Source organism: Narcine bancroftii, chromosome 10, assembly GCF_036971445.1.
Source record: "Narcine bancroftii isolate sNarBan1 chromosome 10, sNarBan1.hap1, whole genome shotgun sequence".
NCBI lineage: Eukaryota > Metazoa > Chordata > Chondrichthyes > Torpediniformes > Narcinidae > Narcine > Narcine bancroftii.
The window spans coordinates 57,465,414-57,537,502 of NC_091478.1; the positions used below are offsets into that span (position 1 = coordinate 57,465,414).

Below are 72,089 nucleotides of genomic sequence, written 5' to 3' on the forward strand. Positions count from 1 at the left end.
TGTCACGGTGGCCAGTGGAGAGCTCGCCATATAATACGATCTTGGGAAGGCGATGGTCCTCCATTCTGGAGACGTGACCCATCCAGCGCAGCTGGATCTTCAGCAGCGTGGACTCGATGCTGTCGACCTCTGCCATCTCGAGTACCTCGACGTTAGGGGTGTGAGCGCTCCAATGGATGTTGAGGATGGAGCGGAGACAACGCTGGTGGAAGCGTTCTAGGAGCCGTAGGTGGTGCCAGTAGAGGACCCATGATTCAGAGCCGAAGAGGAGTGTGGGTATGACAACGGCTCTGTATACGCTTATCTTTGTGAGGTTTTTCAGTTGGTTGTTTTTCCAGACTCTTTTGTGTAGTCTTCCAAAGGCGCTATTTGCCTTGGCGAGTCTGTTGTCTATCTCATTGTCGATCCTTGCATCTGATGAAATGGTGCAGCCGAGATAGGTAAACTGGTTGACCGTTTTGAGTTTTGTGTGCCCGATGGAGATGTGGGGGGGCTGGTAGTCATGGTGGGGAGCTGGCTGATGGAGGACCTCAGTTTTCTTCAGGCTGACTCCCAGGCCAAACATTTTGGCAGTTTCCGCAAAGCAGGACGTCAAGCGCTGAAGAGCTGGCTCTGAATGGGCAACTGAATGGAATAATACCTAAATTCTCTATATATAACATATCTCACAATCTGCTTTGGGATTTGTTCCTCTGCTGAGAAGCAAACTCTACACTACAGATCGCGATCTAATTCTCAATCAAACTGCATTTACTATTCGAGGGAATAAAATAAAATCTACACGAACTGAGACAATCTTTACAGGTTGCAAACATGTCCCTGGACATAGGGTCTTTGGTAGGCAATGGAGCTGGCTGAGTAACTCCCTGAACAAAAATACATGTTTTATTCCTGTCTATTCAACTTGTCCATATTTTTAGAGTTGCTTTCAAATATGATTGAAATGAATTTAACGATGCGGAGCATTGCTGCGAGGGGTAGGATGTCCGGGGCTTGCCACTGCCTGCAGGCCGATTCTGGCCACCTGGCAGCTGGGCGAGGACCCTGTGTTCTGGCGGGCGAGCGGGCCAAGGTGGCAGGGATGACCGTCGGAGTCTGAGTGGGCATCGGCGGCATCCGGCGTCAGCCAGCAGGTATCGTGGCCTTCGCCGGCTCGGGAGACCGTGGCGGGGCTGAATCTTGCGGTATTGCGGGCGGATGGATGGATGGATGGATGGCGGGCGGGCGGGCGGTACGGCGAGGCGGTCTGGGACAGGGCCAGGCTTTCGGGCCTAGGCGCCCGCGCATTGTCTTCGGGCCGGCGGCGGCGCGGGGGAAGCGGGTCCAGGAGGCTGCTGGTGCTTGCTGGCTGGCTGTGGACTGAAGCCCGGTGGGGTTACAGGCCCCTCTGCCTCCGAGACTTCTCAGCTCCGTGCACACGTTAATCCACCGGCAGCCTCGGCCAACGTCCCCCAGCCCTTCCTACTTCACTCGATGCAGCGAGCTAACCTGAAGCGTTGGCCCGTTGATGCCGCCCGACCCGCTGGGTTCCTCCGGCTTCTCTTTGTTCGCTCCAGGATCCAGAATCCGCAGTTCTTTCGTTTCTCCGTTAATTCTCTACCAGCCTCAATTTTGAGAGCATGGACTCACCCGCCTCGTACTTTCGCCGGCATAAACGGAATCGTGGGCCGAAATGGCCTCTTTCCTTGCTGTATGTCTAAATTTATTAAAAAACGATTTCCTTCCGTTATTAGACTCATTAATAATAATTACTCATTGCCTCAAGAAACAAGCTGCAGTTGATTCCCGTTCGTTCTGGGATTTGAGCTTTCTGGTCCTCTCATTTCAGTTGATTTGGTATATTGTTGAGAACAGTGGTCCACGGTTGGTCGAGGTGAAGGCAAATTTACTGGGATAATAAACAAGTACTATATTTTTTTTAAGTTGTAAAATTGATGACGAAAAAAGGAAAATTCTCACTTCCCCAATAAAATAAAATCTTGATGATCTGAGAAGAGGCTTGTGCCCCCTCCCCCTTCCATTCCTGATGGTTCATCACCCATTTTTTTTAATCATAGGTGGTCTCTAAAGAAATACTTGAGGTGATCTTTGGTTGGAAAAACATTTTGAACCATTGCTGTAAAATTAGAAGGAATGATAATTTTTGCCAGTTTTCCACATTAAAATATCAGACACATTATTCTTGTTGGAATGTTTCAGACTGGATGCCAGAATCTGTAACTACTACATTTTCCACAAAAAATGCTTCCATTATAGATTATAAAGCCAGATTTCCCAATGGATGCAGGAACAGAGTCCAGTCTGCTTGAAACTAAAATGACTCAAATGCAGGAATTCCTCTTAAGTTGTTTTCTCAGTTGAAACTCAATCTGTGGATTTGTGAAATGTTGTGAGAAGGGCATTAAAAGTGGTCTGAAACTTGCAGTTAACAGGAAAATGGAATACATTTGAAGACTGTTTAAAATTGAATCCAGATTTCCTGCCTCCTGCAGTTAAAGGGTCCAAGAAACCTCGTGGTCTCAAGTGCTTATAATGAGTGATCCTTCGTGTAATTAACTAATTATAAATTTGTAAAGTAAATGTTACAAAAAAATAAGTAGAAGTTCCCTGATTTGCTAACAAAGATACTGGAGCCTTGTTGCATATATACAATGTTTTTTTTCCACAATTGCTGTGAGTGGGGTATTATGCTACTTAATCGGTTAACCTACCCAAAGTAGGCGTTAATATGGCTGCATCAGCCATTACTTTAGGATTGCGGTTAAAGTCATATTGTCAGATCTGAATGGGTGAATTCAGGCTGACTTCCTTCCCAATGTACTTTTGAATGAATTATCTGACCATAGCTGTTGTCCTTGGGTTGAATTATTGAGTTGAGGCATTCTTTCCTGCTGTATTTTCCTTTCCATAACCAGAAATGTTGAGGCCCCTATTGCACTCCTATAATTGCTATGGGCGTCAATCAGTGCACCAGGCCAACAGAGCTCCATCCTTCAAATGGCTGCATTGCTGCCTACATTCAAATGTTGGAAGAACCTACAATTCAGTTTTTGTGGCGATATTTTATTTTCAAACTATTCTATTTAAAATGGCTCCCATGCATCTTTTGACTGCCAAAGTTGATGACATTCAGTTTTTAAAACTTCACTATGACCAAATCATGATCCATTTTGCTTTGGTTGCAATACTGCCGTGGCATTAAATTTGCAGTTGTTGAGCCCAGTCACAGTTGTCAACTTTCTCCATTACCTTGTGACTGAAACAAAAAAAAATTCAAGAAGCCTTGCTATTTTAATTTACCTTGTGGCTCTGCCTTAATAATTTTTTTCTGATTTTTTTTGTGATTACAATATTTGCAACTACTCAGACTAATTTTTTTTACTCTTTTTGCAGTCACTCTTAACTGCTGGAAGCAGAATTTAATCTTCTAAGTGCAGAAAGAACTTGCAGAATCATGTTTTTGTATAATCTGACTCTTCAAAGGGCAACTGGGATATCACATGCCATTCATGGAAACTTCTCAGGTAAGGATCTGCAGTCAAGCTAGCTTTCTATTAGAAAGAGGTTGGATGGCGCCAACAGTTGGCTGGGACGTCCATAGAAATTGGAGGTAAAAACATGCTTGAAGTTGGATGCAAACACATCCAATGGGCATTTCATGACTGACAAAAGGGGATACTCAACACACTTGCTATCTTGCCCGTCTGCTTTACAGCAGTATTGGTATAAATCTGTCGTAGCCTCTTTTATTGGAATCAGTTTACTGACCTTAATTATACAGGTAAGTTTAGGTGAATATTTTAGTTTTCTTAAGTGGAAGAAAATAAACTTGACATTAGTTTAATGTATTTATAAATGCAAACATTTCTAAATTAACTGGTCTTAAATTATTAAAATATATTCCAACTTTTTGAATGCCTCTGGTTGTCTTATGCTGGCCAAAGCCATTAGGGTGGTGCTAGAGAAAGAGCCTCACTGTCATGTCCTGAGGCATAGTTACCACATGAGGTGGCCATCAAGCTGAGGCCTTTGGGTTATTGGGAGTTGTGCAGCTACAGAGCTGGCTCAGAAGATGAAAATACTGTACTGAAATCCATTCAGAATTCCTTTTCCCTCCAGTTCTCATCTTCAGGAGGCACTATATTGCTTGTGCAGGAATTTGATCCAAAGAAACCTCCATTGACTGAAACTGCTAAGAATCACTCAGTGGACTCTTGTGACCCTGTACCTCCACTGTTGTAAGAAAGGCAGCAGATAGTTTGCAGATTTCTGTAAACAAGGATCAAAGATATTTTATTTGTGAGAGTAGGGGGATAAAAAACTGGTCATTAATGTGCTATTTTGTGTCTGTTTCTGCATTTCCCAACAAGGTAGGGGGCCATTTTGTCTTATGGAGTCTGCGGGGTCACGTTCCCCAGTGATTTTCCCAAAATACTAGGTTCCCTGCATTCCCATTGATGGCCTCAAGATTTTACCATTGATCTACTTGCTAGGGAAAATTTACAGTGGACTATTAACTTACCATCATGTCTTTGAGATCTTGGAGGAAACCCAAAGTTTTATAGGGTGGGGGACATGAGATCACAGAGAATGGATAAACAGTATATGATCAAAAAATTAGATCAGGATCGATTGAATCCTCAAGCAGCGGTTCTGTGCTGTCTCTATAGGAAGATTCTTGTTTCTGACAAAACATTGCATCTCTACTGTAGGAACTTATTTTTCTCTCTAGCTATAAATGCTTGACACTGGAAATATTTTCTCTATTTTGTTAGATCAAAACTTTTCAGAAGTGTGTGCATTTTTATTAAAACACTCCCCAACATTTGCTGTTTTAATACAATGATCTCAGTTCTCCAGCATTGGCCTGTAACCTTTCCTGTACAGTTTAGTAAATTTGTTCATGCAAAAGTGGCCATTTTTTATATCTATGGTGTCTGCAAATGAAGACAATCTGCCTGCGGGCTTAGTCATTTATAAGAGCTTAGCATGACTTCTTTGCACCTCAATTATAAATCATGGTCTAGTGCTGTTAATCATTTTGTGCTCTGTAACCCTAGATGCAAGAGATAATTTTGTGCGATGGTCTAAATTGTCTACCATTATGGTATAGAATTTTCAAAATTGCCAGCCATGTCCTTCTGATTGATTCATGTTTCATTGTAGGAACCAAGATGCAGGAGATTGTTGTTTCCAGTGTTTCAAAATTGCCAGCCATGTCCTTCTGATTGATTCATGTTTCATTGTAGGAACCAAGATGCAGGAGATTGTTGTTTCCAGGGGAAAGATCTTGGAGTTGCTCCGCCCGGATGCAAATACTGGGAAAGTGCATACCCTGTTAACGGTGGAGGTCTTTGGGATAATTCGTTCTCTGATGGCCTTCCGGTTAACTGGTGGTACCAAAGGTAGGAGTATTCATGTTGACCTCCATTATGAAAATACAAATTCACTTACTTCAAAATCATCCATCTGACTTGGATTGGCTTTTCATGCTTGGATGAGAACTGAAACATCAGAGGCATGTACTAAATGTGTTCCACTAGATTCTGTTCTCAATTTCAGGGATAAACTTTTTTATCATCCTTTTTCAAATTGTGTGTACAGCCTCATTCTTAATGCTACTAAATGTGAAGGATGTATAATGTAGAGGATATGGGGTGGAGGATTAATTGAATTCCTTTTGATTGTTTGATTTAGTGACATTGCCTGTCAGAGATTAGATTAGAGATTTGCTTGAAAGTGTCTCTCTCCCAGTTGTTGGTTGTGGTGAATCACAATTTATTGTCATTTAATAATTGGAAATGTACGAGCCCTGCGTGGGAAGTCAGGAGCCGGACTTCATTTGTAACTTTTTGACCAATTCACAGAAAGCTGCCCTGAGATGGGTTAGCTGTGGGAGTATCCATAGAATAAATGCTTAAACACTAGATAAACCTAACTGCATAATTGAAAGAGATGTCAATGGAACTCTTCCTTGTTTAACCGGGTTGGCCCTCAATCTGAATTAATTGGGGTTTGTTCCTATTTATTAGACTTAAAAAATTATCTAATGGTCTAAAAACAAATCCTTAAACATTTTGTAACTAATCACTCTACAAAATCTTTAAGGTTGAACAACGTTACTGACTCTTTTGCGTGATCGCGAAAAGGACTATATTTAGTTTTAATTTCATTCAGCGCCTTTGCTCTGTCTACTGCAACAGGAAAGATTTCCCATGGTCAGTCACTTAATGCATTGCCCTACTGTCCATGGCCTCCTACTTCCAGGCTGAGTATTCCGCCTCGGCCACTAGATGGCATTAAGATCAACCTCTAATTTCTGGTACCCCCCGTCCCCCTGTTCTCTTGCTTTCCCTAATCCCTCTTTCCCTTCCACTAGTTTCCTAACCTTTTCCTTCCTCTCTCATATCAGAGAGAATCTTTCTCAGCCCTGTTTTCTTCTTTCCTCCCCCACCCCACCGTCACCACCAAGCTTCTTTGCTCTCCTTTTCACCTGTATCCACCTATCACCTGCTAGCCTGTGTTCCCCCCTCCTCTTTCTCTTCCATATCCATATCTCTTTTGGATATCTACTTGTTTTCTGGCACATCTGAAGAAGGGCTTAAGCCCAAAATATTTACTGTATATTGCCTTCCATGGATGCTACGTGACCTGCTGAGTTTATCAAGCACATTTGTGTCTGTTCTAGCTTCCACACAGTTTTGGAGTAGTGTGGGGAGAGGTGTAAAAGTTGGATAATGGGGCTTTTTACCATCAGTTGACTTTAAGAAGTAAAGAATTTGTGGGAAGTGTTCAGTCTGGAGAATGTGTTGTCTGAGTGCATAACTTTTCCAATTGTTTAGGGTGGGGAGTTCAAATCATGTTCAAGTACTTTGAGAATGCGAGGAAGGTTATTAGTTTTCATTCATTCTGATTCTAATTGCAAGTGTGGAGTTTTGATTCAAGTTGCAAAGTCCATTCAAATCCACCAAGTTTATTTGAAGTAACGAAACGCATGTAAAACAGATTGGTGGTTTCCTGTTCTGAAGGACATTAATGAACCAATTAGATTCCCAATCTGAAAGCATCATGGACATTTTTACTGATACCAGATGTTTAGTTCCCGATTAATAGAAGTGAATTCAAATTCTCCAATCGTCCTAATTTAGGCCTTTGAATTGCAAAAGGAGTATTCAAACAGTTGTCCATACCTATGTGACTGTTAAATGTCAGAGTAGTCTTTTTGATTAATAGCAGCACAAGAAGCTTTCAGAAATCTTATTTCCTTTTTAATCCCCAGATTACATTGTAGTCGGCAGTGACTCTGGCAGGATTGTTATCCTGGAGTACCAGCCATCCAAGAATATCTTTGACAAGGTCCATCAGGAAACCTTTGGAAAGAGTGGGTGCCGTCGTATTGTACCAGGCCAGTACTTGGCAGTTGATCCGAAAGGTCGTGCTGTCATGATAGGTGAGTGAGAATGAGAACAGACCATTTAGCTTCATCATTCAGTTAGATTTTGACTAACCTGCTCCATTATCTATTTACCTCATTATTGTCCAGTATACAAAACATGTAGGAGCAACAAGCTGACAGTGACCATAGCAGTTGATGCAACGCTATTACAGTACCAGCAATCTGGGTTTGAATCCCCTGCTATTTCCAAGGGGTTTCCTCTGAGTGCTCCGGTTTCCTCTCACATTCCAAAGACATAAGGTGTTAGTGGGTGAATTGGTCACATGGGTGTAATTGGGCAATATGGTCTGGAAGGGGCAGTTACCATGCTGTATCTTTAAAACTGATAGTGAATTTCAGATCTCGATCACCATGTTACGATTTATGTCCGAGTTCTGCTTCAATAAGGCCTTAAGTACCTTTGGGAGTGCTGTATTCATTTGGAAAAGAAACTTTTCATTGTACCCTTTGGTTCCAGGACATAAATGATTGTTTTATTACCAGGTGCCATCGAGAAGCAAAAATTGGTCTATATTCTGAACCGCGATGCTGCTGCTCGCCTCACCATTTCTTCACCATTAGAAGCGCATAAAGCAAATACTCTGGTCTATCATGTAGTTGGTGTTGATGTGGGCTTTGAAAATCCGATGTTTGCTTGCCTTGAGATGGACTATGAGGTATTTGGTTTTGACTAATGTAGTGTGATTAAACATCCATATGTTAATGTTTTTGATATTTAATGAACTGGCAGTTATTTTTTCAGAAAAAAACTCCAGTGTTTCCCCTAGTTTTCTTTCTACAATGTTTCAGGACTCTGACTCGAAAGAGCTATTCTTAAAGTTTGGACTTTGGATGATGTTTGCTGTGCATCCGTTGTGGGGTAACTATTCCGACATGCCCATTCCTTTATTTGTAGGAGGCTCTGGCAGGTGATTAAAAGCCTTGGCCATTGGCTGATATGAAAACCCAGATGGGATCAGCCATCTCAGAACTGACTGAGTTGAATCGGGTACAAAATTAAATTACTTTGACTAGAAAATTTTGCTTTTGAGTTTTTAATATAAGCCAAATCTTATAGTCCCAATAATTTGTGGAGTTGTTCTGTAACATCACTAAGTTTGTGTACAATGCCCTGACTGCCAATGTGAAGACATAGCTTCCAATAAAAGTAGAAAATAGGAAATGTTGTTGAATTCCATATTGAAAAATGACATGAAAAAAATGCTAAAAAATACTAGCATGTGAATTCAGTATGAATGTCAGAGTTTGTTCTTTTCTCAATTGTAGGAGGCAGACAGTGACCCCACAGGTGAGGCAGCTGCTAATACTCAGCAAACGTTGACGTTTTATGAGTTGGATTTGGGGCTTAATCATGTTGTGAGGAAATACAGTGAACCTCTGGAAGAACATGGCAACTTCCTGATTACAGGTATGGTTAGAGTGGTGTCAGTGTGGACTGACTGAAATTATATCAGATGAGCTGGTTTAAGATCCTGTGCAATAGGTGTATGTAGTTATCTATGCTGAAACACACCAATTTACCAAGACGTGATGCGATCAGAGTTCTTGGTGGGAATGAAAGTTTAAACAAAAATCTAGATGCTAGAAATCTGAAATAAAAAGATAAAATTCTAGGATCATTCAGGCAAGACAGAGAGACTTGATCAAAATTGTGGGAAATTGGTTTAGCCCCAACTTAACGTGTTTTGGTCTTGGTGTAAATTTATTACCAGACTCCTGAAGCTGAAGTCTGACATGAAATGAGCATGACGAACCCTTTTCTAAAACAAGGGCTCTGAGCAAATAAAACGACTGTGAGAGTGATGGACAGTGGTGATGAGATTAACAAAACTTCACCTTGCAGTATTCCATTCATAAATGCTAAACAGAAAAATGCAAGGATTCTCACAAGAAACCCCCAATGTTCTGACACATAGTCTCTACCTGAAACACTTAACTAGTCCTTCCAAATATATCTTGCATTTACTGGACTTCTGTTTCTCATTTTATTTTAAGTCATACAGCAAGGAAGCAGGCACTTAGGCCCACTGGGTATGTGCCAGCTATCAAGTGCACATTTACACCAATCCCGCATTATTCTCTTTTTATTCTCTCTATTCCTATAAACTCATCCCAGATTCTACCTTTTTTCTGCACAGTAGGGGTCACTTAAAATTGTCAATTAATTTCACAACCTGCATATCTAGGATATGGGTGAAAGCCACTCTGATAGAAAGATAATGTACAAACCCCACACAGAATTGAACCCGGGTTGCTGAAGTTTGAGGCTGTGGCTCTGATCAGCCAGTATTAGTGCTATATTTATGATAAATTCTCTTTGTCTGTGATTCATTTGAAGCTTTAAAAAGTAGCACAAGTTTTGGTATGTTGAAAATTAAATCTTTTCCTTCAGTTCCAGGAGGCTCGGATGGCCCCAGTGGTGTACTAATCTGTTCTGAAAATTACATCACATATAAAAACTTTGGAGACCAGCCTGACATCCGGTGCCCCATTCCTAGGAGACGGGTGAGAAGTTTGTTGGCATTAAAACATTTTGCACTTCATTTATCCACAAATATTCACCAAAGAGCAATTTTGATTTGTGTATAATTGATAATTGGCTGATACAGATAAATTTGCATTTTTGGATGTCCCAAAACATTTCAAAACTTTTTCATTGTAGCAACTGATGTTTTGTACAAAGCACAACAGTATATAGACCCAATCTAGGTGTCAAGAAAATATAACGATTTATTGTTGGTCATAAAGAAGGGTAAATTCTGGTCTTCGGATAGTAATTTTTTAAAATGTTGATTTCAGTGAAATCATGTTACAGTGCTGAGATTGACATCTATGTTGTGTCCCTAAACTGAGGCTTGGTTCTGCAAATTTGAATTGTGAATGGTTAACATTATCTGTTTAGCTTGATTGTTGTTTATTTGATTTGGGTTTGTTTGGTTAAAGATTTCCTTTTAGGATGGAGAACAAGTAGCTAAGTGTAAAGCTGAATAAAAGTGGTCAAATCTGAGCCAGGGTAGATTTTTGGATAAGTTGGGTATGGGAGTCTGACGGAGAATGAAGTTGAGGGAATCAATAATCAGATCATCCATAACCATAGAAAGCTAGAGCAGGTCTGGGAGTCCTTATGGCCTCTTTCCTTGTGTCCTAATGTATAAACATTTTGTTTCTGTCTTTTTGGCCTCTTCGATGGTGTTCACCTGGTTGCAGATTTTCTTTTTTAACTCTTCGGTTAACTATTCCTGTGCATTTTAAAGTTTTAGGGTTGATTCTCAATTTGAAGGGGTAATTTTTAATCTTTTAAATGTAGACATTTTAAATGTAACAGGTCATTTTGGCCCTCGAATCCATGCCATCCAAGTTGCACCCAATTAACCTACTCCCCTGATATGTTTCGAACGATGGGCAGAAAACCCATGCAGATATGGGGGGGGGGTGAAATGTACAAACTCTTAAATACAGCAGTATTTGAACCCCAGTCCCAATTGCTGGTGCTGTAAAGGCAATGTGTTTGATCTTCCTTATTTTTCTGGTCCTTTGCTGGTGATGTGAGGTATAAATGTGTTCATATTTGGTGGCATCCTTGACAGGCTTCATTATCATTGGAATGGGGGGCTGGTGGGTGAGTGGCTGGTCACCATTGATCACAGACTTGGCTGGGCTGTCAGTGCTGTGGTTATAGGAGCTGGTCAGTGACTATCTCCTAGCTAAACAGTAGAAGGCACAAACTTAGGGTTGTGAATTTTTCTTATCTGAATTAATGCAGATCCATCAAATTTAAAGAAGATGACGCCCTCCAAGTAATGTAGCCAATTTTAAATGCTCCTACATCACCTTCTGCACTTTGAAACTGTAGGGTACAAAATGCATTGCATAAACTTTCACATCAACCCAGTCCCACAACCCAGGTTAGAGCAGGAACATGGGATTATCATTTCCTGCAGGGTGTCCTACCATGGTGCTTCCTATCTTGACTTCGTAATTTCTTCATTACTACAAGGTTACAATTTCTTCATTACTACAAGATCTTTTGACAGCTTTATTCAATTAAAAGCTGGCAGAAGCCATGCTCCGTAAATAAAGATTAAACCAAATGGTTAACATGATTAATTTGATGAAAAATGTACCACAAATAGTACTTTTAATCATGATTTCTGATCTCCCTTCTAGAATGACCTAGATGATCCTGAAAGAGGAATGATCTTTGTCTGTTCTGCCACACACAAGACAAAGTCCATGTTCTTCTTTCTGGCACAAACTGAACAAGGTGATATCTTCAAAATCACACTTGAAACGGATGAAGACATGGTAGGTAAACTTAGATTTCACGTTTCAGATTTAACCATAAGTAAAACTCTTGTTTTCTTTTGTGTTAATCTGCAATCAAACTTCCACTTTGTCATTGTTAAAAATCATTGCCAAAATAAATAATATTTCTTAATTGGAATAGTCAGATTGTATTGTCATATGGGCACAATGAATTGATGCACTGGAATTCTTGCGACTATACAGGTATGTCAAATATACTAAAAAATTAAACTGCCACATGGAAAAAAATAAATGGTAGATGATTGTTCTTGCATCAGAATCCAGGATTTAAATCGGATTGTTACTATAATGGCAGTGAACAAAAAATAAACATCTTAATTGTAACTTTCTGAGAATGCAGGACAGGAATTTCATCCCATGAGGTTCATTTGGGAATTCCAAACAGAGCAACCCTATTTGTCCCCTCCTCACACTATCATTTGAGGTCCATGAAGTCTGCTGCAAATATTTTTTGGAAGCAAGAATTCAGTTTCTCCTTTATAGAATGCTAGTTTAAAAATAGCAATGCTGTGGACTTTGTAGAGAAATCAGTAGTCTCCTGCATTTATCTCTGCCAAACTTGTTGGCAGTTTTGTGTGAATGGGATTCCTGAAATGTCGTCAATCAGCTATTCAGTTTAGATAAGGCTGCTTGATGAGTGGGAATGCAAAATTGCGGCGTCTTTGCTGTCCTAGTCCCCCACTCCCAAATTGAAGAGAATCTGCTCAAATGAGCTGTGCCAGGAACAGCTGCTTCCCTCACTCATTCCCCTGTTCATTCATTGAGAGGAAAGGACTGTAGGGTATTAACATATCAGTCAAATTTAGATGTTTTAATTGGAGCTAGTTAAATCTCTTAGTTCTAGTCTATTTTTGGTGGCATGAGTAGTTTTAATAATTTAAGTATTTCTGATTGTCAGAAACATTCAGAAGATTGACACCCAGTTGAGCCTAAGATCTGGTGGCTTAGCTGCCTGACAGTTTTGATGTAGGGCTTGTGTCCCCCTCCTTGAGTGATGGTTATGAAATGCTGGCAGAAACCACACTATAAATGAAGTGAAGAGTCAAATAAAACTTTTGCCCTCCACCTTGCCAAGTATCTCTGAAACTTGGTTGCATTCTGTCTGCTTTCTCAAAAGGAACATAATTTAAAGTTATCCCACCCTGGTATCTGTTCCATGTTCATATTTTTCTCTCTCACATTATTCTCACTCATTGACTGTCCCATCCCAACATCCTGCAGCTCTTGAACAAACTCAGCAGGTCGCGCAGCATTCACAAGTAGAAATGGTCAACAATTCTTTTGTTTGCTCGAGTCTCCAGCATCTGCAGCTTTTGTGCCTCATCGTCCTGCAGTTCTTGCTCTTGATTGAATTTGTGTCCCTTTGTCTGAAGCTGGATTCTTTGTATGTTTATAGGTGACTGAAATCAGGCTGAAGTATTTTGACACCGTTCCTGTGTCCACTGCCATGTGTGTGTTGAAGACTGGATTCCTATTTGTGGCCTCTGAATTTGGCAATCAGTACGTATGCAGTTTTATTGTTTGTCATGCCAGACATTAGAAACAGCATTTTTTAAAAAATTCTATATTCTTGTTCTGATGGCATCATGCATATAATTGAAAGTGGTATAATATTTGATTTCCTTTGAGAACCTACCATAATGTCATAAATCAAGGATGTTCAGACTTTGTAGGTGTTAAAAATGCGTCATGGAGCTTAGAGGGCAAACATGAAGTGTTAACCCCAGTTGAGATGCATGTCTAACTTGTCTAAACTCATCTGGTTCTGTTTCTATAAATTGAATCTGGCGATGCCTATAAGGAGTTTGTTTGTTCTCCCCATGTCTAGGTTTCCTCTGGGTGCTCTGGTTTCCTCCCCCCTTTAAATGTATAGGTTTTGTAGGTAAATTGGGGTATTTGGGTGGGGTGGGCTTGTGGGCAGAAAGGGCCTGTTACCATGCTGTATTTCTTTAAAATAAATCCTGAAGGTTGATTAATCAACAAATAAAGATGGAAATTAGAACAGCTTCTTAAGATTTCTGTGCCCCATGTGTGGGCCCAGCTAAACATTGAGGACCAAAACCATTGATTTTGCCCCTGTTGTTATTCATTCATAATCATTGGATTTTATGCTGATATCTTGAAGGCTTGAAGGAATCCCATATCTAATCCTAGCTGGTCCTGGTTTCCACCTCTAGTCTGCTTCATTATCCCTTCCAGGTTAGAAGGTAACTTGGAGAGCAGAAAGGTATTATTGAAGGCTCTTGTTGCAGACCAATCAATTTTCTGTGCCTTTAGTTTGTATTTGGTGAGGAAAGGTTTGCATGACTATTTGCACTGCTGTTGAAATGATGTGAATCATGTCTCTTCTCCGAAGTTTTTTGGGGAAAATTCTATTCTCTGAATCAGCAGTCTGTCGCCATTCACAACTATTAATTTGTCAAATTGCCGATTTTCTTCAGCTAAACATTAAAGACCAAAACCATAATCACCAATTCCATTTCTCATTGGATTTTACGCTGATATTTGTCTTAAAGGAATCCCGTACGTGTAATCCTCCCATAGTATGTATCCTGCATCAGTTTGGTCCACTGGCCTGTTGTATCTATCTGTCCATGTCTCTGTTCAACTTAGTTTCTCGCTATTTTTTTCAGTCTTGAAAATTTTCCTCCTTTCGATATTTACAGTTATTCTCTGAAAGCTATTATTAAATCATCTTTCATTGCCTTTTCAGGCAGTGCATTTTAATTATCTCAGCTGGCTGTGTAACTTTCCACCCCTTATTGAAGAACTAGTGTGTTTGTAGCTCCTATCCCTTCACCATCAAACCACAACCCCCACCCCTCCTACTCTGCTCCTACTGCTCCTTCATTTCTCATGATACTCTTGTCAGAGTAACCTGTCAAAAAGCAAAAAAATAAATTACTGATGTTGGAAATCTCAAACAAAAAGGGCTGGAGGTGCTCAGCAGCTTATCCAGCATTTTTGGAGGGAGGAACTGAGATAATGTTCCATGGTGGTGAGCTTCAAACCATCCGTCGATCTTTGGCTTGAAAATTTCAGTTGATGCAACATCCGACAGGCTTTGAATATTTGTCAGGTGATATTTATCCCTTTCTTCAGTAACATGCTTCTGGCTAGAAGTCACAATGCTTCCAGTTCTTCCACTCTTTCAAAAACTTAAAATATCAAATTAAAAGATTTGGTTTCTAATCTGGCTGTTCTCTTTACACCTTGGGTCAGGAGAATTTGATAATCTCTGAATTGGACTGATATGTTGGTCTTGACTTTACATTTCGATTTTACTTTTTGGAAGATATCGGTGTAAAACATTATTACTGGTGGTTTATAAGCCATTTTCCAGATGAGTATTTATGGAATCTGGGTTGGTTGAAATAAAACTACCAGATGGATTGCAGGTTCAGTATTTGAGAACTGATAGATGTGCTGCAATTAAGGAGTTGCTGTCTTTTTTAAAAAAAAAATGATTTTGTTGTATAAATTGAAATAATACACCTCATTTATATTGCAGTTACCTTTATCAAATTGCACATTTGGGAGATGATGATGATGAGCCAGAATTTTCTTCAGCCATGCCCTTAGAAGAAGGAGATACCTTTTTCTTTCAACCACGACCTCTCAAAAACTTGGTACTAGTGGATGAGCTGGACAGCCTGTCACCGATATTGACCTGCCAGGTATAGAATATGTTCAAAATGCATCAGGATCTGGAAATCATGCCACATTCAGGGATTGATTATGCTCCTTTGTTGACGCCATTAGTTTCTGCTTGTGTCACTGAAAAAAATATTTCAAGAAAGTTTTACTTCTCTCAAATTTGTGAGTTGTCATGTTTGTTCACCACTGTGTTTCACCATTTTTACCTGCAGATTGCTGATTTGGCGAATGAAGACACGCCTCAGTTATATGTGGCTTGTGGTAGAGGGCCAAGATCATCGTTGAGAGTCTTGAGACACGGTCTCGAGGTACGAGATGCTTTTTTTTTAGGTTGTGTGATGGCGACTTAACATTTTCTCAATTCAAATTTCATAGAATTGTCCTTTAGCTGGTTCTGGTTTCCACCTCTAGGCCGCTTCATTATCTATTCCATCTTAGAAGGTAATATGGCCACTGTGCTTGAGGAAAGGGCAGAAAGGTGTCTTATCATTGAAGGCTCTTGTTGATGAAGACCAATCACAACCTTTTCTGTGCCTTTAGTTTGTGTTTGGTGAGGAAAGGTTTGCATGACTATTTGCACTGCTGTTGAAATGATGTGAATCATGTCTCTTCTCCGAAGTTTTTTGGGGAAAACTCTATTCTCTGAATCAGCAGTCTGTCGCTCTCTAACCATAATTTGTCAGCAAACATTTCCTTCAGCTAAACGTCAATAATCACCCATTCAATTTCTCATTGGTTTTACGATGATGTAGCTTGCTTGAAATTCTTCTAAAATGGATGCACAAAACGTGCTGGAAAAACAGTAAAAGACAGTGAGTGTTTCAGGCCTGAGCCCTTTTTCAGGAGTACCAATAATCAGGCAGACGTCAAAGTAAAAAAGTGGAAGGAAAGGGGAGGAGCACAGACTAACAAGTAAGAATAAAAGATGGATTAAATTTGGTGGGTAGAAGAGAAAGAAGCTAAGAAGTTATAGACCATAGACCAACTCTGATTGGAAAAGGAAGGGAACTGGAGGAAAGGAAAGAGAGACTGACCGGGGAGGGGTTTAATGGAAATTGGTGACCTTAATATTGATGGTTGCTGATTGAAACTGCCCATAGAGAATATAAAATTTGTCCCTCCAATTTGTGGGTGGCCTTTGGCAGTACATGAGGCTATGGAGCGACTTGTGTGGCAGTGGTGTGGAATTGGTGGTTGGCCACTGGGCAGTTCTTGCTGCTGCAGTGGACAAAGCCAAAGTGACATCTCCCAATCTGCATCCAGTCTCTAGGATGTGACCACATTGGGAGCATTAAATAACTAGCAGATTCATGAATGAAGTGTTGCTTCACTTGGAAGGACTGTTTAGGATCCCAAATAGTTTTGTGGAAAGAGGCGCAAGTGATTTTCTTGGTGTCAGAAGGGGCTGATACCAAAGAGCACGATTAGTGGGAAGGGATGAGCAAGTCGTGGAGAGGGGTGGGGAAGAGGGTGGGATCCTATTCTCGGTGTTGGAAATTGGGAAGGTTATGTTGGATGCTGAGGCTGGCCAGATGAGAGTTAAGTACAAGGGGGACTGTGCACTTGTGTCTCATGGGAGGGGGGTGGAGAGGCTAGGGCAGATGGATGGAAGATAGAGGCTATGTGGGTGAGAGGTCAATTTATGAAAGTTGAGGGGAAACGATGTTTTCTGAAGGAGGGTGCTGTGGATATGCTGGAATGGAAAGTCATCCTTAATTTTTTAGCACTCTTGTCTGAAATGTCAACTGGCTTTTACTTCCTATGGATGCTGTGTGACCTGCTGAGTTTCTCCAGTATTTCATGTACCATGCTGGACCCATGCATCTGCAGATTTTCCTGTTTACCTCTTCAAGTAAATAATCATTTTTTAAAAATCCGCATAGACAGTAAATATTTAATTTTTTTGCCTCTATTTTTGACAGGTGTCAGAAATGGCTGTGTCCGAACTACCCGGTAATCCTAATGCTGTGTGGACTGTAAGAAGACATGTGGAAGGTATGGTCTGACACTAAGGCACAAACTTGTCTTGGACAGGATATAGTAATAATCAACAAAGAATACAGCCAAGATGCTGGCAAATGATGAAATACGTGTCACAATTCAAAATGCATTTTGAGGGAAGCAAAATTCTGACTCCACATGTTTTCACGGTGGATTTGAATGTAATTTTGTCCTACATTTGGGGTAAATCTACCAATTTTATTATGAAGTTGCATGGGTTTATTTTAATAAAATGGAATTGCAGAGGATCAGGCATGTTATTCAGTATTTTGTCCTATTGCATCTATCCTTTATTTTTGTTTCACCAATATTCTTGCCAGTTATGTTCTGGTTTTGAAATTGAAATTACTGAGAGCAATGGACTTTTTATTGATCATTGTTGCAATTCTAATAACTGAATGGTGATCATTGCATATTTTAATGTAAAAGGGTCATCCTCATTTTAAATTACTGTTGAATTGAAAGGCACCAATTAAAGTTGTGGGTGTTTTGCAAACATCAAACTCGTTACATTGGTGACGGTCGTTCAGTTACCTGACCACTGAGATCCAAGGACCAGAATTCAAAATATGCTTGACTCCTGTAAAATTTATGTCCAGTTAATATTGGGATTTAAAAAAAAAGGAAATTGATAATAATTACCACAAAACTTCAGGGAAAGAAAACTGTTATCCTCCCCTGTTGGACTCTTACGCTCCAAGCTACCATTTATTTAACTGAGACCACTCTGTTTTGCTATGACAAGAATGTAGGAACAGAAAAAACTGGAGGACAAAGCACTTGGCATTGGACAAAGTTTCTGGCCCAACTAAGTTTGCAGTGTCATAAGTATCTGGGAGCTTGTGTCTAAATTGGGGAGAGCTGTCCTACAAACTTATGAGGCATTATCATGCCCACAGAATCATATAGGCGTTGGGCCAGACTCACTGATCCTTGGGATAAATCCATCATGTACAAGGGTTCTGTAAATTCAGTCTTATGGAGAAGGCTACTATCTTCCCTCTGCTGATGAATTGGAGCTTTTCCATACTGAACAATGATTGGAAGAAGCAGAAAAAAGGGCTTAGGATGTACTCTGGATAAGGATGGATCAATTCCTCTACTGCTGGCATACTGTTGCTGGAGCATCGTCTACTATTGCTCCCCTTCGGCCATTGTGTCAGCTTCTCCCAAATTGTAAGCTCTATCACCAAGGGCACGGTTATGGTGAATGTCACCCCTCTTGTACACCAATCTGATTTGGAAATGTATTGGCAGTCCTTCATTGTCACTGGCAACTGCACAAGCAAGTACTTTCTTTTACTACAGTTGACTACAGTGCTGTCCATGTGGATGATGTTGCTTCCACTAGATGGCAATTATGAACAGACCATTGGATGAATTTTTGCTCCTAGCCCAGTGCAGTTAATTCAATTATGATCTCCACACTTACTTAAATGAGGTTAGATTATTGACTATAAAATTATGTTAAGATGGTGAGGCATACTGTTATTTCTGTCATTGTATTTTTTTGTGAATAATGTACAGAAGTGAAAGCTGCAATATTGATCTCTTGGGCTGGACGCATGGAAGTTTAGAATGACCTTAACACATTTGTAAACGTGTGGTAATCCTTGTTGCAAATCCATTAACCAAAAATATTGGCAAACATGGGATAATTTTCATTTAGCCATTTTCTGATGGTGTTTAGTGGGAATGTGTCATTGAAATTGCTACCTTTTTGAGAGTTCTTACAAATCAGTGGTGCGTTTTACATGAGTTTCATTGCAAGTAATGCTTTAATATAAACTTTAAAGGGATGTAATCTTACACCCATTACTGCACCCTATTTTGTGTGAAAGAATAATTAAATGTAGAAATCCAAACTCAACTAAATTGAAATTGAGCAGTGTATTTCTACTAATTCTTCAATTGCTGTTTCATTTACAATGCTATCTTAAATTTGACTGCTTCCTGAAGTATCTGATGGGTTACAAGGTGTGCTTGGCCTAAGTGATCTTTTTGCAGTTGTAGATTATGACCTGGTTGTCCTCTTTTGAGTCTGAAAGAGCAGTACTAATCTTGGCTGGTATGTGGTGGCTCGATCTCTACCAATACCAAGCCTCTGTTTCTCTCCCACAGGTGGCCGGGGAAGGTGCTGCTCATTCTAGGTGCGTACCTGCTGGTAGGGCCTCTGGGATATTGGTTTAGGAATTACATTGTAAAGAACGTTCCTAACCAGTGATTACATGAAGCAAAATACTCTCAATACAGATATTCTACATGACTGGAAAACGGCAGCGTGTCTAAACAATAGACACATTACAAGAATCAGCAAGAATATCGTCCTTGCTATTAGCTCTCATACTTAATTGATATTAATGCACTGCAAATAAAGTGCACTGTATTTCTTTCATTATTATTCCTAAATTGCTAGCTCAGCCACCAATAGGAAACTCCAAAGCCCCCACCCCCCAAATGTGACTCAAGCTTGGAAGTTGTATTTTAATCATTGTGTAATGATGCAGTGATTACACCCATTATCTTAGTAACTGACTGAATGATGCTTATTGATTTAATATCTGTAGGTACCTATTGTGTTTCAGTGAGGGGATTCGGAGTTGGGTTTATCTGAGCTTTTTTAAAAAAGAAACAATGATCACTAATTTTTTTAATGTCTAATATCTTGCTGTACTGGGAGATAATAGATTCTTAATTTTGGCCTGGATGGTCATGTTCTTAAAGTAAAATGCAAAGTTAGAAGATATGGAAAAAAAGGACAAGAAATCCCAAATCAATATGGTTTAGCTTAATGCAAGCTTAATGCAAGTGCCCAAATTGTGAACGTTATTTTAATTCAAGATCTATATTTGATATTTAAATCAATTTGTATTGTCCGAATTCACCAAATATATGCCAGTGTGCGGCTTCCTGTACGATTTAACTTTTATCTTGTCAATTCCTAAGCAGGGTTGTTACAAGTAAGAAATTTAGCAACCCGGTTGGAGTTCTAGGACATAATCTTCTAAGGCTTAATTAACAATGTCTGAGAAATAGCAAAATTCCTTCAAGTTGGAAACATGCAGTTGGCTTCCTTATTTTTAATTTTTTTTAAAATTTTCGAGTCAAAGTGCCTTTTTAAAAACCTTCATGATTACGTTTGTCCTATTTCTTATCATGATACTTTGACCTGTAGTTCAGTTAAGGACCACGTATTCTGGGTGGAAATATATTTAGTAGAGCCTTTTAGCAGTAAGTAACGTTTCACTTTACCAATGTTTGTTGTTCAGTTATGGTCTTTTTCCCAAAATCATCCCCTAACTATTAAAAACTTAATAGAATCAAATCTAGAAGGATAGTTTTAACTTCAGAAAATATAGTTAGCCTAACTTATTTGGTGTCAGTTTCACTTATTTTGATATTGGGAGGGATGATATTTGCATAGTAAAATATTAAAACCATAAGATGCAATCTGGAATCACATTTAAAGTGATTTTATTGAAGACAAATTTTTTTATTGCAAATTGAATTACTAACTTTTGGATGTTAACCTGCAAGTATATTTTGCACCTTTTTTGTGTGTGTAGATGAGTATGATGCATACATCATTGTGTCTTTCGTGAATGCCACACTGGTACTGTCTATTGGTGAGACCGTCGAGGAAGTGACAGACTCTGGATTTCTGGGTACCACGCCCACACTCTCTTGCTCCTTGCTTGGTGAGGATGCACTGGTCCAGGTAGGGGTATAGAGTTTACTCCAGTAAGTACTGCTGCTGCTCTCTAAAATTGATTCTTTAGTTTCCTTCATTGATAATGGAATGTAAAATGGTTGCACAAGGTTCCGAGAAAACTTCCATACAAACTCCATCATCATAGATCATGGCTCATTTGATTGACCTGTATAACATCAACATGGTATGTTCATCTTCCTGCTAATGCTTGAGCAAAGTCTTTGAACTCTCAGCTTGAGCAGCGAGAGGATGAAAACAACAATGGTCTGCAGCTATTCAAGCCAGAAGCTTGTCAACCCTTTTTGCGAGGTCAGATAATAAAGGCCAATAATGTGTCAGCAACTCCCATGTTCTGCAAAACATTTGGTTTGTACATCTCCATAACATATTTTGAGGTCCAAACTGAAAGCTGCAGGGTCTAATTTATTGCATTGAACTATTTTTTTAAGATGTATTTTCTGTCTCAGTGGTAGTAAGCTATAATTGAAATTTGCTTATTTGCTAAAGTCATGTTACTCCTACATCCAGCCCCATGTCCACCAATGCCTCATCCAACATTATTCAATTCAGAATTGCAAGACAGAAAAGGGTTTTTCCTTGAGAACAGAAGTTTTGTGTCCCAGTGTCATGTGTGGAAATCCTGGAGAGCATCTGAGATTTCTATTGTAATTCTTTCACTGAAGCATGGAATACTCTGATTTAATTAGGATGCTACATTTTAAAGAAGTTGGCTCAAAATGTTGGATCCTATCCCAGAGTCAGAAATGCAAAAGTTGTAAGTTGCATTTGGGCTATTGTTGGACCCCACAGAAAACATTCCCTTCATTTCTGCACCCTCTCTTGGATTTGACAAGCATTCAATCAAATCACCTTTAATGCTTGCAATTGGGGTCATGTTCCTTAAGAATAAGATTCATTGAATAATCTTAACAGCCTACTAATGTGCTCTTAGTCACGTTATAACTTTTAAATTTCAGATAAATCACATGAAACAAAAAAAGTCTGCAAATGCTGTGAATGTAAATACGCAAAAGTGGTGGAAAAACTCAGCAAGTCTCTCAGTGACAGGAGACAAAGATGTATAACTGATGTTTCTGCCCTGAGCCCTTAGTCAATTTTGAGCAAAGAGCAGGCATATGCCTGAATTTAAAAAAAATAGAGGGAAGAAGAAGGATGGGGGGGTAGTATCGGTCAAGAGCCCAGAGGTGGGCATGGATAGGGGGCAGGAGAGAAAAGCTGAGAATTGATCGGGGGGGGGGAAGATGTGTAGCTCTGATTGCAGAGCCAGAAGAAATGAGACCAGGCATAAGGAAAGAGAATCAAGGGATGGGGAGCTGGAGAAAAGGAGAATAGGGTAGGGAATGGGGAGGTTGGGTCTAACATGCCATCTGGTTGGAGGATGCCCAGATAGAAAATGAGGTGTTCCTCCAATTTGCAGGTGGTGTCAGTTGGGTAGTGCATGATAGACATGTTGACATTGGAATGAGGTGGGGAATTGAAGTGTTTTGCCACTGGGAGACCCCACTATTGCAGTGGACAGAACAAAGCTGCTCCCAGTCTGTGTTCAGTCTCCGGTATAGAGGAGACCACAACAGGAGCATCACGTGCAGCAGAACACCCCTACAGATTCACAAGTGAGCTGCTTGTGGCCCAAATGGAGGAACCGATTTCCCTCTGTGACTCCCTCTTCAAACCCTTTCGCAAAGACCATTCCCTCCCTGACTCCCTCATTGAGTCTTTACCTACCAGCCTCTGTATCCAACATATCCTCTGCAATTTCTGCCACCTAGGTGACTCCACCACCCAACATATCTTCCCCTCTCCACCTTCTGCATTGTCCACCCTATGACTCCCTCCTCCACTCATGCTTTCCCACCAATCGCCTTCTTCCTGTGACCACAGGAAATGATACACATGGCCACTCCTGTTCCAATTACCCCAGTCCCTTCTTTCCTCCCCCATCCTTTATTATTCAGGCATCTTGTCTGCATTTTGCTCATACCTTGGTGAAGGGCTCTAGCTTGAAGTGTTGGTTATATATCTTTGCCTCCTATGGAAATTAGCTGAGTTTTTCCAGCACTTTTATGTATTTACTAAATATTTTAGGAGAAAGACTAGCACAAATAGAATATGAGGGGTTACATCGTGGAAGGTTTTCTTGCCTATTAATGTATTATTAAGGAGAGACCCGGTGTTAACATTGAATCTCTGTACTTTTCAAAGTTTTCTGTAGAAATTGACACTACTTTTCAAAGCCAAAGAAAAATCTGGACAGGAGCAACATGAAATAGAGTAGAATTAGAATTTAAAATAAAGTATTAATAAAAAAAGAATTAGAATAATTAGCTATTATTTTGTGGTAACCAGAACTACATGTTGGATCTCTTTCCTTGATTGAATCAATGAATGAATTTGTTAATGAATTTTTTAAAGATGAGGCATATGGTTTAATGCAACTTTAATTTAAAATTCAGCATTGTTACATTTAACTTTGAAAAATAAAAAACAATTTCAGATGGACCTGAATATGTGTTTCACTGTAGCTCAAGTTAATTCCTTTCCTGTTTTTTAGGTGTACCCTGATGGGATCCGCCACATTCGTGCCGATAAGAGAGTCAATGAGTGGAAGACCCCTGGTAAAAAGACGATTGTGAAATGTGCAGTGAACCAGCGACAGGTAGTGATTGCACTAACGGGAGGCGAGCTGGTTTACTTTGAGATGGATCCCGTGAGTAAAACTCTGTGTGGAGGTTCATTAGTTGATGGGTCAGTGTTCCCAAGTTTCAACTAAAATGGATGTATCATAAGTATTATGTACATGTTCCCCTCTGAGTGTGTAACATGCTCCTGGGCATCAATGCTTTATGCATGCAACCAACAGAGGTGACCAGCTGTAAGTGTTCACAAGATAAAAGGGCAGAAGTAGGCCAATCGGCCTGTTAGGTCTGCTCTGTCATTTCATCATGAGCTGATCTTTATCACTCAGCTCCACTCCACAGCCTTCTCCCCGTAACCCTTGAAGCCCTGACTAATTTCTATCTTAAATACATGAAATTCACATTTCCACTGCCACCAGTGGCAATAGGTTCCATGTACTCAAAACCCTCTGGATAAGACATTTCTCCACATTTCTGTTTTAAATTGATGCCCTTTTATCCTGAAATTGTGGCCTCTTGTCCTGGGCTCCCGTACCAGGGAAACAACTTTGTCACATCTACTCTGTCCTGGCCTTTCAGAATGCCTCTGAGGTCTCCCCTCATCCTTGTACTCCAACAAGTAGTCATGAGCTGACAAATGTTCCCCATATACTAACCGTTTCATTCCTGGTATCATTCTATTAAATCTTCTCTGAACCTTTTCCATTGCCAGTACCTCCTTCCTCAAATAAGACACCCAAAACTGTACAAGTACTTCAAGTGAGGTCTCACCAATGTCCTATAGTCTCAAAATTACATCCCTGCTTTTGTATGCCATTCCTCTAGAAATGCATGTTAATATTGCATTCACTTTCTTCACTGCCAACTTCAGGTCAACTTGAGGACTCCCAAGTCCCTTTGCACCTCCCAATTTTGAATTTTCTCCTCCTAAATAATAGTCTGCCTGTATATTTGTAGTACCAGAGGGTATGACCTTATACTTCTCAACATTGTATTTCATATACCATCTCCTTGCCCAATCTCCTAATCTTCATTAGGAGATTCATTCTGAACTTGCAAAATCACAAGGGAAGAACTTGCATCTGGGTTCCCGTTCAAGCTCTTATGCCTAAAAATTGTTATAGCTCCCAAAATGAAAATTGAGTTAAAAGAGAAACTGGGCAGCACGGTTAGAGTGCAGAGAAGGTTCACGGGAATGTTGACAGGATTTCAGGGTCTGAGTTACAGGGAAAGATTGTGCAGACTGGGGCTTTTTTCTCTGGAGCGTAGAAGATTGAGAGGGGACTTGATAGAGGTGTTTTAAGATTTTAAAAGGGACAGACAGTAAATGTGGATAGGCTTTTTCAATTAAGAAAGGGGGAGATTCAAACTAGAGGACATGGTTTAAGATTGAAGGGGAAAATTATAAGGGGAACATGAGGGGAAATTTCTTTACGCAGAGGGTGGTGGGGATGTGGAATGAGCTTCCGGCAGACGTGGTCGAGGCGGGATCATTGGTTACATTTAAGGAAAGACTGGATCGTTACATGGATAGGAGGGGACTAGAGGGGTATGGACCGGGTGCTGGTCAGTGGGACTAGGAGGGTGGGGATTTGCTGCGGCATGGACTAGTAGGGCCGAACTGGCCTGTTCTGTGCTGTAAGTGTTTATATGGTTAAATGGTTATACAGTTCTGATTAACTTACTATTATACTCTATTCTTGCTCAATGAATATCAGATCTTTCATTTTTTGCATTTGTAAACTTTTGTTTTAGTCTGGACAACTGAATGAATACACAGAGCGCAAAGAGATGTCGACTGACGTAGTCTGCATGAGTTTAGCAAATGTTCCTCCAGGGGAACAACGTTCTCGATTTTTGGCTGTGGGTCTCGTAGATAACACAGTCAGGATTATTTCTCTGGACCCCTCGGTAAGTTGTGCAGTTTCCCTTTTGGTAGAACTGTTCATATGTATTAAATAGTGATCCTTATTACCAGTGTTTTACCTGTTCGAATTAAATCCTGTAAGATGTATGAATGTTACTTGTGCAGTTTCTCCAGAAATTATACAGTACTTTTCCAATTATCCAAAATGCTTGGGACCTGACCTATCTCACTTACCAGATTTTTTCGATAATCGAGAAATTTCTTTGAACAGTACACAAAGAGCTCCATTGATTCCAATGGCACTAACAGCGCGACAGGACCCCCCCCACCCCATTGTGATGTCATGTTTCAGCCGAAAATTTCTTTTGGATATTTGAGAATTTAAGTGGATCAGTTTCCAGAAAATTGGAAATGTACTGTACCATCAAATCTTGTTCTTTATGTGGTCTAAGCCATTCTCGACTTTTTTATGGCTTTGGGCCCCTTAGTCTGCTCAAAGTTTATGTGCCCCCATTCCTGTGAAATAGTTGTGTTTTGGTTTCTTCTGTAGAACATAACACTACAGGCCCTTTGGTCCTTGATGTTGTGCCGACCTTTGTGTATACCTACCAAAAAAATAAGTTTTATACCCTTCCTTTCTTGTATTCTTTTTTTCTTTCATCCATGTTCTTGCTAAGAGACTTTTAAATGTCCCTAATGTTTCTGCCTCCACTACCATCCCTGGCAAGACATTCCAGGCATCCACAACACTGAAGAAAAATGTAGCTCTGATATCTCCTCTGAACTTTCTTCCTTTCACTTTGTACAGATGTCCAATGTTTGCTGCTCCTGCCCTGGGAAAAAGGCGCTGGCTGTCTACCTTATCTATGCATCTCATAATCTTGTATTAACCCTCCTCTCGTCCTTCACTCCAAAGAGAAAACTCCCAGTTCTACTAGCCTTGCTCATAGGACTTGTTTTCCAATCCAGGCAACATCCTGGTAAAACTTCTTTGCACCCTCTCTGTCGTTGACCAGAACTAAACATAATATTCTTTGTGGCATCACCAGATATTTGTAGAGTCGAAACATGATCTCTGGAATCTTGAACTCAATCCCCCAACCAATGAAATCCAATATCCTTTCTTATCTACCTTGTCAATCTGCGCAGCAACCTTGAGGGATGTATGGATTTGGGCCCAAAGGTCCCTCTGTTCTTCCATGCTGTTAAGTATCCAACCATTAACCCTGCAATTGTCCCTCAGGTTTGACCTTCCAAAACCTCACACTTACCTGGATTGAACTCCATTAGCTGCTTTTCTGCCCAACTCTGCAATCTGTCTATATCCTTTTATAACTAATGGCAACCTTCAGCATTATCCACAACACCTCCAACCTTCGTATCGTCTGCAAACTTACTGACCCATCCTTCCTCTTCTTCATCTGGGTCATTTATAAAAATCACAGAGCAGGGTTCCTGAGCAGATACCTGCAGAACTCCACTAGTCACTGACCTCCAGGCTGAATACTTTCCATCCATTACTAATCTGCTTTCTATAGACAAGGCAATTCTGAATCCACATAGCCAAAGTTCCCTAGATCCCATGCCTCATGACTTTCTGAACAAGTCTCTCATGGGGGTACTTGGCCTTACTAAAATCCACATACACCACATCTTCTGGCTGACCATCAATTTCTTCTGTTGCCTCCTCAAAAAACTCAATTAGACTCGTGAGGCAAGATCTTACCCTCACAAAGCCATGCTGACTATCCTTGAGATGACTGTACTTCTACAAATACTCAAATCCTGCCCATAAGAATCTTCTCCAATAGTTTATCCACCACTGATGCAAGACTCACTGGTTTATAATTCCCTGGATTCTCCCAATTATCTTTTTTAAGCACCACCTCTGTGGCTAAGGAGGATGCCGAGATCATGACCACTGCCCCAGCTATCTCTTCCCAAAGTAAACTGGGGTATATCTCATCTGGCCCTGGGGGCTTATCAATCCTAATGATTTTAAGAAGATCCAGCACTTCCTCTTTCCTAATCTCAACATGGTCCAGCACACAAGCTTAGAACAGAGAACACTACAGCACAATACAGGCCGTTTGGGCCTCAATGTTGTGCCAACCCATATATTCCTTTTATCCCCTGACCCTCTTATTTTTTCTTTCATCCATGTGTCTGTCTTAAGAGTCTCTTAAATGGCCCTAATGTTTCAGCCTCCACCACCATTTACAGGCAAGGCATTTGAATCACCCACAACTCTGTTCTATTCCGATCTCTCCTTATTCAAGGTATTTTTCTCTGGTGAATTCTAAATCAAAGTTTTCATTTAGGACCACCCCAACCTCCTCCCCACGCGCTTTCTTTATCCTTAAGAAAGCACTTTCACTTTCTTTCATTCTTTTTTTTAAAATTTTTATTTTTCACACCATAAATCACATTAGCCATGATATACACTTTTTCTTTTTGACACATATACAGTGACTTTTTCTCCCCCCACCTCCCTCCTCCCAAGCCACCCCCCCACCCCCCCCCCCCTCATCCATTTTAGGTATACAATCTAGGTTGCATTAAACCAGTCAGACAATGTTGTCATTCAACAAAAATACACCAGAAATTCTACTGAGTCCATTCTTTTCTTTCCTTCTCCTTCCATCAACTTAGGTAATGTTTGTCCCCGGTAGGTTTTCGCTATTGTATTTAATGTAAGGCTCCCATACTTGTTCGAATATTTCAATATTATTTCTTAAACTATATGTTATTTTTTCTAATGGAATACATTTATTCATTTCTATATTCCATTGTTGTATTTTCAAATTATCTTCCAATTTCCAGGTTGACATAATCATTTTTTTGCTACAGCTAGGGCTATCTTAACAAATCTTTTTTGTGCATCCTCCAAATCAATTCCAAATTCTTTGTTTTTTATGTTACTTAGGAGAAAGATCTCTGGATTCTTTGGTATATTGTTTTCTGTTATTTTATTTAATATCTGCACTTACGCATAGAACGCCTTGGTTTCTCCTTCATCCTACATGCCAAGGCCTTCTCATGCCCCCTTCAAGCTCTCCTAAGTCCTTTCTTGGTTCTTTCCTGACTACCATAATTCTCATGAGCTCTTCCCATTTTTTGGTTCCTAAAAAAATCTAATGTATGCTTTCTTCTCTCACACTTGACTAGATAAAGAAACAAAAATTTGTTACATGAAGTGAAAAGAAAACCAGGCTTTTACTTAAATATACTGTGACAATCTCCTTCCCCCCACAACCGCCCCATGCGTCCCCACAGGAGCCTTAGAGTCATTGACTAAGCAGGATTATGATCTGTTCACCTGTGGAAGAGGAATTAGATTGGGATTGCTGTTTGGCTTCTCATCAGTAGATGGGGCACTTGGTCTGAAAAATACTGGTTGAAAAATAACTGATTTTCCTGCCAGCATGTTGTAAATGTCAACTCCATTAATAGAATTGTTTTACTCTGGAGATAGTTTATTTCCCTGTGAAAGAAGAAATGGCCAGCTTTCAAATCTGGATGAGTGAGCTTGGGTGTTTTACTCAGAGATTTGTTTCATGACTGTTTCTTACTAGTTACGTTTCATGCTCATTATTTCTCAACTATTATAACTTGAAGGTCGAGTTGGTCATATTCAGAGAAGCTTCATCCCAACTTCTGTGACCCTGAAATGTGAAAGTGGGACATTTCCTCATTGTTTTGTCCTAGTCCAAAGTATTTTGGAACCTAATCATTTCTGTACAGTGCTATCTCTATTGTTTTGGTGTTTTTGACCTTCCAAGACTTGCTGTGATTTTTCATTGTACAAGAACAATTCTTTTGATCTAAGTGAAGATTTTTAAAAAATGTGTTGACCTTCAGCTACTCTACTACACCATCATATCTCTGCTTTTCAAGAGGCTTACACTACCTTCAGTGGACATTCAAAGAAAAGGGTTTTTGATATTCTGGGGTTGACCACAGATCAGAGGTGAAACTCGGGCTTTCAGGATTGTGTGGCTTTGTAGCACACCAACATCCTGAAGTAATGAGCAGCACTTAACTAACCTGCCCTGTTGGTTATTTTCAGGATTGTCTGCAGCCTCTCAGTATGCAAGCTCTTCCTGCACAGCCTGAATCTCTCTGCATTGTTGAGATGGGGGGTGCAGAAAAACAAGATGAACTAGGAGAGAAGGGTTCCATTGGATTCTTGTACTTAAATATTGGGTTACAGGTAAGTAAACTTTATAGCTACCTGGGACAGGGAGTTTAGCAATGTAGAAATCGAGTTCTTAATTTCATCACAAAAGAAACTATTTGTCACCACCATTGATAACGGGGGCGATCTAGTGTAGAGAAGACCAAATGCTGTCCTGAAAGTTTTTTTTACATAAGTAAAGGGCATAATTGCTGAAGTCAATATCAAGGTGGCCCAGAATTTAGTAGCAATATTTTTATTCAGAACATAGTGAGTATGTGAAACTTACTATTACCCTGTGAGTATGTGAAAGACTACTCTTATCCGCAAAGGGCGGATGAACCCCCTTGTAGGGACAGCGGCCATTTAACAAACACGTTCCGTGAAGTGTGGAGAGGGCATCCCTTGCATCGAAGCTTGGTCCGGCCATTCACTGCAACAGAACTTTCCCCAGCTGGGTTGGATCTCACCGTGCCGCTGGATCCGGGAGGGGATGTCAAAAGGGTGGGTTTGGACCTGTCCAACCACCTACTCACCTAAATCCATTCACGCACATGCTCTTCCTTTCTGAAGAGTGGGGTATCCCCATATCAAATCCCACAAACTGACTGAAAGGAACATCATCTTACGGATGGATAGCCAGAATTACTCATCTTAATCCTCCCCCTCCACTAATCAGCTAGTTGGTCAGCTTTTGCTCATTTGATTCTCCATCATACCATTGACCCTCAATACATTTTGTAGCTTAAAACATCCCTATGCTCCATCTGGATTTAAGGATGTGACTGTTGAAGGACGACAAAGGTAGAGTAATAGAACATAGTCTGTGGGTAGCATTGCCTGGTGTAGCTTGTTCATCGTCGACTGTTTCTTAATATAGTGCATTCTAAGATTTCACTATGATTCTTCTAGAACGGTGTACTACTAAGGACAGTGTTGGATCCAGTCACTGGAGATCTATCTGACACAAGAACCAGATATCTCGGATCACGGCCTGTCAAGCTTTTCAGGGTCAGGATGCAAGGTCAAGAAGCGGTGAGTTTGTACAACTACTACTGCTTTTTTTCAATCTGAAGGGTTGTCTGATAATGACAGAAAAGTTGTCTTTTTTTTTGTGCTGCCCAGGTGTTTCCTGACTGTGTCATAAGCTAAAGAAGACTCTGTTAAAAGCCACTCTAAATTATAAAAGTGGTGGTTGTTGCCACTTGGAATTGTGTTACAAGCAAAAACTTTGACCAGAGTTATCATTTCCCGTTCTCATTGAACTGTTTTTAACTGCTCAGTTACTTTCTTGATGATCTGGAGGGAATCACCCAACCCTGACATAATTGCTGCTTTAACATGCAATCCACAGAAACCATTCTGCTTTTTAGTCTGAGACCAGTGCATTAATTTTCATGGATACATGTTTGGAAATGTCTTTGATCGCCTTGAGTATTCACAAGTAGTTTTACCACATTGATCCTAGGACGGGTTTTGTGATTGTGGATTCCTGCTAACTGGAAAAATGAGAAGTGTTATCATGCTACAGAATCTCCTGTGCTGCTTTTAAAACCCACTGAAATCATTATCTTTCAACCCGTAAAACTGACAGCTTTAAAATGATGATACAATCCGTGTTTCACCTGATGTTTTATGATTAATGCATTTACTGATTTAAAGCTGGCTGTTACTGCACTCAAGCAGTGCTTTCTAATTTCATTGTTTTTAGCTGTTGAATATGTTTTGCTTGGTTCCTTTCAATATAGGTTTTGGCCATGTCCAGCAGGTCTTGGCTGAGCTACTCTTATCAGTCCCGTTTCCACCTGACCCCACTGTCCTATGAAACTCTCGAATATGCCTCTGGCTTTGCATCTGAGCAGTGTCCTGAGGGTATTGTAGCCATCTCCACTAACACACTGCGGTAAGTTTCACCAAACAGCGACATAATACCTAATGCAGAATTATTGATCTGTTTTGGGTATATTTGTTGATGGATGATTCTTTCTAAAATAAATGTTTTAACTGTCCATTTACATTAAACTTAAATCTGGAGGCCTTTTTCTCTTAAAGAGTGGCCAAAAATATGAATTCTTCCTTCAGCAGGCAGATGTGGACAAGATCTCTTTATTGCTGGCTGGATTATTGAGTATACTTGATTGGGAAGCTAGTGAGACCATGTGGTGGAGAATTGTAAAACTGAAATAGATCTCTTTTCCAAGGTTGATCAACTAAAGGGAGTTAGTGCTGGCTTTACCTGAAGAGGAAAAGAGTCTGCTTGAGTTTTAGCATTCGTGTCAATATATTGTAACCAACCCAGAGAAAATTAAAAATCCTGAAGGTTTAGGCCATCTGCAATGTCATGTGTTCTAGCCAATGTCAGTGCGTTGGTCTAACTCATATCGTAAGATTTGGTGGGACATCCTTCAATTGCTTCATTGAGACATCAATTGTATCCGATTGCACAGCCATCTGTTGTCTTTTGAAGAGCAAGAGCTCTGACAGGGTCATTAAGAAGTTTAGGGGGACTTTAATTAGTAACCATTAAGGGTAGGGGAGTTTTTCATAATTGATAAGCACTTATTTTCAATATCCTTTGTGTGGTAAGGGTGGTCCTTGCAGGAGAAGCCAGAATGCTTCTAGAAAAATGGAGCCTCTGCACGGAACGTCAGTGGAAAATTCTCTTCCAAAATCATTGCAGTGGTCCCACAATTCCATATTGTCTGGAGTAATGAACTGACCTCTTGCATTGAAACTCTAGTTTGATACTTTATGTGCAGTTGTCGGTAATCTTAAAATAGACAAGATCAGATTCAAGATAGGTGGTCACCATTCGACGTAAGCGCTTGTAAGCAGCAAACTTGATTATGAACTGTAACTTATTGAACAGTGTGGTTTTGAAGCCCACACTGAGTGGGAAGTCACCAACCAACTTGAATAGGCAAGTGGAAAGGCAAGAATGGTTAGAAAGCTGGCCAATGGATTGATCTGCAGCTTCAAACTGATGTTATTTTAGAATTGGCTAATGGAGTCTCCTGGACCAATGCAGTCTGGAGAATGCTAGGATAGGGTTCCCTTAGTTCTAACCTACTATCCCACCAGCCTCCAGAAATTCCGTCAACAGAAACACTTTTTCTAACTCCCCCACCCACCCCATGCCTTTATTTTTCAGCATTTTGAAGGGACAGTTCACAGCTGCCTGGTCTGCTCTTCAGGCTCTGCCAACATTCCCCTTATTGCACTTTATTGAAACTCCAGGAGATGCAACAGCTCTTCCTTTCCTGCCACTTTGAGACCCAAACAATCTTTCCAAGTTGTTTTGTAGACTGAACTTGCATACATAATTTTGTCTCTTCTGCAGTGCTTTGTGGAGCACTTTTGTTCAATTTGGATGTAACTTTGATCTTCCTGATGCCCATCACTGTAATCTGACCTGTGATCTACATTGATATGAGGCCTGTTGGGCTGACGATACCACGATGGTGGGTTGTATAAAAGATGGAGATTGAAAACTTAGCTGAATGGTGCACCAATAACTATCTTAGTTTTTAGCACTAAAACTAAGGAGCTGATTGTTGACTTCAGGAAAGGAAAGCCAGAGGTATACAATCCAGTGATAATTGAGGGGGATCAGAGGTGGAGAGGGTGAGTAAATTTAAGTTCTCAGAGGATCTTTCCTGGACCCAACATACCAATGGCATCGTGAAGAAAGCACATCAGTGCCTCTACTTCCTCAGGAGACTGTGGAGGTTTGGTATGACATCAGAAACCCTGGCAAATTTCTGCAGAGGTGTGGAAAGTATGCTGACTGGCTACATCACAGTCTGGTATGGAAACACCAATACCCCTGAGCGTAAACCCCTCCAAAAGGTAGTGGACACAGCCCAGGACGTCACAAGCAAAAGCCTGCCCACAATTGAGTAATCTACAGGGAGTGCTGCCATCAGAGAGCAGCACCAACCATCAAAGACCCTTACCACCCAGTACACACTCTGTTCTCGGTGCTGTCATCAAGAAAGAGGTATAGGTGTCTCAAGACTCACACCAGGTTCAGGAACGGCTGTTACCCCCTCCTCTATCAACAATCTCAATCAGAGATTCATTTATGGACTCTCATTTGTGCACTTTATTGATTTTATTTTTGTTCTCTCTTGCACAGTCAGTTTGTTTACATTTGTTATCTTGTGGTTTTACGCTGCAAACTGTTTATGCACTACCAATTAGTGGTAATTCTGCCTCACCCGCAGGAAAAAGGAATCTCAGGCTTGTATGTGATGTCATGTATGTACTCTGACAATAAATTGAAATCTAAAATCTGAAGAAAATCACTTCATGTTCTGTCTGGGCATGATATTGCCTTCAGCTAATTTGATTATTATTCTGTCTGATTTTGAATGGGTCAGATCTTCAATCATTTGTTTCTCTTTGTATTCGCACATTCTGAACTGCAATTTTGCAGTTTGTGAAGGAATCCTATTCTCTTTCACTATTTGTGGGTATTAACTGAGGTAAATATGGTCTCTCTCCCCACCAAAGATATTTCCTTAGCTTGATCCAAACTCCCCCATCCTCCCTGCAGCTTTATCTCTTCGGGGTTCTGAAAAAGTCTTCAACCTAAATATGTTAATACCATTTCTCTTTCTACAGATGCTGCCTAAACCTGCTCAGCAGTTCCAATATTTTCTGTTTTTATTTCAAATTTCTTAACATTGCAGTTTTTTCAGTCCCCCCCCCCCCCCACCAAGTGCATCATTTGAACTGAATTGATTAAAACAGTGCCATATCTAAAATTATATCTAGTTAATCATGAGTCACAGCCAAGTCTTACCTGACTATTGATCTTAAAAGATTTAAAGGTGCTGATGATGTCCATGGTTGATTCCTGTGGACCTTATTGGCACTCCCAAGAATCCAAGAGCTTTCATTAAATAGCGTAGGTGCTGAAAATCTGAAATAAAAATAAATGCTGCAAGCCCCTGGCAGGTTAGAGGGCAACTCTGGAGAGAAAAACAGCCTACATTCAATGCAGATGATCAGATGGAACAATATCCATATCTTTTGATATGACTTGCATTGACAGGTGTTTAGTAAGTTTTTGTATTTAGAATTTTGGACAACTGAAAAATCCCCAATATAAATCAGTCCAGAGGCATGCTGCAATGATGTTCTGTTAGTCTGCAGCTACAGTTTCATCAAGGCCCAGGATGATGTTGAGAGAATGGTCATATGGTTTCAAAATGGTCATTAAAATGGGCTACAGAATTATAGTTGCTGTGTGTGGGAAGTAGGCCTTGATTGCAAGAGAATTTAATCCAGGTACAGAAGTGGACCACTTTAAAAATGATGATACATTCAGTTCGTGTTTCACCTGATACCTTGTGATTACTGCAATGTTTCTGATTTAAAGTTGGCTCACTATTTGTTATCTTAAATGCCATTTACACTCTGGGTTTTTGTTCATGGCTGGCAGGTGTTAGAATTATTTTGGTCAATCTCTATTTCCATCTGACATGACTATCCCTATATTTCATTGTGCTTCAATAAATCACTTTAATCTTGCTTAGGAGATTAAAGATGATGCTTGAATGCATGTTTACTGCAGAGGACAGAGAGCTGCAAGGTTTCCATTTATTTCCTTTTTTTTCATTTTCAGGATCTTAGCTCTGGAGAAGCTGGGAGCAGTATTCAATCAGGTCTCCTTTTCTCTGCAGTATACCCCGAGGAAATTTGTCATTCACCCAGAGAGCAATAACATCATTGTCATCGAGACTGATCATAATGCCTACACTGAGGCCACCAAAGCCCAGCGTAAGCAGCAAATGGCTGAGGTAATTTGTACAGCATTGCTGCTTTTCATGTTCACTGCTTCAGAGTGTTCAAAAAGTATGCTTACTGCATAACAAATAGCTTACTGGATAACTTGTTTCTTTGTACATTTATGATTGGTTTTCATAATATTGCAGAAGTTTTCAATTAGAACATAATTCATTGATACAGTATACAACAGCAGCAAATGCTAGATGTGTTATATAGATTAATGACCTTGTTACTATGCCATCATAAATTTAATAATGGAAGTGCTACCTTTTATTCAGGAAATGGTGGAAGCAGCTGGAGAGGATGAGCGAGAATTAGCAGCAGAGATGGCGGCTGCTTTCTTGAATGAAAATTTGCCTGAATCTATTTTTGGATCTCCCAAGGCAGGGAGTGGACAGTGGGCATCAGTTGTTCGTGTCATGAACCCCATTCAGGGCAATGTATATGACCAAATCCAGCTGGAACAGAACGAAGCAGCATTCAGGTAGGTAAACAAATGGTTGTCTTTGATATCATCATACAGAATCAGCATTTGTTTTCCTTCAATTAAAGCAGCATTTATTGTACTTATTGAGTGTTTGGTGTTTTTTTAATATAAAATGTATTTCGTGGCAATTTATTACTGCAAAGACATCTCATGAACTGTCTAGTTGCAGGGGATAAAGTTGTGGAACTTTAATAGCAAGAAGCACATTCTCATTAAATGAGAGAATACTGAAAGTGATGTTTGAATGATCTTCCAGAAATAGATTGTGGTTCAATCTTTTAATCCTCACTACTAAGTAGAGCTCAAGTACTCTGAGAAATGAGAGGATTAACGCAAGTGTTCTGTGTTTGCAGTGTTGCTGTGTGCAAGTTTGCAAATGGTGGCGATGATTGGTATGTTCTGGTTGGAGTTGGTAAGGACCTGATCCTTAATCCCCGTTCGATTGGAGGTGGATTCATTTACACATACAAACTGATCAACAGTGGCGAGAAACTGGAATTTGTACACAAGGTGAGGTTGCGGTGCACGTAAAGGACAGAAGGCAAATAGTGCATTTTCATTGTTCCTCATGACCCCAGGGTGTCTCGCACTTCAGTGGGCATCATAACACAGCTAAAAGCTGCTGGGATTTTCTCAATGAACCTATTTTTGTGGAATGTTTCCAGTTTGATTCTCGTTGTCTCTTTCCCTGCATTAACCCACTGCACTGGCTTGAAGTGAGCAGCTGGAATCTGTGCACCATCAGACTGATGGAGTTTGCTGCATTGAGCTAAATCCTGCCTCACTTATTAAATATTGGGAAATTTAGTAATCCCCCAACTTGGAGTGCTCCAAATTTAAACAGTGGACTATCAAACAATAATGCATGCCCAAACAAATGGGCCTAACATAATGAGAAGGTATTTGACAGTTTGCAGGTGTATGAGACATTGGTGAGACTGCACTCAAGTATTAAACAAAGGCTACAGGAAAGAATTTAAGCTGAAATGCCTGCAGAGAAAATTCACTTATATGAACTTGTATTGGCTTCAAGTGAGCTTGAATTTTTAGAGGCTGGATGGACTGAGACTTTTCTCCTTGCAGTCAAGAGGCCGAGGGAACCTTATAAAGGTTTATAAAAGTATGAGTGGCTTAAATTAGGTGAATAGTCATGGTCTGTTTTCCAGAGTGGAGAATTGAAAGCTCCAGATTTAAAGTGAGAATGTAAAGATAATTAAAAGGGGCCTGAGGGATAGCTTCCTCATATAGGGGTGGGGCTATGGATTCAGCTGCCAGGGGAAGTAGCAGAAGTGGGGACTGTTGTGATGTTCCAAAGGTATATGGATAGGAAAGAGTGAGAGCGCAGGCAAATGGGGTTAACTTGGTTGGTCTGGACAATTTGGACTGAGGGGCTCATTTCAATGCTGTGGAACTAGATAGGCTGAGGGTTTTTTTTTCCTATGGAGTGCAGAAGGCTGATGGTGGTCTTACAGAGCTATTTAAAATAGCAAGGGGCATCGATAGGGAAGGGATAGGGAATTAAAACCAGAGGGCATGGACTTAAGGTGAGAAGGGAAAGAATTAAGAGCTTTAGAGCACCTTTTTCATCCAGAGGCTGCTGGGGATGTGGAATGATGTCTGTCAGAGGAAACGGGTACAATCACAGTGTTTAAAAGACATTTAGACAGAAAGTGGAAAGGAAAGGTTTAGAGGGATGTGGGCAAACTCAGTCAAATGGGAATAGTGTAGGTCAAATAGAGCACTTTGGCGTCAGTAAGTTCAGCCAAAAAACTCAATTTGCGTGCTCTAGAACTCTGACACTTAACGATGTGTACAAGTACAAACACACTGTTCTCAGTTTTATCTTCATTCTCTTCCCATTATTCCCATCTTCTCTCCCAACCTTTTTCTAATAGACATCCATTGAAGATGTTCCAACCGCTATTGCTCCTTTCCAAGGCCGTGTTTTGGTGGGTTTGGGAAAGCTCCTGCGCATCTATGACCTGGGGAAAAAGAAGCTGCTGAGAAAATGCGAAAATAAGGTAGAACTGTGAAAGGTTTCTGGGTGTGATTTCAGATTTTTTAAAAATATGCCTAATTTGGCCATTAATGGCATCAAACGTATTCATGACCAATAAAACTCAAATGGTGAAAGAATACAAGTGATGTAATGTATCAAGGAAAAGAACTTGGACAATACATTTTTAGGCCAGAATATTAAAACCATTGGATAATAATTTTACGGGGGAAGAAACAGCAACAGCAGGAAACAGGAGCAGCGATACTGAAAATAATGAAACCTGGATAAATGGGTGCAGCCAAAAATAAAATACGAGGATTATAAAAGCAAGTTTTCTGGTAAAATGCAACTGAGCACTTGGTCGGCACTTGATAGAGTTAAACTTTGTGGAATTGAATGCTGTTTTGGCTCCAGATTGGAAACCATTGTTTCATTGTCACTTGGTAAAACTCCCGAAATTGATGAAAGTAAAAGATGTCAACCCTGCTTCTGGAATTAAAAAAAAATGCTAGTTATTAATAATGGCCACACAGGTTCTGCAGGTGGCTCCTTTTTGAAAATCTTATCTGAATCATTAATATCCTTCTGCACAGGAATCTTCTTACCTTTCTGGCAGAGCTAAACCTCTGAAAGCAAGTTCCTTCATTTAAAGACAGTTGAGGATAATAGTAAATACTGATTGTGGCAATGGTAGCCATTTTCTAAAAAATCTATTCTAAAATAAACAGAATTCCATGTCAGATGTGCAACTTTCATGCAACCAGCCTACAAGTTTTAAAAGGCATAATTGAGGAAGTTTCAACATTTAACCGGGCCATTGCTAATACAGTAAACTTCCAGTGACGTAGCCAGACATGTCTTTCCCCGCTTGATATTTATTGTAAGTTTTTAACCTAAGTGTTCAGATCAAATGATTTCTTCTGGTTTGTTTCAAAGCATATATTGCCTTCCAACCATCATACAAAGGGCATTTGTGGATTTTAAGTGATAGTTGTTGATTGAGGGCTGCTTTTTTTTAATGTTCCAGTTTTCCAGATAATGAGGATTAAACTCTTTAGCTCCTGAAAGAAAAAACTCCCTTTTGTGCTTCTGAGGCTTTTTTTTGGCCTGAATGGATTGCAACTTAATTTCACTGCAATGACATAATAAAACAAAGAAGGATTGGGTGCTTTCCTCTCACTTGGCATGCTGTTTCATTGGAGGTTTTATCGCGGCTATTGCACTGCAGCCCTTATTTTTCCAGGTAAAAGAAGAATGGAAGGAGGCAAGTGCAGGGTAATAACTCAGAAGTAAAGGATCTGGTGAAATAAGCACCATTTGTAACTTGCTTTGTGTTTAATTCAGCACATTCCAAATTTCATAGTGGCTATCCACACCATCGGACATAGGGTGATCGTTTCAGATGTACAGGAAAGCTTCTTCTGGATTCGTTACAAACGAAATGAAAACCAGCTTATCATCTTTGCTGATGATACATTGCCTCGCTGGATCACCACAGCTTGTCTGCTAGACTATGAAACCATGGCCGGAGCTGATAAATTTGGCAACATTAGTGTGGTGAGTAAACTACTGTGATTTCTTTACCTCTGTGAACTTGTGCAATTGATGGAGGTTTAGTTTTCAGAAGCGCTGATGATGATGTCATTTGGTTCCACTGTGGACCTAATGACTGAGGTAGAACTGATGTAATTGGATTAAGCTGCTCAACCATAAGAAATCCATTCATCTGTTCTTGCACATATTATGAGGGAAGAAAAGGGAACATATTTGTTTCAACTTGCTGTGAACTTCTCTTTCCCATTGTGAACTACTCTTTCCAACCTGAGGATCCATCCTGTAGGCTGGTTTTCAAGACCTAGTTACTCCAGCATTATATTTCTACTAGCTTTCAAGATTTTTAAAAAACTTTATTAATTAAAAAAAAAACTAAACCCATTACCAAGAAAGAAGCTGTTTGGCCAAAAAAAAGACTGAATTCTTATCAATGAGATAAATTACCTCATTAGTCAACACTTCTACCTTCAAATCAAAGATTATAAAAGTAATTCAGAAAGGGTCCCCACAATGTTTGCAAACTTGAATTCGAATTGAAAATTGAGCATCTAATCTTTTCTAAGTTTAAACATGTCATAATGTCATGTAGCCATTGAGTATGAGTAGGCGGAATAACGTCCCTCCATTTGAGCAGCAACACCCACCGAGCCATAAGAGAAAATCAGATGCCGTTAAAAGTTATGCCATTCTCTCCCAACAATACCAAACAAGGCAGTTAAAGGATTAGGCTTAATATCAACTTTAAAAATTGCAGAGAAAGTTTGAAATACTTTGCTCCAGTATTTCTCAAGACTCTGACATGTCCAAAACGCATGAATTAATGAATCATCTCCATTGTTGCATCTATCACAATGAGGAGATACATCCACATAAAAATGAGATAGTTTGACTTTGGATGTGTGAGCCCTATGGACTACTTTAAATTGTAGGAGAGAGAGGTGAGTGCATAATGATGAGATATTAACCATTTTGAAAATTGAAGTCCAAGTTTTTTTCAGGAATTAAAAGCTGTAGGTCCTGTTCCCATACATTTTTAATTTTATCTGAGGGAGTCTCTCATCCCCAACAACATATAAATGTTAGATATTGAACCATTAAGGAAAGGTTGTAAATTAAAACTTACATCAATTAAGTTCTTATCAGTCCTCTTAAGAAATGTATGTAATTGGGATCATTAAAAAAATCTCTAGTCTGTACGTACAGGGGAAAAAAAATGAGCATTAGGTAAAGGTTCCATTATTGTCATGTAATACTACATTTAGAATGTAACATGCATGAAATTCTTTAACTTAGCCTTCTGTAAGGAAAACAGGTAGTCACCACTTTGTACAGCGCCCCTCACAGAAATAGTCCGTATTTAACTGAACGTTGTTCAAAGGAAGCGAGACTCCCCACAACAAATAAATCTTTAAAACATTTAATGCACAATCTATACCATTCTTTAAAAGTTGTAGATGCAGTGCTTCCATGGGGTCCAGACACCCAGTAGACTGCCGTCGGCCCCGAACAGGCTTTGAATAGCCCTTTGAAGGAGCCGACTGGGTTTTTTATTTGAAATTCCTTGACCATGGTTCTGAGAGGGAAAAGCGGAAGAGATGACCCGTGGTGCTGTTGACTGTAGGGCTTGTGGTAGTGAATGAATGGACTCTTGATGACTCTGGGGCGACTTTCTTTTGCCCCCCCCCCTCTCTCTCTCTCTCTCTCTCTCTCTCTCTCTCTCTCTCTCTCTCTCTCTCTCTCTCTCTCTCTCTCTCTCTCTCCTCTCTCTCTCACACACACACACACAGGCAAAAGGAAATTTCATTTAATTTGACAGTTTTATAACTATCTTTACAGTTGATATAACCAAAATGTAAGATTTTGTAATAATAATAAAACCTAAAGTTTGATATGGCGAGACCTCCATTTAAAAAAAAAATTTGTAAATGGACTTTATTTAGGTGAGGATGTTTATTCTTTCGTATGAAAGATAAGATTTATCAAGTAATCAAAAAAAGACAGGAATAAAAGCCGACAAAGCCTGAAAAAAGGTATAAACATTTAAATAGAGTTGATTCAACCAACCAATTTGATAAATTCCCCTTTCATGTGTTGGATTCAGGTGAGAAATTTTTCTTTAAATGTTTTTATAATTTTTAGTAATTGTTACACCCAAATAGATCAATTGATTTCTTGAAATTTTAAGGTTATTATTTATCGGTGCTAAATTATTCAAAGGAAATCATTTTCAAGATTTGACTGCTTCTCCCCCAGCCATGATCATTTTGTGCACTTAATTCACCAACTGATTATTTGAATTTGCTTACTGCTCGGCACCTGCAGTACAGATGTCAATCCTGTGCTTAGATGTGAAAGATTCCTCCTATTCAGGACACTCATAGAAAGCACAAGCAATTTTGCTTAAAATAAGTGAAATCACCACTAATGTGAATAGGCAGTTGGCCAGGTGGCCCTTGCCTCATGGTAACTACCTCTTTTAAACATAGACACTGTCTATAGTTGAAGCTACATTGTAAATTCACAGAGCTCTGTTTGTTCAAGTTGTGGGAAAAATAATTGTGCTCCAATTAACAACTGTGATGGTTGTGTTCTTAGTAGTAGGTTGCTTGCGATGTTTTCTAAGTCTGCAGAGCATCAGAGAAGTTGCAGTTAGCATGCTGTGTTACTTTAGGAAAGTCAAAGAGGAGAATGAGTATTTTAAGCAATTTTTTGCAGGTGAGATTACCACCAAACACCAGTGATGATGTTGATGAGGATCCCACAGGGAACAAAGCATTATGGGACAGAGGTCTGCTCAATGGCGCTTCCCAAAAGGTAAGCTGCTGCTGTTGTCATTCTGAGAATAGGCCTAAAAGCCCATGTGCCTCTGTGGTCATCCTAACAGAATGACTGGTTATTTAATAGAAAGGACTCGCCAGTGCAAAGTATGACCAGCATTCATGTGCATTAACATTTTAATTGGTTGGTTTTTGCATGAAAAATCTGACCGTTACCGTGAAATACAGATATACCCTGTTTTACAAATACTCATTTTATGAAAACTTGCTTTTCTGAAGAAATCCGTGTTCGCTATATGAAAGAAATTTGAATGGGTTTCCGCTTTTATGAAAATATAGTAACCTTCAGAAGTGAATGGGTCTTTGCTTTAGGTCATTTCAGCTTACGAAAGGTTTCAGATGAATTCTCTAGTTTTGTAAAGCTGGGTATATCTGTAATTGGTCAACAGCCTTGATCATAAGTTGCAAACCTCAAGAATTGTGTCAATCGATACTGTGCAATGATAGGATGTGGGTTTGAAATAGAGATCGGGGGTAAGAGAATTAAGAGAATCCTCTCTTCAGATAGTTCCTCCCCCCACACCTGGCTGTGTCAGAGTGAGGAGAGCCAGAAATCAGCGCCAAGTTCATGCGTGAAACTAATCATTTAAGCGTCCATCATTTTTATCCCCCTGTTCTTTTTGTATTTCTGGTCTTTAGTCCAGAGAAGTGTGAACCAGACGTTGTGTTGGAACTACTAAAAGAAATCGCTTCATTCAGTGCAGTTCAGTATTACATTGACTTGTTTAGTTGTGCACAATGTTAATTCATTGTTGAAATGACTCTCTGACACTAATGACACATTTAAAACTATTGGACTTCACTATTTTAGAGTTGTGCTTTCCACACAGACTGTATGCAAAAGAAAATTTGCAAAATGTTTGACCTCTGCAGGTTTACCCATTCTTATCCAATGCTACAACCTCCAGATGTTTGCCTTTGCATGTCTCCCAGTTTCCTTCACCTCACCAATTGAAGATGGTTTTAAAAAAATTATGTAGATTCTTTCAGTGTGAAATAAGAGAATTTACACAGGAAGCAAGGTAATGGTTATCTATGTCCTTTCTCTATCTTTATGAGAGAGATCATAGATCACTTCCTGGAAGTGACGGGGAACAAAGTCTAATCTAATACACAGTATTACTGGAAAAATCACCTGGCCAGGGCCAGGTCATCTGCATTCCAAAATGGTAAAAGTGGCATCGATGGAATTAGTGGATAAATTGGTTGTCATCTCACAAACTTCTACACAACATGGAAGTGAACAAAAACTTTCATTTATTTACTGTATTGCATGTCCATATTGTCAGAAGAAAGCACATCTGCATGAATAAGAGATCTTAAAAGTTTCTGTGAGCTTTTCAAATCCCAACTGCAACTTCTTTGTATGGACTTTTGTTTAAACTCTGCCTGACATTTTCTATTTTGTGGGAAGTGTGACCTGACTAACAAAGCAGGGAAAGGGTAAATGGGGGCCATGAATATACACGGAAAGTTGTGCTTTCTCCTATTAATGTGAACAAATAGCTGCTTCCAACTACAGCGTGACGTCCCCTAACTAATTGTTCTTTATTCAGGCTGAGATCATTGTTAATTACCACGTGGGAGAATCAGTGCTTTCTCTGCAGAAGACGACATTAATTCCTGGCGGTTCAGAATCTCTAGTATATACAACACTGTCCGGAGGCATCGGGATCCTGGTCCCATTCACATCACATGAGGTGACGTAGTCAAACAATTTAGCAGCTTTGTTCAGTCTGGTCACTATAATGCCTGGTTGATATTTATTTGCTTTGTTGAAGGTAAAAACTTTTGCTCATAAGTTGTAGATGCATGCAAAAGTGACATTGTTTTATTTGTGAGTTTAAGTAAACCTGCTGGGTTTTTTGAAAACATTCTGCTAGTAGGTTTTCAAGGTGGCAGTCAATAGCGGTAACACTGAGTAGCTTTTATCTCCTTACCAACCTGGTGCCAGTGATTGGTTATTCCCCCCACAAATAAACCAATTAACCCAACATCCCCACACGTTTTTGTAAGGTGGGAGGAAACACAATCAGTGTACTTCTAAATAAACTGCAAAAGAGAGAAATACTTAAGTCGTTCCTGAAATGTCCCGTTATTTAATTTTCTGATTTTTTTTATTTAGCATGGTACACTTGGATGTATTTGATTTTCCACGTTTTTGTTTGATGTCTATTTGCTTCTTCAGCACCACATTGCAGCAATGATAAAAGTCAATGTACATTTTAATGAAGCTGTAAAATCTGTTGAGACGAGTTTCCAATGAGAAAAGTTTGTACAATGTCATGGCCTTGCATTTTGATGGAATGGGTTCTGTACATTCTTTGTTGGAACTATATGTTTACCTTCAGGCGATGCTAAAATAGTAAGTCTTGTTCTCTGAGCTTGTTTAACTGATAATTTATCTACTTTTTTTATATAGGACCATGATTTCTTCCAGCACCTGGAGATGCACATGAGATCTGAACACCCTCCCCTGTGTGGTCGTGACCATCTGAGTTTCCGCTGCTACTACTTTCCTGTGAAGGTACTCTTCACATACTCTTGTTGGTGCTTCATTTAAGGACTGGACATTAAAATATCACAAAAATATTTATTCTGTGGGATAAAGCAACAGATCCATGTATCTAAAGAGTTGAATAACAACCTGCTGGAGGAACTCTTGTGTATTACAGTAACATCAGTGGGAGGGAAAGAATGGTTGGATGGCTGAGTGATGATTTCATTTTTTGCTCCAGATTCCACCGTTTGCAGTGTCTTATGTGTTTCTAAATAGTGGACTCTCTCAGCATTTTTCTTCAATTGTTTTCCTGTGTACTTTGTAACTGTGACCAAATCTAAAGTTTGCATTGCATGTTCCCTTTCATTTGTATAACTGACTTCAATATTTATCTATAAGTGCTATAAAGCTATCCTTTTCAAGCCCAAGCTGAGGACAGTAAAAAATGGAAGAGTTTCTGGCTGTTGGTTAATTGGATTGTCAGTCGATGCTTTAAGTATTATGGATGTTGCATGGTACAACTTGAAAGCTCCAACCACATTGAATGAGGGATGTTGACGCTTGGAGTTTCTGAGAAATGCCACCACTTGCACTGTTTCTCCAGAATGAGTGCTGCAGAAAAATTCTACACATTCGTGTTGACAGGCTTCGCAGTAGTCACTGTGATTGATCCTATCTTCAACTGTATACATCTCCAGAGGGAGGATGCAGTGTGGATGGTCTTTTTAGAAGAACTAATTGGGATTCCAAGCTTGTGATGTGCTGGTCACAGTGAACTCTTATCAAGGCAGCATGGTTAGCGAAGTGGCTAGCCCAACACTTACAGTGCCAGAGACCTGGGTTTGAATCCGGTGTTGTCTGTAAGGAGCTTGTACATTTTCCTCGTGTATACCTGGGTTTACTCTGGGTGCTCTGATTTTCTCCCATCCATCAAAAATGTATGGGGGTGTAGGTTAATTGGGGGTAATTGGGCAGTACGGGCTCATAGGCCAGAAGGACCCGTTACTGGGCTGTATAAACTCTGAATCCTTGGCTGTAGTACTTGGGTGACAGGAAACCTGGACATTAATTTTCCTTCACATAAAGACTCCCTGGCTTGTGAATGAAATCCACTCAAGGAATAAAGACTGGGGAAGATTTGGAATGTATTTCCTGAAGTTTATAAAGGATTTAAATCAGAAGTGTTGTGTTCATTGAACAGCTTTTTTGTCCATAGTGCATTATGCAACTGCTGAGTAAAGAAGGGCATTTCTTTTCAAATGCAAAACAGTTGTGTCATGAAAAAAAAATCAAAGCAACTATGGCAAGTATTTTGGCTCAGATGCTGCATTTTAAAGTTTGTAAGATGCATGTGACTAATTTTCCTGTGGCATGATTTTTTTACATTGCTCCTCTAAGAACTCCCCCCCCCCCCCCCCTCTCCCCCATCTCCATTCCAATCTTCCCTGCCACAGCTGCCTCAATTGGAAAGTTGTATCTAATTGATTATAAAATATCTGTTTTAGCTCTAAATCTGTTTTCGAAGGGAAACCTGATAGTTTATAAAATTGAGAGGCCTTGATACGGTAAACAGCCAAAAACTTTTTCCACGGTAAAAGTGTTGCATAAGAGAGGACATGGGTTTCAGGGCAATTTTTTTTGTTACAGTGTTGGTTGCCTAGAATAGGCTGCTGGGAGTAATGGTGGAAGCAGGTAAATTAAAGAGGCTTCTAGATAGTTACAAGAGTATAGAGGAATTGGAGGGATGTAGTAGGCTGAGTGAGCGGTTCAACGGGCCGAATTACCACCCCAGTCGGTTGGTACAGGATGGCATGGTTCCCCCTTCCCTTCTTAGGAGAAGCCCGTGTTTGGCGCCACACGTTGCCTGGGAGATGTCGCCACTTCCTGGTTGCACATCGCTGGGCAGGCAGTGACTCTGCAACGCACTGGCGTCACTCCCTTAGACCAGTGCACCCCAGACAGGAAGTGGGTCATCTCCTTAAAGCAGCGTGAGAAATTCAAATAAAGTTGAGTTACTAGTTCACCTTCGTGTTGTGTGGGTATGCTTTATTTCAGTAGCTCTGCCATTTCCTCAGCAATATCAGGCATGGACTTCAGCACCCCACACCTGGTAGTCAAGGGAGTAGACAGACTTTTCCGCACCCCGCAGCGGAGCTCGTTCATGTACAACTGATCTACGCCATTAGTGCCTCCAGTCCAGTCCCTATACCAGCGTTTTCCCTGTCAGTTCAGCCAGGAGTGGTCATGGCCCAACTGAAATGCAACGAACGCTCAGACAAACGGAGCGATCACTGATTCTATCACTGCAGATGGGGCCACGACGCCCAGTGGTGCGTCCCTCCATACATGTACCCCAATGCCAAGTTGAGCACGGCAACAAGAAATAAACAGGCTGGCTGCTAATATTGGCCTCAGTGGTTGGCACACATAAAGAACTATTCTTCCTAAGGGACTAGAGGACAAGGAAGGACTTCCTAGTTGATGTGGGTGCAGAGATGAGCCTCATCCCACTGACGTACTTTGAGCTCAAGCACAATACCAAGGGCCTCCCCCAACAGCCAACAACTCCTCCATTCCGTCTGGTCACAGTCGGGGTATCTGTTTTCCATAGGTAGTGTTCAATTGTGTCTGTTGGGCAAGCCCTACTCTGAGCCAATTTCTTCCAGGCACGCGAACTCCTGGGAGACGTGAACAGATGCTGCTTGGTCAATGCTACCACGTTACAGTCATACCCCCTCATACTATGGCAACATTCCTTTTTGCCAATGGGCATCCACGCTCTAGACCTCTAAACCAGCGTGTGGCATGGACCACCACATCCAAACCACTGGATCCCAGTGTACGCACAAGCACAGCACCTCCCACGGGACTAACTTGAAGCCGAGACAGAGTTTGCTGCCATGAATGATTAGATATTGTCTGCTGTTCAAACGGCCCCTGGGTATCACTGCTGCACACGGACAAGAATAAATCTGACAGCGTCCGTGTGGCAACTACAGACTACTCAATGATGTCACAGTCCCAGTTAGATACCCCATCCCACACATCCAAGACTTTGCTACACAACTCCAGGGTTGCCAAATTTTCTCAGAGGTGGACCTCATCAAGGGGAGCCATCAGATTCAGGTGCATCCTAACAACCTCCTGAAAACAGCCATTATTACATCTTTCGACCTTTGAGTTCCTCCGGATGTTTTTCAGATTAACGAATGCAGCCTAGACATTTCGGCAGCTCATGGACATGGTTGGCAGGGACCTTGATTTCATCTTCGTCTATCTGGATGCCATCCTCACTGCCTGTCCAGGATGCACCTGACTTGCCTTTTCAACAAGTTTCAGGAGTTTGGACTGAACAGTGAACTCAGCTAAGTGCCAGTTCAGCCTGGAAAGGATTGATTTCCTTGGACATCCCACAAGGGTACCATGCCATTGCTGGATAAGTAGAAGCCATTCACTGATTTCCCCAGGCCGAGCACCATCAAAGGCCTACAGGAATTCCTAGGGATGGTGAACTTTTATCATCGTTTCCTCCTAGGAGCAGCCATCCTTGATGCAACCCCTATTTGATCTCATCAAACTTGGCAACGGCACACCAGTGGACACACAAAACCATTGAAGCATTCCAGGCAACTGAAGCAGCACTAGCGGAGGCCACATCTTTGGCTCATCCTGACTCTTCCTCCCCTGGTTTTTACAACAGACACACAGACGGCTCTGTGCTGGAGCATGGGTCGATGAACAGTGGCGCGCCCCTTAGCCTTCTTCAGCAAACATCTCCAGAAACCAGAACACCACATACAGTGCGTTCGACCGTGAGCTGTTGGTTCTGTACCTGGCAAAACAATATTTCCGGTACGTTAGTAGGAAAGGTTTTTCTCGGCTATACAGACCACAAGCCAGATTCATGCACTCAGCAAGGTGTCAGACCCATGGTTGGTGAGGCAACAACGACACCTCTCCTACATTTCTGAGTATACTACAAACATTCACCACGTTGCAAGGAAGTCCAATGTTGTGGCCGATACTCTGCCCAGATTGGCCATCTCCGCTATCTCAGGAGGACTCGATATTGCTCAATTGGTTAAAGACAAGGTGGAGGATGCTGACGTCCAGACTTACTGGACTGCCATCACCAGCGTCAAAGTTACTGATTTCTGTTGTTCTCTGGAGAGACTGACTTTACTGTGTGACATATCCACAGGCTTCCCCAGACCCATCTTACCCATGACTTGGTGACGGTGGGTGTTTGACCAAATTCACAGCCTGTCACATCCTTTGATAAGGTCCATGGTCCGCCTGCTGTCTGCGACGTATCTCTACGGGCTAAGACTTGCTTGGACTACCACTGCGCCAAAGTGCACAGACACACTAAGGCTGCTCTGCAGAGTTTTGCCTCGGTGCCCATGCGTGCGTACATCGTTGGCATACCTGTGAGCCAAGGTATGTGGTATATATTCACAATAGTTGACCACTTTACGTTGGCCGGAAGCAATAGCCCTGCCCAAATGTGATACAGAGACTTGCACCAGAGCTTTCTTGTCCACTTGGGTCACACGCTTTGGCATCCTGACCCACATCACCTCGGACCGAGGGCCCCAGTTCACGTCCTCACTCTGGTCCCACCTAGCCAAATTCTGCAGCAGCCACTTACACCACGGCCTACCAACCTTAGGCAAACAGACTTGTAGAATGTTTTCACCGCCATCTGAAAGCTCAACTATAAGGCCTGAATTGGATGGATGAACTCCCTTGGGTGCTGTTGGGAATTCGCACAGCACCAAAAGAAGACTCACCAGCGTTGTCCGCTGAGATAGTGTATGGCTTCCTGCTTACCATCCCAGGGACATACATTTCAACCCTCCTGGCCCACAACTCAGTGCCTTAGACATCCTCCAGCGCTTGAGGGAACAGATGGGTAAGCCGAAACCTGCCATGTCCCTATGGATCTACAGTCCACTGACTTTATTTTAGTTCGCGGAGGACAGCAAGGAACACCCCTATAATGCCTCATGAATGCCCATTCAGGGTGTTATAGCATGATGTTGTTTTCACCCTGGACATTGGCGGTCATTGGGTAGAACGTTCATTTTAGTTGAGTTAATACGACAGTTGATAAATGAGACCACTTCATTAAAGACAGTTTGACATGTTTAAGTAGAGACATTTTTTTCAAGATGTTTGATTCTTTGTAATTGTTATGCCAAGATAAAGTACATTGATCTTTCACAATCTTAAAAAGGGAAAATTAGCGTGGAGCAGCACGGTTGGCATTGCGGTCTAGTGCAACACCTTTACAGTGCCAGCGATTGGGAACAGGGTTCAAATCCTGGATTTTTTACGTTCTCCCTGTTTCTGCGTGGGTTTTCCTCGGGGACTCCTGTTTCTTCCCATGGTTCAAAATGAACCAGGGTTGTAGGTTAACTTGGGCAGCACATACCCATGGGCCAAAATGGCCTATTACTGTGCTGTATGTCTAAATTTTAAAAAAATATATTTTGGAAAATTTAGAGGGAAAAGTTTACTCTTTTGCAGATTTAACTTGTACCCTGAGAATTTACAAAATTGAAAAATTAAGGATAATATGGAAGGTAAAGAAGTATCAAGGTTTTATATGAAGAGCAAAAGATCATCTGCATAAAGGAAAACTTTATGTTCAGTTCCCTTCCTATTGATCCCTGAAATATCTCTGGATTTGCGAAGAGCAATTGATAAGAGGTTCTAAAGCCAGATCAAAAAGTAATAGGCTTAAAGGACAGTCTTGACATTGGAGAATGAAAGATCTGATTGTTGTAAGTTAGTAAGAATTGAAATGGTAGGACATGAATATAATAATTTAATTCACATTATAAAATATGGTCCAAAATTAAAAATTTCCAAGATTGTAAATAGATATCCCCACTCCACCCAGTTGAATGCTTTTTCTGCATCTAACAAGAACACATTTTGGGACTGCAATGGGAGGTGAATACGAAATATCCAATAAATGATGTATATTAAAATAAGAATAACGACTTTTGAAATATTTGTTGGTAAAATATTCTCCAGTCTACGAGCCAGAACTTTTAGCCAAGATCTTCATATCAACATTTAATAAAGAAATTAGCCTGTAGGAAGAGTACTTAGTTGGGTATTTTCCCTTTTTCACGATGAGGGATATACAAGTTTCATTAAAAGATAATGGAAGATTGTCCTATTTAAATGAATCCGTTAGCACAGAGATTAATTGGGGTGTGAGCAATTTAGAAAAGGGTTTGAAAAATTCTACATGATACCTGGAGTTTTCTTGACTGTAATGAAGAAATAGTAAAAATTATTTCATCTTGTGAAATAGGTTCTTCCAAACTCAAATGATTATTCAGTGAAGGTGTAGGAATATTTAAATGGTCCAAAAAGAAATTTTAATTTCTTAAATTATATTGATAACCTCAGAAGTATAAAGTCTAGAATAGAATTCCCTGAATATGTCATTTATTTTAGATTGGTCTGTGGTAATAGTAATTTGTCTGTTAGCCGCAATTCCCTTCAATTGATTAGCCAAGACCTTGCCAGGTCGGGATATAAAAGTGACTTTTGCTTTACAGAAGTTGATGTTCAATGGGGAAGGGTGAGAGAAGATCACATTTAGTTTTAAGTTCAACTCTGTATAATTCTGGATCTAGCTTATATCTTGTGGATATTGTTGATCTATTTGTTAAATCTTTATTTTTTAGCAGTGTAAGAAATAATTTTCCCTCTAATATAACCTTTCAAGATATCCTAAAAATCAAACTAGAGATTGTGGAAGAGGAATTTGTGCTAAAGAAAAAAAAGTTATCTGCTTCTCCATAAATTGCAAAAATTTGTGATCTGAGAGTAGTGTTAGAACACCAACACCTTTTTGTAGGAGGGAGATCTGGAAAATACAAAGGCAAAATAACTGGAGCATAGTCAGAAATCACTACTCTGATATTCACATGTTCGGGTCAATGAAATCAATTGATTATCTATTAAAAACTAATCAATCTGCGACTAAGAATGATGAACAGGAGGAAAAATACTCTCCTGTTGGGGTTAAGAAAGTGCCGTGTGTAGTAATTTTAAATGGGAATACTGAAGCATTAGTAAGTAAACTGGAGCTGTGCAACTAAACAACTGCTGTTGCAGCTCTGGTCAGTTTCTAAGGAGGTGAGTGGAGAAAGTGGGTTTCTCTACCTCTCTCTTCACAGTTGTGTATCTCCACTGAGCATTAATTCAAACTTTATGCCAAGTCAATGCCCTATGCTTTGCTTGAGCTGGTGTGATTAATGTTCTGTTTGCTTCACCAGAACGTAATTGATGGTGACCTTTGTGAGCAGTTCAACTCCATGGATCCGATTAAACAAAAGAGTGTGGCAGAAGAGTTGGACAGAACACCAGCTGAGGTGTCCAAGAAGCTGGAAGACATCAGAACACGTTATGCTTTCTAAAGTGTGCTGTGTGAATTAATATGCTGGTGGCGTTGTACAGTACCAAAAGGTACTCTTCTCATCACCCAACTGAAATTTTATCTGCTCTGAAGAGACTGTAACCTCTTGTAAATATGGTTTTGTACATTAAAATGTTTAAAGATTGTGTGGGGGGGGGGGCTGCATATAATGTTTTTGAAAGTGCTTTCAGGGGCTGCTGTGTGATTTGCAGCAATTTTCATAAAACTAGGTGTTGCTTTTTTGTTATGGCTACAGTAGAATAAAATGTTTTAATAACACGTGTTGCTTTGTGATGCTTTTAATCTGTATAGAGGAGAGATGAGGGAAGAGATAAGAACGATTGGAAGGAAGGGTGAAAGGGGAGAGGATGACAGCTAAAAGAGGAGTAAAAGGTGTGGGGATGGAGAGGGAGGGGAGAGAATGGGGTGTGGATGAGGGGTCATGAGGGGGGAGCAAAGGGGGTTTAAGAGATGGGGTGAGAGGGTTGAAAGGGAGTAAAAGGCAATCGAGAGGGGTCAGGGGAAGGGTGAGAAAGGGAAGAGGGGATGGGTTGCGAGAGGGGTGAGAGACGGCAGTGCGAGGGGGAGGCCAGAGGGCAAGATGAGATGGCAACAATTATAGGGAGGGAAGAGATGAGGGAGAGCAGTGAGATTGAGGTGAGAGAATTTGGGAAGAGTGAGTTAAGTGAAAAGGGGCAAGAGGATGGCAGAGAGGGAAGAGGTTGGTTTGTGAGGGATGCAGAGAAGCAGGAAAGGGGGTGGTGAGATGGGCAAAGGGTGAGCTTATTGAGGGAGGGGTGAAATAGATTAGTGGGAGGTGAGAGTATGGTGAGGCATGTGGGGAGGAGGGCTGAGGGGAGGGGACAGGTTGCAAGAGGGATGGGTATGATGTGTGAGGAAAAGGGGTGCAAGAGTGGGGTGATGGAGAGGGACGAGAGGAAATGAGAAAATGATTATAGGGCTCGTAGAGATCTGATGAAGTTTATTGTCATTGCATGAATAAAACCTGACAAAAACAGTATTTTCCAGTGCAAAACACTCAGGCATACAGACAAATACAAATGCAGGACAAGTATTCACCTGTACAAATATTTCATTTAGATGAGTCAGATGGTTAGTGTTAGCAATTACTTTACAGGCATTCTCCCTATAAGAAGCTGTTTCTCAGCCTTGTGGTACTGGCTCTGATGGTATCTTCCCTGATGGGAACACCTGAAAGATGCTGTGTGCAGGGAGGAAGGAGTCCTCCTTGACTAGCCTCTTCAGGCAATGATCCTGGTAGATCATGTTGATGAGGGGAGGGAGACTCCAGTGAACCTTTCTGCTACTCTTACTTCCAAGCCATTTCTCTGCATCAACCATAACACTGATGCAGTTGGCTAAGATGCTCTCGATAATAGGTTGCATAATGGCCGTTAGCCTAGCCCGTTTCAGTCATCTCAGATAGTGCAATCACTGTTGCACCTTCCTGACGAGGATATGGAGGGAGTGTAATGCGCGTCGAAAGAACCAAAGACTTGTTGATCCAAACTAAGGCTTTTATTAACTAAAAGACTGGAGCATATCACAAGTAGGTCGACCACTCCAGAATGACCTGGTCTGGCTTGGAGTAATCCTTTAAGACTTGCCAGTAGGTGTGGCTACACTCTCAGCCAAACACAGTCATCCTACACTACAATCTGTACATATGTACATATACACATTGGTGATAGAATCTGTACTATCACTTTCACCCCTTCTTTGAGAACTGACCCCAGGGTGAATGGAGGTTAGGGGCTGTACCGGTCAGGGGGTCTGACCATCTGGCGTGACCGCCGTGGTACCGGGATTGGGGTTGCTGGAGTTGTATCGCTGGTAGGGTGTGGCCACTGCTTCGCTCAATTCCCCAATGCCGTTGTTGACAGTCTGGCCTGAGCTGGTGGGGTTTTGCTGGTCCCTCTGTTCAAGCACGTGACCTGGGGGAGAAGGAATAGGGGGAGGTTGGGTTAAAGGCACTGCTGTGTCTGATCCGGCTTGGGCCAGGTCCCTTTCTGAGACTGTGTCCTCCCGTCCGTCTTGGGTACTCAGCGTAGGCATAATGCGGGTTCGCATGGAGCAGAGTCACTCGCTCAACCAAGGGGTTGTTCTTAGAGTACCGGACGTGGTGTCGTAAAAGGACTGGACCAGGAACAGTGAGTCATGCCAGTATGGTCGTACCCGACTCAGATTTGGTCGCGGTGCATAGGGAGCGGATGGAGTGTAGGACGCTAGTGAGCACATCCTGCCAGCGAGAGCTGGGGAGATCTTTGGAATGGAGAGCAAGCGTAACCACTTTCCAGATGGTGGCATTCTCTCTTTCGACTTGCCCATTACTGCGTGGGTTATAGCTGGTGGTCCTGCTTTTTTTTAATTTAAAATTCTTTATTTTTCACACTTTGAACCATACTGACCAAAACACACACAAACATTTCCCTCTTGAATATACAGTGTCATTTTCTCCCCTTTCCCCCCCTCCCTTCCCTCCCTCCTTCACCCCCCCTCCCCACCCACTCAATGTTCAACATATATGATACATTAAACCCATTAAACAATGTCATCACACAATGAAAATAAACAAGAAATTTGTGTCTTCTACTTTTACACATTTCGTCTTCTCCTTCTGTCATTTTAGGTGGTGGAGATCCGCGGTAGGACTTCTCTGTTGTGTTCCATGTACGGTTCCCAAATTTGTTCGAATACTATGATGTTATTTCTTAAATTATATGTTATTTTTTCCAATGGAATACATTTATTCATTTCTATGTACCATTGCTGTATTCTCAGGCTATCTTCTAATTTCCAGGTTGACATAATACATTTTTTTGCTACAGCTAAGGCTATCATAATAAATCTTTTTGTGCTCCATCCAAATTGAGTCCAAGTTCTTTACTTCTTATATTACTTAGAAGAAAGATCTCTGGACTTTTTGGTATGTTGCTTTTTGTGATTTTATTTAATACCTGGTTTAGATCTTCCCAAAACGTTTCCACTTTCTCACATGCCCAAATTGCAAGTACTGTTGTTCCTGTTTCCTTCTTACAGCGAAAACATCTGTCTGATACTGTTGGGTCCCATTTATTTAACTTTTGGGGCGTAGTGTATAGCCTGTGTAACCAATTATATTGTATCATGCGTAACCTCATGTCTATTGTATTTCTCATAGTTCTGGAGCATAGCTTTTCCCATTTTTCATTCTTTATCTTTGTTTAGATCTTGTTCCCATTTTTGTTTGGATTTACAGCTTGTTTCCTCGTTCTCTTTCTCTTGCAGTTTGATGTACATGTTTGTTATAAATCTTTTAATTATCATTATGTCTGTAATCACATATTCAAAATTGCTTCCTTCTGGTAACCTCAGCCTGCTTCCCAATTTGTCCTTCAAGTAGGTGGTATGCAAACATTGTACCGTGAGTTATACCATATTTGCACTTCATTTGTTTAAAAGATAATAATTTATTTCCCGAAAAACAATTTTCTATTCTTTTGATCCCTTTTCTCTCCCATTCTCTAAAGGAAAGGTTATCTATTGTGAAGGGGATTAGTTGATTTTGCATCAATATCAATTTTGGTAGTTGATAATTTGTTTTTTTTTCCTTTCTACGTGAATCTTCTTCCAAATGTTGAGCAGATGGTGCAGTACTGGTGAATTCCCATGTTGCACCAGCTTTTCATCCCACTTATATAATATATGTTCAGCTACCTTCTCCCCTATTTTATCTAGCTCTAATCTGGTCCAATCTGGTTTTTCCCTTGTTTGATAAAAATCTGATAGGTATCTTAATTGTGCTGCTCTATAATAAGCCCCCTTGTTTGTACCATTCTGTTAATTTATCTAGCGCTATCCTCGGTTTTCCCCCTTCCCATAAGAATTTCCTTATTATTTTCTTTAGCTCCTTGAAGAATTTCTCTGTTAGGTGAATTGGTAATGATTGGAATAGGTATTGTATCCTTGGGAAGATATTCATTTTAATGCAATTTACCCTTCCTATCAGTGTTAGTGGTAAATCTTTCCAATGTTTTAAGTCGTCTTGTATTTTCTTCATTAATGGCTAATAATTTAATTTGTATAGATGGCCTAGATTTTTATCTAGTTGAATACCTAGGTATCAGATTGCTTGTGTTTGCCATTATTCATTGGCATCGCTTCACTTTTATTTGTGTTGATCTTGTACCCCGATACTTCTCCATATTCCTTCAATTTCTTTTTTTTTTTTTTAAATTTAAATTTTTTATTTTTCACACCATAAATCACAATAGCCATGATATACACTTTTTCTTTTCCACACATTTACAGTGACTTTTTCTCCCTCCCCCCTCCCTCCTCCCAAGCCACCCCCCCATCCCCCCCCCCCCCTCATCCATTTTAGTTATACAATCTAGGTTGCATTAATTCAGTTAGACAATGTTGTCATTCAACAAAAATACACCAGAAATTCTACTGAGTCCATTCTTTTCTTCTCTTCTCCTTCCATCAACTTAGGTAATGTTTGTTCCCGGTAGGTTTTCGCTATTGTATTTAATGTAAGGCTCCCATACTTGTTCGAATATTTCAATATTATTTCTTAAACTATATGTTATTTTTTCTAATGGAATACATTTATTCATTTCTATATACCATTGTTGTATTTTCAAATTATCTTCCAATTTCCAGGTTGACATAATACATTTTTTTGCTACAGCTAGGGCTATCTTAACAAATCTTTTTTGTGCATCCTCCAAGTCAATTCCAAATTCTTTATTTTTTATGTTACTTAGGAGAAAGATCTCTGGATTCTTTGGTATATTGTTTTCTGTTATTTTATTTAATATCTGATTGAGATCATCCCAAAATTTTTCTACTCTCTCACATGTCCAGATTGCATGAATTGTTGTTCCCCTTTCTTTTTTACATCGAAAACATCTATCAGATACTGTTGGGTCCCATTTATTTAACTTTTGCGGTGTAATGTATAGTCTGTGTAACCAATTATATTGTATCATACTCAGCCTCGTATTTATTGTATTTCTCATCGTTCCAGAGCATAACTTCTCCCATGTTTCCTTTTTTATCTTTATATTTAAATCTTGTTCCCATTTTTGTTTAGTTTTACCATTTGTTTCCTCATTTTCCTTTTCTTGCAGTTTAATATACATATTTTTTATAAATCTTTTGATTAACATTGTATCTGTAATCACATATTCAAGGTTACTTCTGTCTGGTAAACTCAAGTTGCTTCCTAATTTATCTTTCAAGTAGGATCTCAGTTGGTAATATGCCAGCGCTGTATCTCCCGTTATATTGTACTTATCTCTCATTTGTTCAAAGGATAAGAATCTACTTCCTGAAAAACAATTTTCTATTCTTTTAATCCCTTTTTTTTCCCATTTTCTAAAGGCAAGGTTGTCTATTGTAAAAGGGAGTAGCTTATTTTGCGTCAATATTAGTTTTGGTATTTGGTAATTTATTTTATTTCTTTCTACATGAATCTTCTTCCATATATTGAGGAGATGGTGTAATACTGGAGAAGTTCTATGTTGTACCAATTTTTCGTCCCATTTATATAATATGTGTTCAGGTATCTTTTCCCCTATTTTATCTAATTCTAGTCTCGTCCAGTCTGGTTTTTCCCTTGTTTGATAAAAATCTGATAGGTACCTTAATTGTGCGGCTCTATAATAATTTTTGAAGTTTGGCAATTGTAAGCCTCCTTGTTTATACCATTCTGTTAATTTGTCTAGTGCTATCCTCGGTTTCCCCCCTCTCCATAAAAATCTCCTTATTATTTTCTTTAACTCTTTGAAGAATTTTTCTGTCAGTTGTATTGGCAATGCCTGAAATAAGTATAGTATCCTTGGAAAAATGTTCATTTTAATACAGTTTATCCTTCCTATCAGTGTTAGTGGTAGCTCTTTCCAATGCTCTAAATCGTCCTGTAATTTTTTCATTAGTGGATTGTAATTGAGTTTATATAATTGGCCTAGATTTTTGTTTATTTGCACACCTAGGTATCTTATTGCCTGCGTTTGCCATCTGAATGGGGATTCCTCCTTAAATTTTGAGAAATCCGCGTTATTCATAGGCATTGCTTCACTTTTATTTACGTTTATCTTGTATCCCGACACTTCTCCATATTCCTTCAATTTCTTATATAGTTCTTTTATTGATAGTTCTGGTTCTGTTAAGTACACTATCACATCATCCGCAAACAGACTGATTTTATATTCCCTGTCTTTTATTTTTATTCCTTTTATATTATTATCTCTTCTTATCGATTCTGCTAGTGGTTCTATAGCTAGCGCAAACAATAATGGTGATAGTGGGCATCCCTGCCGCGTTGACCTGCTTAAGTTAAATTGCTTTGATACATGTCCATTTACTGTCACTTTCGCTAACGGTCCCTTATATAATGCTTTAATCCAATTAATATACTTCTCCGGTAAACTGAATTTTTGCAATACTTTGAACAAGTAATTCCATTCTACTCTGTCGAAGGCCTTCTCTGTAGCAGTTGCTTTATTTCCTTCTACTGCATGAATTAAGTTAATAAATTTACAAATATTGTCTGTTGTGCGTCTTTTTTTGATAAATCCAGTTTGGTCTAAATTTACCATTTTCGGTACCTGTTCTGCTAATCTGTTCGCTAATAGTTTAGCTATTATCTTATAATCTGTGTTTAGCAAAGATATTGGTCTATATGACGCTGGTGAGAGTGGATCTTTCCCTTGTTTTAGTATTACTGTAATTATTGCTGTTTTACATGAATCTGGTAAGTTTTGTGTCTCATCAATCTGGTTGATTACATCCAGGAGGGGCGGTATTATTAGGTCTTTAAATGTTTTGTAGAATTCTATTGGGAGTCCATCCTCTCCTGGTGTCTTATTATTTGGTAAATTTTTTATTATCTCTTGTATTTCTACTGTTCCAAATGGTTCTGTTAATTTATTTTGTTCCTCTATTTGTAGTTTTGGTAGTTCAATTTTAGTCAAAAATTCATCTATTTTCCCTTCTTTCCCTTCGTTTTCGGTTCGGTATAATTGTTCATAGAATTCTCTGAAGTTTTCCTTAATTTCTTTTGGATTATATGTAATTTGTTTGTCTTTTTTCCTTGTTGCCAATACCATTTTCTTAGTTTGCTCTGTCTTAAGCTGCCATGCTAGGATTTTGTGTGTTTTTTCCCCTAGTTCATAATATTTCTGTTTTGTCTTCATTATATTCTTCTCCACCTTATATGTTTGTAATGTTTCATATTTTATTTTTTTATCCGCCAATTCTCTTCTTTTGGTTGTATCTTCCTTTATTGCTAATTTTTTTTCTATGTTTATTATTTCCCTTTCCAACTGCTCTGTTTCCTGATTATAGTCCTTCTTCATCTTGGTTGCATAACTTATTATTTGCCCTCTAATGAATGCTTTCATTGCGTCCCATAGTATAAACTTATCTTCCACTGATTCCGTATTTACTTCAAAGTACATTTTTAATTGTTTTTCAATAAATTCTCTAAAATCCTGTCTTTTAAGTAGCATGGGGTTTAATCTCCATCTATACATTCTTGGAGGGATGTCTTCTAGCTCTATTGCCAATAACAGGGGTGAGTGGTCCGATAATAGTCTAGCTTTATATTCCGTTTTCCTAACTCTCCCTTGTATGTGGGCTGATAACAGGAATAGGTCTATCCTTGAGTATGTTTTATGTCTAGTCGAGTAGTATGAGTATTCCTTTTCTTTTGGGTTTTGTTTCCTCCATATGTCCACAAGTTTCATTTCTTGCATTGATTTAATTATAAATTTGGTTACTTTGTTCTTCCTGTTAATTTTTTTCCCCGTTTTATCCATATTTGGATCCAAATTCAGATTGAAATCCCCTCCTATTAGTATGTTCCCTTGCATATTAGCTACCTTCAAAAAGATATCTTGCATAAACTTTTGATCTTCTTCATTAGGTGAATATATATTAAGTAGATTCCAAAGCTCTGAATATATCTGACATTTTATCATAACATATCTCCCTGCTGGATCTATTATTTCCTCTTCTATTTTAAATGGCACATTTTTGCTAATTAATATAGCCACTCCTCTTGCTTTTGAATTATACGATGCTGCTGTTACATGTCCTACCCAATCTCTCTTTAATTTCTTGTGCTCCAATTCAGTTAAATGTGTTTCTTGGACAAATGCTATATCTATTTTTTCCTTTTTCAGTAAATTTAGTAGTTTCTTCCTTTTAATTTGGTTATGTATTCCATTAATATTTAGAGTCATATAGTTCAGCGTAGCCATTTTATATTTTGTTTATCTTCTCTTTCCGTTTTTCCATCATTACCTTTCCTCCTTTTCCATTTCTGTTTTCTTATTTTCAACTCTTTACCAGACAACATTCCTACAACATCCAACATTTTCCTTATTCTCCTATTTCTATCTTCTTTATCCCCAATCTCCCCTTCCCCTCCTGAGTTGCCCTTTATCCCTTGTCGGACAACCACATCTCCCCTCTCCATTTGGATTTGCGAATCCACTCGCAAGCGTCAACTGATTTTGCAGTGACCGCTCTTTTCCCCCCACCCAGCCCCCCCCAGAAAAGATTTCGTTTTTTATATGTCACAAAGGTCACTCTTTTAGTTCCCTCCTTATTCTCTCTATTCCATTACCTTCCCTTATTAATTCTTGTCTATACTTTCTATGTTTTCCTCTAATTACAGATACTTTCACATATGCCCATTGTCTCTATTCACTCTTATACCTCTTTACCCGCATACATATCAATCGTGGTCATTTTTACCCTCCTTACCCGTCTTCATCCCTCAGTCTATTTTTGTCTTTACCCACATACATATCAATCGTGATAATTTTTGCTCTCATTACCCGTCTTCATCCCTCAGTCTATTTTTGTAATTGTTCTGCAAATTTTCGTGCTTCTTCTGGATCCGAGAATAGTCTGTTTTGTTGTCCTGGAATAAATATTTTCAATACCGCAGGATGCTTCAGTGTAAATTTATATCCTTTCTTCCATAAAATCGCTTTTGCTGCATTGAACTCTTTTCTCTTCTTTAGGAGTTCAAAGCTTATATCTGGATAAATGAAGATTTTTTGCCCTTTATACTCCAGTGGTTTGTTGCCCTCTCTTACTTTTTCCATTGTCTTCTCCAGTACCTTTTCTCTTGTAGTATATCTTAGGAATTTTACTACAATAGATCTTGGTTTTTGTTGTGGTTGTGGTTTAGGGGCCAATGCTCTATGTGCCCTTTCTATTTCCATTTCTTGCTGTAGTTCTGGACATCCTAGGGCCTTAGGGATCCATTCTTTTATAAACTCCCTCATATTCTTGCCTTCTACATCTTCCTTAAGGCCCACTATCTTTATGTTATTTCTTCTGTTATAATTTTCCATTATATCTATTTTTTGGGCTAGTAATTCTTGTGTCTCTTTAGTTTTTTTATTAGATTCCTCCAATTTCTTTTTTAAGTCTTCTACCTCCATTTCTGCTGCTATTGCCCGTTCTTCCATCTTGTCCATTTTTTTCCCCATTTCTGTTAAGGTCATATCCATTTTATTTATTTTCTTTTCTGTGTTGTTTATTCTTCTTCTTAAATCATTGAATTCCTGTGTTTGCCATTCTTTAAATGACTCCATGTATCCTCTAACAAGAGCAAGTACCTCCTTTACCTTGCCTATCTTTTCTTCTTCTATTTCCCTGTACTCTTCCTCTTCCTCTTCTTCTTCCTCTAGGTTGACCATCTGTTGTTTCTTTGCTGCCCTTTCCTCCTCTTCTTTCTTGTTTCTATTGTCTTCTGTGGTCTCTTCTTGCTGCAGGTGTTCTGCAGCTGTCGTTGCCGGCTGTGGAGATCGACTCCCCAGCTGGTCCCCCCTCCCGTCGGTGTGTTTTTTTGTATGCGCATCGCGCATGCGCGAGGAGTCGCGCATGCGCGGTTGCGCACTTTTACTCGGCTCTGTGAGCCATTGTTGTAGTTCTCTTTCTACCGACCTGAGGTAGTGGGGTCTTCTCTCCACAGCGGGCCTCTTTGGACAGGTAAGGCCTTCACCTTTTTCCTCCGTTGTCTTCTCTTCCTCTCTTCTTTCCGTTGATTTTGATTTTTCTCCTTTTGTCTCCATCTTCTTTCCACCTTTATACTCACTTTTCTTTAACTTGTATTTCTGTGCCTTTGTATTTTCTCTTGTTTTTCCCGACTTTTCTGGAGAGGGCTGGAGTTCACCGTCCGGCCACTACTCCATCACGTGACTCCTCTCCCATATTCCTTCAATTTCTTATGTAATTCTTTTATTGATATTTCTGGTTCTGTTAAGTCTTCTGTGACGTTATCTACAAATAGACTGATTTTATATTCCTTCTCTTTTATTTTTATCCCTCTTATTTTATTTTCTGTTCTTATCAGTTCTGCCAATGGTTCTATAGCTAACGCAAATAGTGAGGGAGATAGTGGATATCCCTGCCTAGTTGACCTGCTTAATTTAAATTGGTTTGATATATATCCATTTACTGTCACCTTCGCCAATGGTCCCTTATATAATGCATTAATCTAATTAATATATTTCTCTGGTAGGTTGAACCTCTGTAGTACTTTGAATAAATAATTCCATTCTATTCTGTTAAAGGCTTTCTCTGCATCTAAGGCAACCGCCACTGTTGGCGTCTTGTTTCCTTGTACTGCATGGTTTTAGTTAATGAACTTACAGATATTGTCCGTTGTTCGTCTTTTCTTAATAAATCCAGTTTGATCTAGTTTTACTATTTTTGGTACAATCTGTTTGCTAATAGTTTAGCTATTATCTTATAATCTATGTTGAGTAGAGATATTGGTTTATACGATGCTGGTGTTGGTGGATCTTTCCCAGTCTTTGGTATTACTGTAATTATTGCTGTTTTGCATGAATCTGGCATGTTTTCTGTTTCTTCAGTCTGGTTCATTACTTCCAGGAGAGGAGTAATTAATAAGTCTTTAAATGTTTTATAGAATTCTATTGGGAGTCCGTCCTCTCCTGGCGTTTTATTGTTCGGTAGTTTTTTTAATATATCCTGTATTTCCTCTATTTCAAATGATTTTATTAATTTGTTATATTCCTTTTCTTGCAATTTCGGTAGTTCAATTTTAGCTAGAAACTCATCTATTTTGTTTTCTTTCCCTTCGTTCTCAGTTCGATATAATTGCTCGTAGAATTCCTTGAAGTTTTCATTGATCTCCATTGGGTCATATGTAATTTATTTGTCCTTTTTCCTTGATGCCAATAGCATTCTTTTAGTTTGTTCTGTCTTAAGTTGCCAAGCTAGTATTTTGTGAGTTTTTTCTCCTAGCTCATAATACTTCTGTTTTGTCTTCATTATGTTCTTCTCCACCTTATATGTTTGTAGTGTTTCATATTTTATTTTTTTGTCTGCCAATTCTCTTCTTTTTGTTGTATCTTCCCTTGTTGCTAATTATTTTTCTGTACTTACTATTTCCCTATCCAGCTGTTCTATTTCCCGATTGTAGTCCTTCTTCATCTTAGTTACATAACTTATTATCTGCCCTCTGATGAAGGCTTTCATTGCATCCCATTGTATAAATTTATCTTTCTCTGATGCCGTATTTATTTCAAAGTACATTTTAATTTGTCGCTCAATGAATTCTCTAAAATCCTGTCTTTTAAGTAGCATGGAGTTTAATCTCCATCTACACATTCTCGGTGGGATGTCCTCCAGCTCTATTGTTAATAACAGGGGTGAGCGATCCGATAACAATCTAGCTTTATATTCCGTTTTTCTAACTCTCCCTTGGATGTGGGCTGAGAACAGGAACAGGTCTATCCTTGAGTATGTTTTGTGTCTACCCGAATAATATGAGTGTTCCTTCTCCTTTGGGTGTTTCCTCCATATATCCAAAAGTTGCATTTCCTGCATCGATTTAACCATAATTTTGGTTACTTTGTTTTTCTGCTAGTCTTTTATCCAGTTTTGTCCATCTTTGAGTCCAAATTAAGGTTAAAGTCCCCTCCTATCAGTATATTCCCCTGCGTATCTGCAATCTTCAAAAAGATATCTTGCATAAACTTTTGATCCTCTTCATTAGGTGCATATACATTGAGCAAATTCCAAAATTCTGAATATATCTGACATTTTATCATTACATACCTCCCTGCTGGATCTATTATTTCCTCTTCTATTTTGATTGGTATATTTTTATTGATTAATATAGCTACTCCTCTGTCTTTTGAATTATATGATGCTGCTGTTACATGTCCTATCCAATCTCTCTTTAATTTCTTGTGTTCCACGTCAGTTAGATGTGTTTACTGCACGAATGCTATATCAACTTTTTCTTTCTTCAGTAAATATAACAGCCTCTTCCTTTTGATTTGGTTATGTATTCCAATAATATTTATAGTCATATAGTTCAACATGGCCATTTCATACTTTGTTTACCTCTCTTTTCCGCTTCCTCATCACCACCTTTCCTCCTTATCCATTTCTGTTTTCTTTTTTTGAACACACTGTAAGACACTTCTAAAACATAAAATGTTTCCCCTATTCCCACATCTAAAATTCCCTTAACCCCAAATGTCCCCCGCCACTCTGAGTTGCCCCTTGTCCCTTGCCAGGCAACCACAACTCCCCTCTCTCCATTTGGATTGCAAACCCGCTCGCAAGCGTCAACTGATTTCACAGTGACTGTTATTCTCTCCCACACAACCCCCTCCAGAGAAGACTTTTATCTTCACATATAACAAAGCTTACCCTCTTAATTCCCCCCTTACTTCCTTTCTTCCCTTTTCTTCCCCTTCTTAGTTCTTACTTATACATTATTTTTCTTCTTTAAATGAAGTTTATCGTCATTCTTGTTCTTGTTACATCTCTTCATCTCTCTGTCTGTTTTGCAGGCATTCTGCAAATCTTCGTGCTTTCTCCGGATCTGAGAATAGTTTGCTTTGCTGCCCTGGGATAATGATTTTAAGCACCGCTGGATATCTTAACATAAATTTATAGCCTTTCTTCCATAGGATTGATTTTGCTGCGTTAAACTTCTTCCTCTTCTTCAGAAGCTCAAAACTTATGTCTGGGTAGAAAAATTTTTTTTGACCTTTGTATTCCAGTGGTTTTTTTGTCTTCTCTTATTTTTTTCATTGCCTTCTCCAATATATTTTCTCTTGTCGTATATCTCAGGAATTTTACTAGAATGGATCTTGGTTTTTGTTGTGGCTGTGGTTTTGGGGCTAATGTTCTGTGTGCCCTTTCTATTTCTATTCCTTCCTGTATTTCCGGCATTCCTAGGACCCTTGGGATCCATTATTTTATAAATTCTTTCATATGTTTGCCTTCTTCAACTTCCTTAAGGCTCACTATCTTTATATTGTTTCTCCTATTATAGTTTTCCATTATATCTATCTTCTGAGCTAACAACTCCTGTATTTCTTTAACTTTTTTATCAATTTCTTCCAATTTTCTTTTTAAGTCGCCCACTTCCATTTCTACGGCTGTTTCTCGTTCTTCCACCTTGTCTACTCTTTTCCCTATTTCTGTTATGACCAGCTCTAATCTACTCACTTTTTCTTCTGTACCTTTTATTCTTTTTATTTCACTAAATTCTCATGTCAGCCATTCTTTTACTGCTTCCATATATTCTTGAAATTTTTTTTTAATCCATTCCCTTTATCTTCTATTTCTCTGTGCAGAGCTTGATGTTCTCCTTCTTCTTCTTCTGTGTCTGCTCTAGGGTTTGTCTTCTTCTTCTCTTCCTTGTATCTGTGACTCTTCTGACTTTCTTGTTGGGCTGTTTGTCTCAGTTTGTTGGATTTTTTTTTTTGTGGTGTCTTGATGTTGGTCCTCTTCTTCTGGGCTGGTTATCTGTTGTATCTCTGATTTCCTTTTTTCATTCTCATCCCTCCCGTTCCCATTATTTTCTGTATCTTCCCACTGGGATCCCTGCTGTCAGGTCTTTCTCAGCTGTTCGTGCAATAGAGTTCCACTCCACAGCTGGTCCCCCCTCCCGTCAGTGTTGTCTTTGTTGTGCGCATCACGCATGTGCGATTCCTCATACACGCGCGGTTGCGCACCTCTGTTTGGCTCCGTGAGCCATCTTTGTAGTCCTGCGTTCAGTGGGTCGAGACCCTGCGGGGTTTCCACTGACTTCAGGGAGTGGGCTCCTCTTTCCACGGCGGGTCCCTGCTTCTTTGTACAGGTAAGGACTTCATCTATTTCTTCCGGCGTCTTTCCTTCTTCTTTTCTTCCCGTTGTTTTTGGCTTTTCTTTCTTTGGTACCATTTCCTCCATACCTTTATTTTTTATTTGTTGTGGTTTGTGTGTCTGGGGCTTTGTTTTTTCTTTACTTTTTTCCTTCTTTTCTGGAGAGGGCTGGTATTCTCCTACTGGCCACTACTCCATCACATGACTCTCCTGGTGGTCCTGCTTGAAGCAATACCACACTCCAGAAGGTACTGCTGCAGCTCCGTGCACATAAATGAGGACCCCCCTGTCACTGTGGATGTAACTGGGGTACCCGAAGATGGCAAAGATGCTGTGCAAGGCCTCTATAACTGAGGAGGCAGTCATGTCTGAGCAGGACACAGTGAACGGGAAGTGGGAGTACACGTCGATGGCCGTAAGGATATAGGTGTCATGGGTGGTTGACGGTAGGAGCCCCTTGAAGTCTATGCTGAGGCGCTCAAAGGGGCGGGTGGCTTTGATGATGTTAGTGTTCTCCGGACGGAAGAAGTGGGGCTTGCACTCAGTGCACACTGGGCAGGCCCAGGTCATGGAGCGAATCACCTCGACCATGTAGGGCAGGTTGCAAAGTTTTTTTTTAAACTTTATTTAAGATTTTATAACATGAATAACATATAGGATTACATTTTAAAAAAAATTAAGAATAAAATAATAAAATTACAATACAATATCAGTAATCTAAATAAACTATACCCTCCCCAATAATTATTACACATTAATAACCCAACTCAAATTAGTCCAACCCCCCTTTCCCCCCCAAAATAAAGAGTGAAGAATTAATAAAGTTAATAATATATGTGAGAAAAAAACCCAATTACAAAAAAAACAAAAACATAACCGATTAAAATACAACAAAAAAAGGTAATTAATACTAAGATATCAGACTTAAAAAACATTAAATCAAACTTAAATGCATATATTTAACAAACAGAGTTAAGATGAAACATATATTTAACTCAAACTTAATATAAAAAATTAGTAAAGTTAGTAACATTATCTATCAAAAATTCTTAAACAATAATCAATTCTTAAAAAAAAATTGTAGCATGAAAAAAAATGAAAAAAAACTTTCTCTATAGAGATAAACCTTCACCAAATATCAACTAACTTCACATCTATCATCATATTAGTCACATAAACCACCATCTTAAAACAAAATTCAAACCTCATTAAGCATTGTACAATTCAATTTTAGTACTCTTCCACCATTTTTCCCTTTTACTCTTGAATAGTTATCCAATAAAAGCTCCAATACCACATTTAAATATCCCCAATCATTACGTTAAAATTCAGATATCCAAATAATAAAAACACATCTACAATGAAATCTATATCTTCAACAAATGGAGCATAAACCACAAACAAAATTCAAGCCTCATTAAGAATTGTACAATTCAATTTGTAACTTTCACCATTATTCCCTTCGTTCTATAACTAAAATAGCAAAATAATATACACCAGAATTACCACTCCTTTCACCTTAAAGTTAAAGAAAAAATATAAAAAAAACTTATCCATCCCATTCACATTTAAATTTCAGATATTCCTTATCTACTGAATAAACTTTACAAAAAACAAACCACATCAATTTTTAGTTTTTTAAACAATCAAATACTTTCTTATGCTTTTTTAAAATATTTAAACAAAAAAAAACCCCTTCACTCTTTAATCTAATGATACAAAAAAAAGGAAAAAAAAAAACGGGTAGGAGGTTAAAAATACCCCCTGCCGTCTAAACCGTGCAATGCGGTAACTCCCAAAAAAACAATGGGTGTGAGATAAATCACACGTAGCAGATGACTTTCAGGAAATAGTGCCTATCCAGTTCTCTCCCCCAACTCTCACTTCATCTTAAACTAACATCCTCATTATTTAATATCCCTTTTTAAAAAAAAAACATTAAAAAAAAAAGGACAACTCTTCTTTTAATCAGCTCCAACTGTCGAGTCACCATTACAACCATTCCTTCTTGGAGCACGGCTCTTTTCTTCCATCTCTTGTCTCCTTAGAGATCGCGGCGGACTATGTCTCTGTTAAAACTGAGTAATTGGCAGCTCTTGAGCAAATGCTATAGCTTCCTTTGGAGAATCAAAGAACTTTGGTTGGCAAACCTTCAAAACAGCTGGATATCTAAAGGTTGCCTTGTAACCTTTCTTCCACAACAACTCTTTAGCAGGATTGAATTCCCGTCGTTGGAACATAACTTCTTGACTCAAATCCACATAGAAGAAAACTCGATTATTTTGAATCATCAAGGGTGATTTTCTCTGTTGTGCATTTCTAATAGCCACTCGTAAAATTATTTCTCTGTCGTAATAATTCAAGCAACGAACCAAAACAGGTCTTGGACTTTGACCTGAAATAGGTCTTCTACGCAAGGTTCTGAGAGCACGTTCCAGTATTATACCTTCCGGGAAATGTTCTTGACCCAGCACCTGCGGAATCCATTCAGTAAAAAATTTTCTTGGGTCTGGTCCCTCCATACCTTCCGGCAAACCAATAATCTTTATATTGTTCTATCTGGATTGGTTTTCCAAATAATCAATCTTTTTCACCAAATTTTTATTTTGAGTTTGTAAGTCTTCGACCAATTTGGTCACATCAAAAACTTGATCCCGTATTTCGTCTATATCTTCTTCACACGAATTAAATTTATCTCTCACTTCAAGCTTAAAAGCTCCAAACTCAGCCATCTGTTGAGAATGTATTTTCACCAAAGTATTAAACCTAGTCATGGTGGGGAGCTGGCTGATGGAGGACCTCAGTTTTCTTCAGGCTGACTTCCAGGCCAAACATTTTGGCAGTTTCTGCAAAGCAGGACGTCAAGCGCTGAAGAGCTGGCTCTGAATGGGCAACTAAAGCGGCATCGTCTGCAAAGAGTAGTTCACGGACAAGTTTCTCTTGTGTCTTGGTGTGAGCTTGCAGGCGGCTCAGATTGAAGAGACTGCCATCCGTGCGGTACCGGATGTAAACAGTGTCTTCATTGTTGGGGTCTTTCATGGCTTGGTTCAGCATCATGCTGAAGAAGATTGAAAAGAGGGTTGGTGCGAGAACACAGCCTTGCTTCACGCCATTGTTAATGGAGGAGGGTTCAGAGAGCTCATTGCTGTATCTGACCCGACCTTGTTGGTTTTCGTGCAGTTGGATAATCATGTTGAGGAACTTTGGGGGACATGACTACCAGCCCCCCCACATCTCCATCGGGCACACAAAACTCAAAACGGTCAACCAGTTTACCTATCTCAGCTGCACCATTTCATCAGATGCAAGGATCGACAATGAGATAGACAACAGACTCGCCAAGGCAAATAGCGCCTTTGGAAGACTACGCAAAAGAGTCTGGAAAAACAACCAGCTGAGAAACCTCACAAAGATAAGTGTATACAGAGCCGTTGTCATACCCACACTCCTGTTCGGCTCCGAATCATGGGTCCTCTACCGGCATCACCTACAGCTCCTAGAACGCTTCCACCAGCGTTGTCTCCGCTCCATCCTCAACATCCATTGGAGCGCTTTCATCCCTAACGTTGAAGTACTCGAGATGGCAGAGGTCGACAGCATCGAGTCCACGCTGCTGAAGATCCAGCTGCACTGGATGGGTCACGTCTCCAGAATGGAGGACCATCGCCTTCCCAAGATCGTGTTATATGGCGAGCTCTCCACTGGCCACCGTGACAGAGGTGCACCAAAGAAAAGGTACAAGGACTGCCTAAAGAAATCTCTTGGTGCCTGCCACATTGACCACCGCCAGTGGGCTGATATCGCCTCAAACCGTGCATCTTGGCGCCTCACAGTTTGGCGGGCAGCAACCTCCTTTGAAGAAGACCGCAGAGCCCACCTCACTGACAAAAGGCAAAGGAGGAAAAACCCAACACCCAACCCCAACCAACCAATTTTCCCCTGCAGCCGCTGCAACCGTGTCTGCCTGTCCCGCATCGGACTTGTCAGCCACAAACGAGCCTGCAGCTGACGTGGACTTTTACCCCCTCCATAAATCTTCGTCCGCGAAGCCAAGCCAAAGAAGAAAAGAAACCTAGTACCAAGTTCAGTCATAATCTTGGATAATCCCTGCATTGTATAAGATAATTTAGATTCAAGATTCACAAAAATCTTTTCAATTGGAAGAGATTTTGGCTCAACAGATTCCTGCTTCTTCTCCAAATGTTCTTCTATTCCTTCCTTCATTCTGGTTGCCTTCCTTGTAGTATGACTGCATGTGGAAACCCCAGCCACAGCCTCTCCAGCAATGACTGGAGGACGCTGGCCGGGGTTTTCCCCAGTCCATAATGTATTAAATTCTCCCAGTACATTAAGTTGTATAGGTTCTTGTATCTCAAGAGATGCAGTTTGCAGCGCCACCTCTACAGATGACAAATGCCTTTGAGTAACTCTTTGTTCTAAAGGCTGTTTGGCACCCTCTTTAGGGGGCTCTACCGATGTAACATAGAGCTCTAATTCCGAACAGTGTACTTCTCTCCTGGGATCCATTTCACGCTGTGTCTTTCCTGTAGGTAGGCTCCAAAACTTGAACTTTTGGAAAATGTAGTTTTTTGATGATCTGTTGTCGTTTTTTTTTGCTCTTTTCCACCAATTGTACCATCATAAGTTAAATTAACAGCACTGAAATTATCTAAACTTTTAAAGAATTTTAACGGGCATTTCTAGACAAAACAATAAGATAGAGTCAGGAGAGGACTGGAAGGCACGTCTGATCCTTACGCCATCTTGCCACGCCCCCCCCAGTTGCAAAGTTTGACAAAGTGCGCGAACCTAGTGACACCTGGATGACATAGCTCCTCGTGGAGTTTCTGTAGCCTGTCCAGTTGCATGTTGGCACAAGTCCCCCTGGATAGCGCATCTGGCAGGTCGTTGAGTTTACCTGGCCGATACAGTATGTCATAATTAAAGGTGGAGAGTGGTGATTTGGCTTCACACGAGGCACTGTGTTTGACAGCGGCCATTTTGGAGCAACAGACTGCAGCAAAGTGGCCATTTTTAAGGCCCTTCTGGCACCTGGCTTTTCTCGCCGGGCACTGGGACCTGCTGTGCTTGTTCCTCCCGCAGAAATAACACTTTGGGGTTGCATCGGGCAGTGTAGCAGCAGTAGTAGGGTAGAGGGAGGGCATCCTACTCACATCAGAGTGTGGAGTCCAAACCCGAGAGTACATGTCCATACTTAAGACCGCAGCCTCCATTGTCTCTGTGATCCGGATCATGTCCTCTAGGTTTTCTCCCCGTGCTCTAGCAGGTGCTACCTCACCTCATTCGATCGAACCCCGGCCACATAGGCATCCCGAATAAGATCGTCTGTGGTCTCCGCAGCAGTTCTGTCTGTGCAGGCACAGTCCCTGCCCATTGCCCTTAGTGCCTGAATATAAGATTTACAGGACTCACCGGGCTGTTGCCTCCTTGTA

At 40.0% G+C, this 72,089-nt stretch overlaps 1 protein-coding gene across 3 annotated transcripts; it reads left to right on the forward strand.

Annotated features, from left to right (window-relative positions):
• Positions 1 to 1,031: 1,031 nt before the first annotated feature.
• On the forward strand, positions 1,032 to 52,752 carry sf3b3 (splicing factor 3b, subunit 3). 3 transcript variants are annotated; one of them, XM_069900982.1, is made up of 27 exons: positions 1,032 to 1,133; positions 3,394 to 3,524; positions 5,250 to 5,405; positions 7,280 to 7,450; positions 7,940 to 8,112; positions 8,723 to 8,864; positions 9,849 to 9,961; positions 11,624 to 11,761; positions 13,179 to 13,282; positions 15,294 to 15,459; positions 15,652 to 15,747; positions 17,362 to 17,434; positions 21,007 to 21,158; positions 23,725 to 23,880; positions 25,565 to 25,720; positions 29,746 to 29,889; positions 30,766 to 30,888; positions 31,602 to 31,756; positions 35,486 to 35,660; positions 35,928 to 36,133; positions 36,490 to 36,646; positions 38,032 to 38,157; positions 39,480 to 39,692; positions 42,405 to 42,503; positions 44,083 to 44,226; positions 44,949 to 45,053; positions 52,331 to 52,752. In XM_069900982.1, the coding sequence occupies exons 2-27, from the start codon at positions 3,455 to 3,457 to the stop codon at positions 52,469 to 52,471; spliced, it is 3,654 nt and encodes a 1,217-aa protein (XP_069757083.1). In that variant the 5' UTR covers positions 1,032 to 1,133; positions 3,394 to 3,454; the 3' UTR covers positions 52,472 to 52,752. The 3 variants fall into 3 exon arrangements, with proteins under 3 accessions (XP_069757083.1, XP_069757085.1, XP_069757084.1); XM_069900983.1 differs by lacking the exons at positions 1,032 to 1,133; positions 3,394 to 3,524; positions 5,250 to 5,405; positions 7,280 to 7,450 and adding an exon at positions 8,352 to 8,444 and having other exon boundaries at positions 8,032 to 8,112; XM_069900984.1 differs by lacking the exons at positions 42,405 to 42,503; positions 44,083 to 44,226; positions 44,949 to 45,053; positions 52,331 to 52,752 and having other exon boundaries at positions 39,499 to 39,624.
• The last annotated feature ends 19,337 nt before the right edge of the window (positions 52,753 to 72,089 follow it).

What these genes read in the sequence shown, in the direction of transcription:
- sf3b3 (XM_069900982.1), top strand. Translation starts at nt 3,455, where the DNA reads ATGTTTTTGTATAATCTGACTCTTCAAAGGGCAACTGGGATATCACAT. An exon ending in TTGAAACGGATGAAGACATG is followed by an intron (nt 11,762 to 13,178) that starts GTAGGTAAACTT and finishes GTATGTTTATAG; the next exon opens with GTGACTGAAATCAGGCTGAA. An exon ending in AACTGGAATTTGTACACAAG is followed by an intron (nt 36,647 to 38,031) that starts GTGAGGTTGCGG and finishes TTTTTCTAATAG; the next exon opens with ACATCCATTGAAGATGTTCC.